The sequence below is a fragment of the Aptenodytes patagonicus genome, chromosome 3 (assembly GCF_965638725.1).
Source record: "Aptenodytes patagonicus chromosome 3, bAptPat1.pri.cur, whole genome shotgun sequence".
Lineage (NCBI taxonomy): Eukaryota > Metazoa > Chordata > Aves > Sphenisciformes > Spheniscidae > Aptenodytes > Aptenodytes patagonicus.
This window is the reverse complement of record NC_134951.1, coordinates 28,092,389-28,162,852: the sequence shown is the minus strand read 5'-3', so window position 1 is coordinate 28,162,852 and position 70,464 is coordinate 28,092,389. Positions and strand designations below refer to the sequence as shown.

General features: G+C 44.3%; 1 protein-coding gene and 1 long non-coding RNA gene across 7 annotated transcripts; one reads left to right on the top strand and one right to left on the bottom strand.

Moving 5' to 3' along the window:
- The first annotated feature begins 9,882 nt into the window (after positions 1 to 9,882).
- Positions 9,883 to 48,131, top strand: ELOVL5 (ELOVL fatty acid elongase 5). 6 transcript variants are annotated; one of them, XM_076332933.1, is made up of 10 exons: positions 12,019 to 12,448; positions 12,568 to 12,653; positions 13,198 to 13,293; positions 30,949 to 31,017; positions 32,967 to 33,154; positions 40,164 to 40,241; positions 40,888 to 41,059; positions 42,598 to 42,722; positions 44,597 to 44,731; positions 46,198 to 48,131. In XM_076332933.1, the coding sequence occupies exons 2-10, from the start codon at positions 12,575 to 12,577 to the stop codon at positions 46,327 to 46,329; spliced, it is 1,074 nt and encodes a 357-aa protein (XP_076189048.1). In that variant the 5' UTR covers positions 12,019 to 12,448; positions 12,568 to 12,574; the 3' UTR covers positions 46,330 to 48,131. The 6 variants fall into 6 exon arrangements, with proteins under 6 accessions (XP_076189051.1, XP_076189050.1, XP_076189053.1 ...); XM_076332936.1 differs by lacking the exons at positions 12,019 to 12,448; positions 12,568 to 12,653; positions 13,198 to 13,293 and adding an exon at positions 9,883 to 9,904; XM_076332935.1 differs by lacking the exons at positions 12,019 to 12,448; positions 12,568 to 12,653; positions 13,198 to 13,293 and adding an exon at positions 10,666 to 10,824.
- A 7,119-nt stretch (positions 48,132 to 55,250) lies between these two features.
- LOC143158975 (uncharacterized) lies at positions 55,251 to 64,678 on the bottom strand. Its single transcript, XR_012995082.1, has 4 exons — positions 64,608 to 64,678; positions 63,258 to 63,356; positions 57,357 to 57,499; positions 55,251 to 56,858 (listed from the first exon to the last, which is right to left on the bottom strand). It is a non-coding gene; the product is annotated as an uncharacterized LOC143158975 (long non-coding RNA).
- Between the last annotated feature and the right edge of the window lie 5,786 nt (positions 64,679 to 70,464).

The following is a 70,464-nucleotide window of genomic DNA, read 5'->3' as shown; positions in this document are numbered from 1 at the left end:
ACTTCATTTCTCATTTCCAAGAGGAAGTAAGAGCACAAACAACTTAATTCCGTGGTTGAAGTGATGTGGTAACTCATTAAACAGCAGTAATTTGGCATTTCTGAGTTCCAGCTGTTTCATCCTGACACAGAGAAGCCATCCCAGAGATGAAAGGGTCTGGGGACATCCCACAGCAGCCGTTCCCACACAGAGGCTGGAGGCAGCAGCAAACGAACCACAGCGACTGCTCAGAAGTTTTTGGTCCTTACCGTGTTTCAATGAAGTATGTGATGCCAAAGGGGCCTTAAGACCGGGACCTTGCAGGCTGACATGAGCTGAAGGTTCAGAAAGTCTGGGATCACCCAGCTGAAGTGAAGTAGACCTTACGCTACCTAATATCCTTCTTATTTTAATAGACAACCTGAAATGGGAGAGAAAGAAACTCCTGTGAGTCTTCAGCTTTGTCACATTGCAGGAGATAGTGACGCTAAATACAAGCTATTTGTCTTGCACTACTGCAAAATTCAAATAACTTGCTAATTTTGATATATTTGGCGTTCTTCGGTCACTTTTTCAGAATACAAAAAACCCGCTTCTGTTTTTTGTTTGAAAACACAAGAAAAATCTGAGGTTGCATATATGTTGCTACCGCTTTCAATTTTAGAAAAATTCAGTGCATAAAATTACTTCAACAATAAAATAAAAACAGCTACTAGTCCAACCATACTAAATCTCTTCCTTTTAAATGAGAAAAAGACAATTACAAGAATACAGAATTCCCCTAAATTTGATTAGATAAAAACTTTGTATTTAAAGTTATCAAAAAATAACAATACGGCTATTAGACATTGATACAGCCAAACCAGAAAAAGAGATCAAGTTCAGAAACAGAATCTTTTATCACAGAAATCACTGAAAAGATTAACCTTAAATGCAAGAGAGAAAACTGTAACAGGACTCAAAAAGAGGAACTTGCCTCATTTAAAATGGAGTTACGTGAGAGAAATAAGGACAGACTAAAAAACAAGGACTGGGCGTCATAATTCTGATATTTTCATAAAAGTGGCTGCTCGCAGGTATAGATGTACTAGCCTTCTACTCAGGGAAGCAGTCAACACAACCCACATCACGTCATCAGCACACTGCAGCTAAGTAGGATGGATATTGATGTGAGAGCCTAGTACATAGTTTCTGATAATAGTGTAATCGTGCCATCCTCCTATAGCCTTTTAAATAAACCAATAAATGCAAGAAACTCTAATAATTGTTAGTGAGACTGTTCAAGTACTAAAGTGAAAATTTGTGTCAAAGGACTGGGAACAAAGATTGCAGCAGACAAATGAACAGGTTTTAGCAGACTACAGCTTGGAACTGTTATAAACGCAAAAAATTATGTAAGCAGGAAGTTGGAATTAAGATTATAGACCAAATTCTGTACCAGAGGCACAGAAGAAATGTTAGGTGTCATCAAAATAGGTGTAAGGTTTAAACTAAAAGACAGGACTGTAATCTCAAATGCATTTGTCCATAAAACAAGAGTCTTTGGAGAAATGTCACCTCAGCAGAATGACAAAAAATACTTTTGGAAGCAAAACCAAGTATATTAGAATATTGCTTTCCTGCTGAAGTTGTGAGTAGTCACTTGTTATTTTTAATTGTTGTTATTGTTGGTATTTCTTCGGTTAAAAGACTTCTAAGGGAGGCAATGGGTTCAAGAAGAAATTAATGAGACTGACCAGGGCATTGTTTTTAATATAATTTATTTTCAAAAGTGTACATCAGGCTTGTTTCTTTCAGCAACGGCAGCACTGTGCCCCCAGAGACAGCAGCCTCCGCTCAAAACAAGAACTATTCTTCTTTCCCAGGACCCCACCACGACCTCCTGTGGACTTTAACACAAGGTCTTGGTTGGCAGTTGCAGTCTCAACTTATACACTCGGGACATGGTGATCTATGTGGTTGCAGATGTTCATTTTGACTGCTAACCTTGCACAGCAGGAACAGTTTAGTATCTTTGGCTATGCTCAGGAAAATCTCACTGTGCCTAAGGGTGAGGGAATGGATTCGATCACCTTTAAGACCTTTGTTTACTTACAACCTCATTATGAGCCCATGAGGCCTCTTTGGAGAGATACCAGGACTGTACCCAGTCTTCCCTTAGAGATCCTTGGGTCATTATCAAAATCACTCCAGTGGGGTGCAACATTTCTATACCATTCTCCTATCTCCTAAATATTTAGGGTCCACTCTGCACACACATAGTAGGAAAGAATCCCTGCCCTGAAGAGTTTACAGTGTAAGTAAACAAGCAAAGAGTGAGGGAGAAATAAATTCATATCCACCAATGTTTATCTCAGTGTCTACCTATATCACAGCTGGGAAAAAAAATGCATTCCTAGGAGAATAAAAGCCAAACCACCCCTCCTTCCCAGGGAAAACCAAACTACATTTCATCTAACAAGAAGCAAGCTTATGCTAAAATATCCCCTACACAAAAAAACTGACCTGGATTGAATCATAGAATCATAGAATCATGGAATCATTAAGGTTGGAAAAGACCTCTAAGATCATCAAGTCCAACCATTGACCCAACACCACCATGCCCACTAAACCATGTCCCTAAGTGCCTCATCTACTCGTCTTTTAAATACTTCCAGGGACGGGGACTCAACCACTTCCCTGGGCAGCCTCTTCCAATCTTTAACCACTCTTTCAGTAAAGACATTTTTCCTCACATCCAATCTAAACCTCCCCTGGCGCAACTGGAGGCCATTTCCTCTCGTCCTATCGCTAGTTACTTGGGAGAAGAGACTGACACCCACCTTGCTACAACCTCCTTTCAGGTAGTTGTAGAGAGCGATGAGGTCTCCCCTCAGCCTCCTTTTCTGCAGGCTAAACAACCCCAGTTCCCTCAGCTGCACCTCATAAGACTTGTTCTCCAGACCCCTCACCAGCCTCGTTGCCCTTCTCTGGACACGCTCCAGCACCTCGACGTCCTTCTTGTAGTGAGGGGCCCAAAACTGAACACAGTATTCGAGGTGCGGCCTCACCAGTGCCGAGGACAGGGGCACGATCACTTCCCTACTCCTGCTGGCCACACTATTTCTGATACAGGCCAGGATGCCATTGGCCTTCTTGGCCGCCTGGGCACACAGCCGGCTCATGTTCAGCCGGCTGTCGACCAACACCCCCAGGTCCTTTTCTGCTGGGCAGCTTTCCAGCCACTCTTCCCCAAGCCTGTAGCGCTGCATGGGGTTGTTGTGGCCAAAGTGCAGGATTGGCGGCTATATCCCTCACCAGAGATTATTCCCAATAGCTGGCAGGGTGCTGCTGGCAGCTTTCAGCCAGGGAACCCACCCAGGGTCCACTCGCAGTTCTCCTGAGGTCAGCATCAGGGCTGGAAATATTAACAGCAGACACTGGTTTGAGTGGCTCACTTTTCAGCTGCACATCTTCAGAGGGCTCTCTGAACATGGTCAGTGAGAAGGTGAAAAACCCTAAAACACTGGTTATTTTGAATGTTTAATCTTTAACTTGGCATTTTTTTTCCTGTTGCTGGTAAAATACATTCCCAGCTTTCCTTCTTCCCAGGCTATGTGAGCAGGGGTCCCAAGAAGGCTGCAGAGACCACAGGGAAAAGGCAGGTTCTGCCTTTCCAGGTGAGAGCTGGAACAATCCTTAGAAGTGGGAAAGGATATCTGAACACTTTGTATCAGGCAAAAAGGTTACTCTCGCCTTGGGACGCGGGCTGAGCAAGCAACAGAGACAGCACATTGGATTTGCAGTGAACTGATCTCCTGGGAAGAAGATAAGGCAGGAGAGGACTCAGTGTTGCGTACTGAGCCTTTAGTATCCTGCAGCCAGGAAGGGAGGCTTCAGGCTGGTCTGCACAGACAGTGATCCCGCAATAAAACAGACTATTAAAATCGTATGCAATAGTTTTAACTCAGGACAAATGTCCAGGTATAATGGTTTTCTCAAAACGCAGAAATCCTCTTCTGTGAACACTTAAGGCTGAAAGAGGAAAGGAGCTATAGCAGGATCTGAGTGCTCTGTAGGAAAACAGCCTCCTCAAAAACATGACTGCAGTAATGACTTAATAACCATACTGACTATTCAGGTAAGAGTTGGTGCCACAAAGTTCAGGAACAAGGCAATTTGAATGTATTTAATACTCGAAAAATTCCAACGAGGAATTACAACCATTCAGATTCATGTACGTGTTTTCAGATAAATCAGAGCATTTACAAAAATACTTTCCCCTATCTCTTCTTCTACATTAAGACAGCAAGATTTACTGTTTGCTCTAAGCAGTGAGGCGATGTTTTCTCTCAACAACAGGACTATCTCAAACAGTTTACGCTGGCTGTGATTAAAGAGAAAGGGATAGGGAGCATGGCACAGGAAGAGGGATCACAAACGCTGCCCTTAACTGCTCCTCCAAACCAGAACATCTAATACTCTTAATGGAAATACAGGGTTGTACTCCTACCAGCTCCATTATACTGAGTAATGTGACAGGTCCAAATCCCGACCCCGCTAGTTTTGAGATAAAGCAGAAAATTGGTGATAGGCTGCAGTGGACAATGATGGGTTTATGATGTTGTTTTGGAAGATCGAACATTGTTTTGAAGGATTAGATATTGTAATCTGTACAGTAAGTCAACAAAAAGGCACCATAAAAGGAACAGGCAAGGAGCAGGCATCCAATTACTAATGCAAAATAATACAGTTTATACTTTATTCACCCTGCCATGATTACCATTAGCTCTTATAAAATCACTCTACAGCAGCAGCAGATGTTGCTAGATTAAGAGACAATACACTTTTCCCCTTGAAGAGCTTCTAATCTTAACTGCAGATGTGCCCAAATTGTGAGTGGAATACCCACAAGCAGGCAGGGAAAGAGAGCGGGGCCGGGCTCCTGGAGCTGCCTGGGGTCGCAGCAGAGCCAGCTGGACAGAGGAGTACCAGGGCGAGATCCAGCCAAGGTCCTCGCCTCTGGGTGAGACGACCCTCACATCGTGCTCCCTCCCTTGTAGCCTGCAACCATCAGCAAAAACCCTGTATGGGCTAAGGTGAGCCGTGCCTTACCAGAGACTGGGTTTGCCCCAGAGAGAGAGGTACGGTTTAAGCACAGGGTTGTAAACGAGATGCTCCTGATTGCCACTTCTACTGTAGACACTGGTAAGGAGGAGACAGGCTGAGGAGGACCCATGGGCACTACCCACGTAGGTTAGCTGAGTATTTGTGCCTCTGGGTTAAATGACCTCTTTCTTCCCGCCCATTTTGAAACTACCTGCTCCTTTATCACTTGCTCATCAGAAACACCTTTTAATTCTCTGTGTGTCTCCTATTAGCAGCCCCAGCAGCTGCCAGGGACAGCTGTCTAGCAGTGCCATAGGGGCAAACCAGATAGTATATAGTGGCAAGATTCCCAGAGCTTGTTATTTTCTCAGCTCAGGGCAATCAAAGCTTTAGCAGCCAATTGACGACATCAAATAAAAATGCACACATCCCAAGTAACTAAGGTAAGCAGCATTGACAAGAGTTGACTTCAATCAAATTTTCTCTCTGAGATGACTAACAGCATGGTGAGAGAGAAAAACATACTAACAGCAATGGCATAGAAAACTTCCTAATTATTTGACCTGGATTCTACTTGGCAAGAAACAAAATATTTTGCTATCGTGGGACACCATCTGTTCTGCCTCTGGGGTAAACCTGGTTCTTAAAATACACTGCAAGTTTGGTGAGTTGGTGCAGGTCTTCAGTCTTAGAAAGTAATCATTTGCCTACAACACTGCACACTGCAGGGAGATGTAAGAAGAGGAAGAGGAAATGCAGAAAAGTAACTGCTGGTAATATAAAATGCGTGAAATTTGATTAGAAACATAGTTAGGGCCTAAAACCTGCCTCCACTCTAGCTTGTGAGAATTTTGCCCTTGATGGCAGAGAGCAAAAAGCACCCTAAAAAGTTAACGACAGTTTGTAACGCGATCATACCTCAGGGAGTTAGTGTGTTCACACCACTTTTGTGTTGGAATCTCAAAACAGCAGCTTCATCCAGCCACTTGCTTATGAGACTCACCAAGTATGAAATCGGGAAGAAAACCTCGGTTGGAAGCTTTTTCTATGAAGATCAAGTACTTAAAAGTTAGACAAAGCTGTACAAACAGCATGGAGCATTTGTGGTTTGCACAACAGAAGAAAACGCCGTATTCAGAAGAGATAGATGCTGAAATTTCAAGCCTGATACTTTAGTCCAGTGTTTGATTTAAAGAGAACAGTAATCGCATCCCACTTATCTCGCTGATAAAGAACATGGAGCTGCCACAGTCAGCTTGGAGGGGAGCCAAGGCAAACCCAGGCAGAACTGAAAATCCCCGTTAAGATGACTGAGTGGCAAATGATGGTTATTTATTCTAATCAATTTGTTGATTTATTTCTGGAAAAAGTGAATTAATTTGTTTCTAATCAAAACAAGGACCTATTCATTACAGTGTGTATGGTGAATCACTACTAAATAGGCATAGCTAGGATTTCTAATATATTTTGTTTTTAAAAGAAGATAAATTTGGTAGCTCACCCCCTCCCCCCGAAAAGTAGACCATTCAGGCTCATTTCCCTGCAATGCACACTTCCATCACTTTATCCAGGCTGATTTCAAACACCACATTGTTGGACCTTCTACTCCAAACTCTTTCGTCTCCCCAGTGCTGCAGCCCCTGCTGACTCTTCACTCTACTTTCAGTTGTTCCAGCTGTTCTCCTCCTGCTCATACTCTCAAACACTAGCATCTGTTCAACCTCTTCGCTTTGCTTACCATTGATTTAGTGAGGATAAATGTATCTGCTGATGCCTCTTGTCACCTCTGCTGCTGCTGCTACCTAGGCTGGGTCACTTAGGACTCAGCTTTCTGCAGTGCTCAGATTCTGCCTCGCAGGGTTACAATAGTCATGAAACACAGGTAAAAATTAAATGCAAGGTATAACTTATTTTAAACCTGTCCTAGCAATCTTTCTGTCTGAATCCCTAATAATGTTTAATTGGCCCTTCTCTGAACTCCAGCCTCATTGATCCCACTCCGATAACGAGGTCTCTGAAGCCCATCCTGAGCAAACATACCAGCAGCAATTTCATCAGCTGGTGGAGAGGTCAATGGCAATGTCTTCACTCCTGACAAACTTGCAGACGCTCCAAGAGGACAGGCACAATGCCGGGACTCAGTACATCTGCAGCCCAGGATGACACTGGCCAGCCCCTACCCCTCGTTAAATGCCAAACATTTAGTGCCAAAATGTTTGGTGTTGTTTGCTTAGTTCTCCCAAATGGGTAATGCTGAAAAGACATTTCCCACACCGTGACCTTGCTCTTGTTCTCTGACTGATAACAGCATGAGCACTTTGGAGAGGCCAGAAGAACCGGCAGCTCAGCAGGAGGGCAGGGAGTCTCACGCTGGAGCCGGGCTGGCAATGCCAAAGTCCCCCCCAGCTTCATCCTTTCCCCCATCAGCAGCTGTGTGCCCCCTCTCCAGTGCCGGCTACTCGACACCCCGGGCATACAGAGCCTCATTAAAACCCCACCGCCAAGTGAGAAGAGCAAGCTCCGTGGCAGAGGGATCCGAAGCGGGTGCGTGCCAGCCTCTGGCAGGCTGGGGGCACGCTCCCCTGCCTGCTGGCACTGCGCAGGTAGGGCGGGACACGGTGCGGGTACCAGGCAGCAGCACATCCCTCTCCCGCACGGGGTGCTGCTCGCTTCCCAGCTACCGCCTGCCCCTCTGCCTACACTCCCTATGCTCCACTCCATCCCTTTTTGCATCTAAAGTTGCAAATGGCTTTTATTTTTTAAACCACCAGATTGAGTCTTAATTATTTAATCATCTTCCAGATTTAGAAAGCTGTTTTGACTGTGAAAGTAACACTCGGTGCAATCATCTCTCATCAATAAACCACGGAAACAAATGTGTACACCCATTGGGAAGCAACTTTATTTAAAGCACATTTAAAAGTCAAGTTCAGATTTACAGATGTGAAAAGACCTAATGCTGGTCACGTTTCAATGAACTCATGACATTTTAGCTCAAGTGAGAAAAAACAGGACTTGTGCCTTATTCCATTCATCTTGTTCGTAGCAAGATTGCTTAACTCCCCTCAAACGAGAAGGGATGCCTTGGAAACATCCAAAACACAAACTTGGGCAAACGGCCTTCAGAAGGGCATACTCGCTTGAGAGTTGTGCTGGCTTTCGGGGTCTTTTTCCAAAGTGTTAAAACACATAGGCAAGGACAGCTGTGAGTGCTCACACCTTACTGAAAACTGCTACAAAGCCTCGAATCACACACGCAAAAATCATACTGGGGTTTGCTCCTTCAAAGAGAAAGGGAAATGGAGACTTGGGCTTTAAAACAAAAAGAAAAAAAACCAAACCAAAAAGCATTCCTATTAACATCTTACTATAAGGAAATAAGATTAAACAAAAAACTGTGGCATAGCCTCGATGTCTACTTTTGAGGGAGATTTCTTTCTTGTCCCAGTAAGAGCTTAAGAAAGATAGTTTCTGATCCCACTGGGCAAACATGCCTCCTTATCGCGTTGCCTGTTTACAGCCCAGCATCACCTCTGGGGACTGTTTGCACACTGAGCTTCAGCCAGGTTAGGTGGTTACAACACACTGCTTCAGCTAAATGACCATGGACATGGGACCGGTGTATTACTACCCGGGAGAAGCTACTGCCCGTGGGTTGGCATGGTTAGCCCTGATGGCTCCACCTGTATGGCTGCCTTCTACACCCGCAGAGGAAGCTCCAGGAAACCCTTTTTCTTCCAGCTTTCCAAGATTGCTAACTGCTAGTGCAGATACTTGATCTTGAATAAAACCCATGCAAATTGCTGCTCGACTCCTCTCCTTTGCAAAGCAAAGCTGCTCTTTATTTATGTAACATTTTCATTTAATTAGCAAAGAGACGGAACAAACTCGGGGGGGGGGGGGGGATTAAAAGGTCATCTTCCAGCACGAGGGAGTATGTGAGAGAGGGAGAGAAACAAACTGCTTTCTTCCCATTTGCCGTACTAACGCCAAGGCTCCCTCGCTATTGCCCCGTTAGGATCTCACGGAGGTAACGAAGCATCTGGAGCAGGTACAAGGGACTTCCTCTGTTGAGCGTCCCAGCCGTTGGAGAGGAGCCCAAGAGGATGCTTTGAGATTCCTTCCTTGGACATCCGACACTGTGGGGACGGGCTGAGCATATGCATCTAAATTACACAACAAAAACCGGGGTTTATTGTATGACCGAGCTAAAATCCTACATATTTATCGCACCCAGAACTTATATTAAGAAACGTTGTAATGTTGCAAAGCCCATTACTCAAAACACAGGAAACAGATGAACTACATTTGCCTGTGACCTTTAATTGAGGCCTGTGGCTCATCTCATTACAATAGTCTTTAATTACATGATCCCATATTGTTTTTCACGGGAGCCTCCCGCTTCCATGGCCTGGGCTGGAAAACCCTCACTTCACGAAGAGCCGCTCGGTACTTCCGTCAATCTTCATGAGTGGACGTGGGGGCTCGACCTGCTGGATGCGGCCCAGACCCTCCTCCCGAGGCCGGCGGGCTGGCGTGCGGGCGCCGAGCTCGCCGGCGGCGCTCAGACTGGCGTGAGCCCCCCGTGGAGCCAGCGCGATCCCCCCACCGCGCTCCCGAACCTTCCGCGGCCGTGACGTCATAGCGCCCCCCTCCTCCGCCGCCCGTTAGCCCCCCGCACCACTCTCACGTCACAGTCAGCCCACGGCCGGCTGGGGGGCGGGGCCCCCCCGCCCCGCGCCCGCCCCCGGCACCGCCCCCGCGGCACCGCAGCGTGACAGAGCCGGCCGGTGCCCTCCCGCCGCCCGCCCGCCGCCCCCAGCGCCGCCGCCGCCAGGTAGGGCCGCGTCCCCCGGGCGGGAGGGCAGCGCCGGGGCTCCGCGCCCGGCGGCGGGGTGCGGCGCGGCCGCCCGGGCCCGGAGGAGGAGGAGGAGGAGGAGGGAGGCGGGTATCGGGTACCGGATGGGGGCCGCGGCGGGCGGGGGGCGCCGCTCCGCGGGGCGCGCAACAAGTGCGGCGGCGGCGGCGGCGGCGGGGCGCGGGGCGGAAGGCGGGCTCGGCGCCGGCGGCGAGCGGCGGGGCCGCGGCCGGCAGCGGCGGGCGGGCGGGCCGGGGGAGGGAGGGGACGGGACGGGACGGGGCGGCGGCGGAAAGGCCGGGGTTTTCGCCGGGAGCGTCTTTCCCCGATGCAGTTAGTCAAGAGCATGATGCAATCTCGCATTGCCATGGCTACTGCATCCCCGGGCGGCGGCGGCGCCTCCTTCCGCCGTGGCGGGGCACAGAGTTGGGAGAAATACGGGCAGGAAGGGGGGACCCCCCCCCCCCGCTCCGGCTGCGTTTAACGGCGAGGAAACGGCCTTCGGCCGTGCGCTGCCTCCCCGGGGAGCTCGGGGAGGGCTGAGCGCTGTTACGGCTCCAAACAAAAAACCCTGACCCGTTTTTTCCCCCGTGGTGTGCGTGTGCATCACGCGAGCTCGATGAGCGCGCTGCGCGCCCGGGGAGATGCTGGGCCGGGCGAGCGGGGCCGCCGGAGGCGGCCGGGTGTGAGCAGCCTCGGAGAGAGGGGCTGGGCGTCAGCGGAAGGTCTTGTCGGGCTCGGAAGGGAAGTCGTCGTCGTCTTCTTCCCCGAGCCCAAAATCTTGCTCACCGCCCCTGACGTGAGGGTACCGCCGGTACGGTAATTCCCGGGTTTGTCTGTGGGACAGGGCAGACGCCACATTAAACTAGCGCCATGGAGATGTGCAGTGCTTCTAAAAGGTGCCTACCCGTTTTAAAATCTAAATGTTTAAAGAGTACAAGCATTAGGAAATAAGTAGAAAAGGAAGGGCATGCGATAGAAATGAGTCAGTATGTCAGATGTGTATGCAGGGACTTTCTTAAAAACTTTATGACTTTGCTTTTATATCTCCCATCTCCTGGAAACCCTCGGGCATCAGCAGCGTTAGAAGTTGGCAACGCTCGGGGTTATGCGGAGTATTGTCCTGGGCGATTTAAGTGTTTTCTCCTTCCCTGCCTGCTCTGGCTGCTCTTCTGCACTCCTCCCTCCCCGCCTCCCAGGGACGCAGCAGCTGAGGATCCGACTCCAGAGAGCTTTCCGGCACTGATCCGCGGTCTGAATCTGCAGACAAAAGGCCAGTTTTGCAGACCTGGGCAGGAATAGTAACACCTTGGCTTGCTCAGCAAGAAGGGCTCCTGGCAGACGACAAGAGGCGTTTCTCCCTCCAGCAGCTGGGTGTACTGCCTGCTCGGCTTCCCAGCCACGGTTGAACGGCAGTGCCCCGTAAGGCTAATTGGTATTCTCAGTGCTTCGGGTGACCTCTGATGCTGTGGGATTCTGTACCGTGGCAGAGTACTTGGGACCGTGGCGAAAAGCACGAGCAAAGAGCTCAGCCGGCTGCTAGCGATGGCGAGGGAAAACAAGGCAGGGGCACGGCTGCCGTTAGGATGCTTCCGATCAGGAAGTCTCCGAAACCGCTCTGTGTAAATGGAAACACGCCCTGCAGCTGAAACCAGAGGAGGGCAAGCGTGCAGGCGTCTCCGGCGGCGGCACAGCCTTTCGCTGGAGTTTTGGGCCAGGTTGCATCCAGGGTGAGGTTATCTCTGCAAGAGCAGCTCTCTGCCAGGACCTGGCAGCTGCGGGCCTGTTGTAAGTGGTTGGCTTAAATTATCGCTGGTGGCCCCGGCTGGATGGAGGGTTTTGCAGCTGTGAAGTTTTTGTAGATGCAGGCTAATGGTGTTGCTGCATCAGTATTAAGCTGCTAGCCTAGGGGGAGGGGATTTACTTATTTTTAATATGAACTTGTGAATAACGCTGAAGAGTTTTGTGATATAACTCTGACATTTCACTCTAAGCCCCCCTTGTTCCTTCGGTGCAGTCACAGCCTGAGATTTTTGTCTGCTGTTAGAAAACTCCATAGCTAGAGATAAATACTGGTCTGTCCTCACCGCTGCTAACAGAAGTTGAAGCTGCGTCAGGGAGAGTAAGCCTGTGGCATGCATGATCATCTGATGCTGTTTAGCAATGAAAGCTGGAGTTTCTTACAGAAGTATTCATGTATTTGGGGTGCACTAGACATAATCTGTTTTCAGAGCAGCAAGTAGCCAAGGCAAGTAGCTCTGCCTGGGGGGAGCTGTACTTGCACGCACACAGTGAGGATTTCCCTGGAAAACTTGTGGTGCCTGGAGATGGCTGGGGTCAGCTGGGTAGAGATCCCTTTCCAGCTTTACATGAACTGAGGAGCAGATGAAAGGGACCACTGTGCTGAGCTTGCTGAAGTTAAGAGTGGGTTTGCCCTCGAAGACGCTGTTGCCAGCTGACATGGCTCAAGGATGCTTAAAGACATGTCAGAATTTTGCTGGATTTTACTGAATTTCTCACAAGGTACACGTTACGTATGTAATGCGTGCTGGAAGCCCTTAGGGACTTCTTTGTGTTTTTTATCCGTAAGTAGCTAAGTGAATTTATCGTAAGTGATCTAACTTAAGTCTCCTGTATTTTAGCATTCAAATGCAACCGGAGAGAGCAGCAGTGAAATTAATATGCCATGGAGCTTTGTCTTGCAAGCTGGGGAAGAGTCTGACTGTTGGTCTGTTTGCCTCACTCTGCTTTTTAAAAAACAATTGCACTTTGTGTGGTTTAGTATCTTTTACATACCAGCAGCTGATCAAATGAAGTATCTTCGACTAAAACTCATGCATATTTGGTACATAACTATAGCATCATTAAGGATACTTAGTTTATGTGCTGTCTGACCAGTCTCTGGGTATACTTATTGCAGTATTTTTAGTAAGTTGATGTTGTCTTTACGTTTCTCAGCAAGAATTCCTCTTGTTGCATTCCTTGCTCTTAGTACAGCCAGAGTTGAAATAAAATATTTTGAATTCTCTGGTGTAATCTCTTCTTTCCGTGCTGACCTTCATTTTTTGTTGTTTACAAGAGGAATTAACTTAGAGAAGATATGATTAATGGAACAAAAAAAGGTAAATTGGAAATAATACCGTAAATCCATCAGGCCTCTGGGCAGCACCTTTAATTGCTTATTCTTTTGCGACTCGCTATGAGCAGATTTTTGGAAATATGTTTGAAGATTCAGATTTTTGGAACGATAGTGGAACTGACGATACTTTAAGATTTCAGGTTGACCTGGTGCTCAAGTCCGGCAGCCACAGGTGGAAAGCCCAGCGCTGAGAGCGATCCTGAGCTGCCCCTTGGGAAGCATATTCCTTGTAAGTGATGTTCAGCTGGTAATTGGTTAAACGCTCTCAAGTACTGAGCTGACCTCATTCCTTTACCTTCCTCATTTTTGGGGCAGCAAACATTGCAATATCAAAGGCTTCTGTTTCTGATGAGCTCAGAAAAAACCCACCCGTACCACCAAGGTGGTGGTGCTTGCAAGGTTAAAATGCTCGTCTTCTGCCTGTCTTCTAGTGGTCTCAGCAGTCCTCGCGCTGTGGCGGATGAAGCGAGTCTCCCAATTAATGCCGTCTGCATCCCACCTGAGACAAATCTTGGGGAGAGAAACAGGAATCGCGTACAGTCTCATGTTCAAACAGTCTCATGCCTCTGTGTCCTGTTGTCCCCTCTGTCCCTCTTGGAGCTAGCACTAAAAGGATGTCACTGATGAGTGTTCATTCTTGCTCCTGCCTGCTGCTGCCTGACGGGCTGGGTGAGAGCGGTGTGGTGGTATGGGGCAGCAGTCGGGCAGGAGGGTGGGCTCGGCGGCATTTCAGGCGTCACCTTGCTGTCAGCACAGGAGATGGTTTAGGCAGTGCTCCGCTTGCTGCCTGGCCAGGGGTTCTTGCTGCAGCGGCAAGAAGCCAGAGCTCCCATGCCGTGTGCAGAGTCATCTCCTGGGATGGGTCGTGCTGGAGAGGCTCCTTTGGACTGGGTAAGCCTTTCAGAGCAAATGGGCTCTTGGTGGTGTGGGTTTTTTATTCCATATATTGAGGGTTTGTTCTCTGACTTCTCAGAGGCAGGGATGCTCTTTCACTGCTGAGGAGCAGAGCCACAAATACTTCTACCTATTATTTCTTGGCTATTTTTTTCCTCCCACGAGTGGCATGCTGTCTTGAGATGGGTCACAAGCAAACTCTGTTGCCTGTTCAAAGCTACTAAAGCTCCACTTAGATTTGGCAGCTCTTTGTATAGGTCGTGAAGGCACGTACAGGTGATGGTGCTGTTTGCTGTAACTGAACAACTTGCTCATTTTGTCCTCTTAATCTCGGTCCTCTTTTGTTACCTTCTTTCATTGCCATGTCTGAAATTAGTCTTATAGGGGTAAGATCTATAAAGCTGTTTAAACATAGGAATACTTCTAGGGACGTTGGCCTAAGCTCTTCACAGGAATGCTCTTGTTTTCCTCTTTTTACAATGTACAAAATTTTGTTCTTCCAGGATGCAACATATGCTTTTGAAAGCTGTTTGACTATATAGTAGACTTAAGAAATTGATGCTTATTGCATGCCAGTCAGAGCACACTTCTCTGCGTGCATCCCAACACTTCACAAAACTGACAATAATCCCTGTAATCTGTAGCTGTTTTGTCATACACAATATAGTCACTAATTTGTTTTGTGATTCTTAAATGTGTTAAAAATGCAGAAGATTCCTGCAATCCAAATGGTTTATGCATGCTAGCATTGGAAACACTTTTTCCCTTAGATGGAAGATCACACACAAGGACGAAGCAAAAGGATAATCAATGAATTACACAGACATTACTTCCAGTTCAAATTGCTTTGCTATGGCCTTTCCTAAGGCTGTTTAAATTCGGTGTTGCAGCAATACGGTTAAGAGGGCATTGCTTAGGCTGACATCCCTGGAGTTCCTAAGTGCTGATCAGTAAAAGTGATTTGTGTCTGGGTTCCTGAGGGCACTGAAGCCTGTTCCCTGCGTCCAACAGAACAGCAGTTATATCTCTGTTTGATAAAGGTATTGCAAACAGTGACCTAGATTGATTTTTTTGATTGACAGATCAAATAAATGCTGCCTCCAGTCTTACTATGGAGATAACTCGTAGAGTTGCTGTGGACTGTGTACGCAGTAGCTCTCCCTAGATCTGTTTAATGAAGTTAATCTCCTAAAATTTATTGCCTTGGTTTCTCTATTTGCGTTTTGGCATTTAGGACACATTATCTTACAGGGTAAATAAGAGCACAAGAGCAAACTTGTCCAAAGTATGTGGTCAGTAAATGCTTTCCTGCTGTGTTCGATGCGTTGGAGAATTATTTAATTTCCTTGATGAAACAGTTGACTTGTATGAAACACAAAGCGTCAAGCATTTAGAAAGCATAATGGCAGTCTAATAAATTCCCTTACCAGGTGTAGAGATTTTACAGATGCATCCTGTTAAGTGTAATTGTCACTTCTCCGAGAACAAATGAATCATGCTACTTATGCTGAACTCAGTGCTGCGAATTAAGAGTTGGTCTCCGCATCCCACTGCATCTGGGTGTTTTGCATGCCCTTATTAAAGCATTATTAGCTGTAGAGGTTGTGCTTCATTAATGATAGCTTCGTTGATGACCAACAGCATACTGAGCAGGTAGAAATAATAAAAATCTTCCATGAACTTGTATTTATGCTAAAGTTGTCTGGATTTAATTGACCTCCGTGTCAAAGCTTCGTACTGAACATTTGCCTGCCAAGTGAGATGCTTTGGGTGACGACTGAATGCGCTGAGTTGCACTAACATTTACAGGAGATAAAACTTGCTTGTGCAAAGCTACAACAAACATGGAATAAACCTTTTTTTCCTGCATTTTCAAATTCTGCCCTGCTCTTTGATCCCTACATAACCCTACCCTTTGAGACACTGGGTCAGCGATTTGAACAAAGTGACTATTCCTCTTCTGTTATCGCTTGGAAGCGCTCCTCTCCCTCTGTGACCTTGAGAAAACTGTTTCTCTTCTTGCCGACAGTCTTTGCTGTGACTGGCGGGTAATTGTTTTCTTCCTATGTGCAAGTTCAGGCTCGCTGCTGTAAAACGTAGACTTGATTTCAGAAAGGACATAGGCTTGATTTCAAGTAACACTCCAGCTTTTAAGGCGTATGCGTGCTGATGGATGTTTCTGTTGGTGTCACGGTTCTTAAGTGTTAGATGTCAACTAGTCTTACCAGTGTTAGATGACAACTAACAAGTATTAATTTGCAGAATAATGTGGTTTAGCTTATTAAACCAAATACACCTCAAAGTATCTTACGATTTTAGGCCATATGTTTAGCTAATTAATTCATAAGCATGCAAGTTTGCATTGCTGCCTGTTTTGCTCTTTTTTTTCTTTTTTCCTTTTTTTTTTTCCCTTCCCCTTACTTTATGCTGTTACAAACTTGCTGGGAAGCATTTCGGATTAAGGCAGTGTTTCTGCTGTGCCCTTGTTGGCTAAGGAGCCCCTAGCAAGCGCTAGTTACGGGAAAATGCCTTCTTCCCTTAGATGCTGTACGGTTGTGGGTTTGGAGCAGACCACAGCTTGGTGGAGGAGCTCCTCTGCTGAGTTAAAACCATGGCATCCGTATTCAGGTAGAGGTCTTGAAGATCAAATCAGGTCTTGAAGCTCTTAGAAATGAGCAAAAGAAATCTACTCGTATGTTTGCCACTACTTTATCAATTGTCAACACAGGGGTCCGAACAAAGGGGTCTAGTTCTTGAGCTGGTCCTGTGTCCTCAGGTTTGGTTTCACTTGAGTTGATGAAGACTTGGGAAACTATAGAACTTTATACCTTAATCTTTACAGGCTTCCCCTTAGATGTGCTATTTCTATGCACATAATTTAATCGGAAAGCTTCCGTTAACCTTTCCCTGAAGGATTATCTCCTGCTCCTGGGTGGCTTTTAAAAGTGCTGATGTTTTGAATCATCATTTTGAGAATCATCTCCTAGCCAAACAGTAGGGAGAACCTTTGACTTAAATAACAATAATTAAACCTTTAACCAGTTAGGAGGATGACATTCTCCAATGTTTAACATTACCCTGCCCTTTAGAAAAAGACACTCAAGAAACCTTTTTTCATGCTGAAGTTCAAATGGCATGCTAGTTTGGGTGCATGGCATGTGTGCTTACCAAAAAGCATCTACGTGTTCAATTCATTCACATGGCTGCTCGCATGCTTTTGAGCAAGACCTCACGTGGTAGCTGCAGGACAATGTTGGTAGAGGCACAGGAATCCGGATTTGGCTTTGAAGGACACAATGATAGATAGTTGTGCTTGCATTTTTATGTATATGCTTATGTGGATTGCAGGGTAGCAGATGCTTATGGTGAATGTTGGATTCCAGTTTGGTGGTTCATTTCTCTTTTGCAGTACTGGGATGGAGAGGTTGCTCTTAGCTGATCACAGTACCTGTGAACTGGTGCAAGCTCTCAGCTGTTTGTCTTAAATGAGGGTCATGCATTTATCCCTTGCTTCATATATTTGTCCCTCAGTTCACTCATGTACAGTGGCCTTTTGGCGTGTTGTTAAGCTTTACATTAGTCTTGTGAGCTTGACTTATTGCATGCATGAAGCCTCATTAATTGGGAAAATGCACTTGTAACGTGGTTCAGAATTTTCTTTTTTTATTAACATATGTGATACAGTGACAGAAAATAAGCTGCTAGTCCAGCAGGCCTGGTTACTTATGGATTTTTCTCTGCCTCCTTAACAGGCCTAAGCAGAAAAGCCTTCTGTGAAAGATTTGAACAGGTTTTTTCATATTTTATTGACTTCTGACTTGTGTGTCACCCAGAAGGTGCACCTTACACCACGGTCTCCTCTGCAGTCTCTTGTTTGCTCCGGCTACAGCAGAGGTGGCTGGGCTTGCCCGGCCCCGGCTGCCAGACTTGACCATGGGCTGGGAAATTTTGGGTGGGTGTCCCCATCACCTTCTGCAAGAGGTTAAAACGCAGTGTAAGAGCTAGAGGAAAACACAAGTGCAAGGGAACACCAGCAATATATAGGGTGGCCGACCCATTACATAGAGATGGAGAGAGACAGCACTAACCAAGTCAGTAAGGAGTACTGCATTTGGCAAACCTTGTCTGTTCAGTTAAAAACGAGGAGAAAAAATAATACAGGTAGTCACAGAAAGGCCACCGTGTTTCAGTGTAGATCATTGCCCTGCTAATGCATGAGCTGCTGCTGCTGCCTCTACTTGCTTATAGCTAAAAATTGTGCATGGGCGTAAGCCATTTTTAGAGCCAATGATGGTGTCGGACCACTCGTCATAAGAGTTTAAATGGTTGTAGCTCTGTCCTCTGGTTTTGCAGCCTTCATCAGGTTCCTGAGTAATTCTCCAGAGGCTATACTCGGTCCTCCACTTCTACTTGACAGGTTCCTGGAACCTCTAACTTCCCTACCCTTTCTTCTGCCCTTTCAAAACCATCGTTATCTCCCTTTGAAGCAAGCAAAAGCAGGCTGTGAGTCTGGCCATGCCTTGCAGAACAAAAATAACATCCTTTGGTACTTCTTTATATTGATTTCTTGTTCTATCACCACTGCTAAGTGGTTGCATTAAGGTACAGGAAGGAACCACTAATGTTGTTTTCAAAGGTTTTTCTCTCATTTTTTGAAGTCCATCTAATTGGCTTGTTCCTTCTAAATTCAGTGCAGAGCTCATTTAGATAAGATATTTGAAACTAAGCTCTAGTTGAGCAATTGCAGAGCTATCATGAATTTCCAGTTGGGCAGATTGAATACTTTTTGGTTTCACAAAACATATAAGGCTCAAACGATGCACCAACACGGGTATCAGTTGCATACAGCACAGTTCAGTTTTCTAAGCGTTTGTGGGGATTGACTTTGTGTCTTAAAATATGCATTTAGGAAGCTGTTAAAGTACAGATTTGAGTCTTGAAGGACGCACTTGGTGAGGACACGGGGATGTTGCCAGGTTTTAACCACCGTTTACAGTGTATGAAAAATGATCATCTCAGAGTGAGTGCTTTACATCCTTTGGTGCTGTGTTGCCTCTGAAGGAGTGATGTATGGCCTTGGGAGGAGGTGACCGTCTTTGAACCTACAGTGACGGGGACTGTAAGTGAATTGCTTTAAATGAAGAGTCCCTTCGCTGCTGTTTATTTTAGAGATGACACATCTGTGTGGAGGACTTGTATTGCAGGGAGATAAAAACATTGTGGAAAAATAGCCTCCAACCACTGGAATTGTCTTTTGATATTTGAAAAATTGGTTCATGAAAGAGTTTTTTGCACAAAAGCACATTTTGCATTTAGCATGCAGTAAAAATAGAGCCATGGTGGTGGCGAGATTCCGGAGGGGGAAACTTTCAGAGGGCTGCCAACATGAATAAGCAATTCCAGTGCCTGAAGCATCATTCTGTATCCTACACAGTCTGTACAAAACATATATGAAATAGGTGCACTCAGAATGTAAAGGTTTGGGTTTACCTGCTGAGTGACTTTTAATATATTGCCATCTGTATAATAGATGTGCACAGAGTTTTACTATAGAGGCTAAAGAGCTTGTCTTTTGCCCAGAGTTTAAAGAGTTGCCTTACAAGTGTGGCTGATGAAAAGCAACTTAATTCTTTCCTATCTTTCACTCATGGCAAAATATGAGCGCTTATAAAATACACCGTAAGTTAGGTTTTCACTTTGCTGCAAGCAGCATAGTAAAGGAGAGTTTTATTTTCCATGTGTAAATCACTTTCTAATTATCTAGCAATGTGTTTTTCTCATATAATGAATTTAATTATAAGCTTTGGGCATCAAGGAAAAAAAGTTTGGTATTATCAAAATATCAAACTTCCCATTGAAATTTAGTCTTAGGCTACTGCACTTGAGGTGTCTCTCAAATCACTAGTAAGGTTGTTGATTATCATTTCTTACAGGATAACATGTTTTAAGGCTGAGAATTAAAGGGGATACTTCCCCTCTGTCTTCAAGGTCCTCAGCTGCAGGCTGACCAGTGTGTAGTAAGAGTTTTTGGTCATATTCACCATCTGTTTAGCTTTTTATTTCAATCTTTTTCTGTGTATTTCTTTTCATTAGCTCTGTTTCTGTGGGAATACTTTTGCTGTGTTTAGATTGAATAAAACATTCAAGTTGCCTTTTTTTGGAAGAGATCTGTCGTTGGTCTCCGTCTGTTGGGTCTCTCGATAGTTAACATTCTCACCCTTCCCCTTGAGTCCTGCCCTCTCACATCTGACCTGCCTTGAGACCATCCTTAGTCCTGCAGTTTTCAAGACAGAAACATAGCAACACATCTTAAAATCTGTCTCCTTTGTATTCTGAACATTTCAGGGGGGTTTTTTGTTGTTGTTTGATTTTTACAGTGCAATAATCTTGTCAGTTCATGCTGTTACGATTATATTTAAGAAATCTCTGGAAGTTAGCTCTGCATGACATTAACATATCCTGTATGACTTTTTGTTGATTCACGTTTTCTTTTTTCTGCAATTCTTGCACTTTTCACTAGAACCATTCCTATATGTAAAATGATGTGTATGCAATGCATTTTATTTTGTCCTTCTCTTAAGAGTGCTTTAGAATTCTGCTTTAAAAATTCTGTATCTTTCTTTTTGTCTATCTGTTTTATTTACCTTTCTTTTTGCTACGGTCTTGGTTTCTTGCCGGAAAGATGCAAGATGCGATGGCTTTGCTTAGCTTCAGTCAAGTAAGACCTCTTTGTCACCCACATGCCTGCCTTTTGCTGGTGCTTCTCCTGCAGTAAATCAGGTGGTGGGATGGACCTGGCTGAAAGCTGATCTTCTTGCTTGGTTGTTTTTTTGGGGCTACTTCAGTTTCCCCCTGCTTTCTTCCACCCTGCCCGGCGTGTAGGGAAGGAATGAAAGCGCCCCTTGCAGCAGCGTCAGATCTGTTCTTCATTGTTCCCGGTTCCCCTACATGCCCCGGGCATGGTTTTATAGCTGTGGACCTGGGTGAATGGAGAAGTTGAAGTGAGAATAAGGCGATGCGGTGGCCGTCAGCCTGAGAGTTACCGGTGGGCATAAGCCAGCACCATAACAGGCGTGAGCAGCAAAAATGCCTGTATGGAGGGGAGCTTCTTTATCTTCAGGAACGAGTAAGTTGCTGAAGGCATTGTTCGAGAGAGACTTTGCACAAGCGGTGTGGCAGAGGAAGCGTATCTGGTACCCCCTTCTCCAGGGGACTGCTGCTCTGCGGAGGACACGATAGCTGCAGCGTGGGGGAGGAAACTTCTTGCCTGCTGCTTGTGTGGGTATTGGTTTGTCCCTGTATTTAAAGCAGATATATTATAGCGAATTATAGTACTGACCCTGCCTTTGCTCTGTTGCTTTTGAAAGTGTGAAGCAAATGTGGTAAAACCTTCTGCACCTTGGCACTAAAGCTGAGGGTTCAGTCTAGGTGGGTTCTTCACTGGAACAGGTTTTAATGGCAGTGGGATTTCCACTGCACCAGGAATTTGTCGCCTCTTACTGAAAGAGTGGCTAAATTTTGGAGGAAACGGACTTATTTTGCTAGAATTCCCTACATGAATTCTGCAGGTGCCTGAGTTTTTTATATTATGAGCTTGTAGAAAACAACTTGGCAGTTGCCAGATGTGTGAACAGTGTGGTTTTTTTCTCCAGTATGAACTATTTAAAGTTCATAGAAAGAGTCAGTGATAAGATCACACCAAGCTTTCCCACTACAATATTTCCTTTTAATTGGTTGGTTGGTATTTCTCCCCTTAAAGAATGAAATACAAGAAATTGCAGCAATTGCCTCTTGGAGCAGGGTCTTCTGATGAAGGAACATTTAGGAAAGTGCTGCCAACATCAAACCAAGGAAATGTACAGGTAGAAATACTTTCTTTCTAACCGCTCTGGGAGTCGGTCATTGTTTTCAGGGGCCCTTGTTAAAGTGATGATTTGGTACCCTGAAACTTGCTGATTCTTGGCAGCGGTTGGTTTGACACAGGTCTGGTGCAGGCAAGGACGTTCAGCTCCACATGATGTTTAGCATCTTAAAATGAAGGCACCAAGTATTGGTGCAGCTGCAGCCATACAGGATTAACTCATGTCTCACGGGGGTACAGCAGGAAAATAGAAAAGTTTTAAGATTGACTTCTCATAGCGTGGCTGACCGTATGAAGAAACGGCAGCAAGGCAAGCCGTGGTGTGCATTTACAGTGTCAGTATGCATCTTTTCTTCCTTCAAGTAAAAGTGTGGAAATTCACTTCACTTTTATTGAGGAATGTAACTAATTCAGTGTGTTACATGTATTTTTTGTGCGTTAGGGCCCACCAGGGAATTTCCACTTCTCCCATAGCACTCCAGGTGCTACCCCACGCTCATTGGAAATAAAAGTAAGCACACGAATAAATACTTAACATACTGTAACTTGCCTAAGGATGACTTGTTTGTGTGCTTTTTCAGTGTGATCTGGTTTCCCAAACACAAATGGTCTTCCAAAAGGTATCGTTTACCCATCTGAACACAGGGGTTGTAGCTACGCATCTTAGCAGGGCATCTTAATTCAGGTTTTCTGTGCGCTGTTATCCCTGTACTAGCCAGTGTTTCATGGTGTAGCATTACCTTCATGACTGCACCCTCAGCTTTCATGATCTTCCTCTAATTTCTCAGTTTTTTATTGGATCGCTGTATCTAGTCAGCATGTGAACCCCAGACAACCTTCTTATAGCTAAACCTTGGTTAATGGATAGCTGCACACAGCCATTTCTTGCTTTGTACGGTGTTTCACACGTGCAGGAGAATTGCAGGTGCTTTTATGGGTCAGATAGCAAGCTTTCGTATGTCAAGCTAATAAATGCAAAGAAGATAACCAAGAATTATAGCTCTGTCCTATACTTTCAGTTTTGTTCTTGAGATGTCCCCTGGGTTCAGACCTTGGTGCAGCAGCGTTTTGGCGGGGGGACAGGGCAGGCTGGTGGCAGATGCTCTCTTGGTGCTCAGACTCGGTGCCACTGCTGCGGGGTGTTGGAGGAAATGAGGGTTTATGTGGGAGGGCTGCCCTGCTTGTAACTCTTTTTTTTCCTAATTCTTGCTTCTTAAATTTTAATATGCAATTATGAGATGTGGGCATTAAAAAAAAAAAAAAAGTAAATTGAAGCTTACTGTCTTGAAGCTATACAGTACTCTTGAACTCTGCTGCTAGTAATGGTCATGCAAGACTGGGCTTCTCCATCCTGTTGGTTGTGGTCTCATTGGCTCTGTTGTTAGAAAATGCAGCCTTTTGATCAAGAAGGCTCATTAAAATGGGCTTTGGGGACCGTACCTTTATTTTTCTCTTGTGGAAGTAAAAAGTTGGTTTGAGTGAAGTGCACAAACAGAGATTAGAGGAGTCCCTTTATTAAAGGGGAGAAGAGGAGTTTTTCAGACCTTCTTGCAGGTGGCACTTGAATAAGAGAAAGGAGACCTGAAATGAAAGCTGAAGTCCTTGTGGCCCGCTGGACTTAGCTTTTGACTCCTTCATCTTCTCAGATCTCTCTCTTTAGCTTCCCAGGCTTCCTCTGGCTAATTTGCCATTGTGAGCTACAGCTAGCAACGTTTTCCCAATTGCAATACCAGCACAGCTTTTGAAAAAAGAGGGAGATTCAGATTAAAACAGTAGCTGTTAATAAACACTCACATACTGCTTGGGGAGGAGGACTTTGTAGCAAAGCTGTATGGCAAATGCTGTGCTTTGGCTTTTCTTCCAAAAAAATCAACTTGTAGCTCTTGGGCCATGTACATATTCTCCCTGTTTCCATCTAACCTAGCTTGCTACAGATCCTCTCTTCTGTTTCTTTCCCATTAAAAAAAAAAAAACAAAAACAAACCCCAAAAAACCAAACCAACAGTTCTTTAACCTCCAGCCGGGAGTTGTCTGTGTAGTGTCCTTGCCCATTTTATAGTTGCGTGCTATTACAAACACAGCAGTTGAATAAACCTGCATGCTTTGCCTTTTCTTTCTCCCCATTTTATTTCTGTAAATACTTTCGCAATCTGCACTTTCTACTCTAACAGCATCGTGCTATAGGCTGGCAGCAGCGAGGAAGTTTCCAGTATCGCAGTGCTGGGGTATGGGTGCAGCGGCCGGGCACAGGGTACCCCCTCGAACATTTTATTTCAGGAAAATGCATGCTGTTGCAAAAAGCATTTTACCGTAGCGCTGAGGGATGCCAGATCTGCTGCTGCTAAGGGGGGCTTTGCAGCACGAGAGATCCTTATTTGTAGGTGGATGCTGGATGCATCCTTCTGGGATGGAGAGGTGGTGGTGTACCATTTTCTTCTGATTCTTAGTACTTCCATGGGTGCATTTGTGTGGTTGCTTCCAACTTGCTCCTCCTGCTTCGCCATCGCCCTCAGTGTTTTCCCTCTGGCTGAAGTTATGCGGCGGCGCAGCAAGAGCTGTTGACTGCGATGAAATGCATGTGAATGTCCTAATCCTAGGATGCTCAGATCCTAATTTGAACTATTTTAGATCTGCTGAAAATGTGAATAAAATTGCAAGGACCTATGATTTGTCTTAACTCACCTATCTGAAGATTATTAGATTCTGTTTTAATGAGGTATTGGGTATTGAGCACAATCAGTTATTCCGTTTTGCAGTATCCTTTCTTGTATTTGTTTCTGTTCTGTAAAATACTTTAATTACCACAACTGTATTTATGTATGAAGGTAATAATTACTGAAGGATTTGGGGGGTGGAATGACAGGAAAAGTAATGGCATGTAATCATCCCCCTAGTTAACTGGCCAAAGTCTTCCTTTACCACCTGCGTTTTTGAACATTTTGAAATACCTTTGAGGTTAAACTGTTTGAGACTAGCTTCTCTCCTTTGTCCCGCATTTTTTACGCTTCCCTGAGTTTCATACAAATCATTTATTTCTAAACTTCCTTACGCTGGTGCTGCTGGTGAGCGTGAAAGCTCAGCACTGTGGGTCCCGATGAGTCAGCAGCAGGCTGGAGGATTTGCCGCTGATGCAAGGTGGGCCAAAAATCTGCATCGCTTTGCTAGAGATATGGTTGCAAAATAAAGTTTAAAAATAGTTTCTTGCATTTTAACAAAACTAAAGTGCAAAATCCACAGCACTCATGCTTCACCTAGTTTCCCATAAAATAAATGTACTTGCACTCTCAGGTCAATATGGACTATGATTTATTCCAAACTCCTTTTTATTGCTAACGTTAAGCATGCTTGGGACCTAAGAAGGTATTCAGAAAGGGCAAAAAAAGGGAATCTGGGGTTGGCAGCAAGTTGAAAGGCAAAGAGAATACGTGCAAGGGGCAGTTAAGGCTTTGGGAATAGAAAGGAGAAACTGGGCAGCTTTGGAAAATGGACAGAAAATGGTTGACAGCTTTGATTATTGGTGCTCTCTTCCAGTTCTCAAGCAGCTGAGCGTTTTCAATTCCAGTACATTTACAAAAGCAAACAGCAGTGTGATCGTTGTGTTTCTGGAGGAGGGATAGTTTGTACTTTTGGAGGAGGGAAAAGAGAAGTCACTTCTGCAGTGGCAGGGACTGGGAAACATCACTAACAAGAGAACACAATTCAAGATTTCCAAAATCAAGTGCCTAAAATTAGGCTTCGAAGTCCTAATTTAAGAACGGAGAAAGTGGCTGTTTTCCAAGAAGGCTGAGCAGCCAGGCCTGATGGCGCGTTGCTCTCAGAAGCCAGCACGATTATTATAGATGCCTATTTTGGGGATTTTTTTTGGAACCCAAGTTCAGGCACTTAAATATGAAAACTGGGATCTGTTGTTTCAGGGAGTTCTCGAGCAACAGGGTGAGAGCTGGAGGATCCTGCTGAAAGGGAACAGGCTCCCAATCCTTTGAGCTTTCAGCCCAAAATGTTGCTGCTGTTTGGTTTGCTTAAAAAGGGTGGCATGGGACAGGGGGCAAACCTTTATATTTTCGTGCCTTATCTTTGCACCTGGAAACTGAAGTTACTCCAAGAAGAAACTCAAGAAACAACATTAAAATGTGACCAAGAATTCTTAAATCACTTTTTGGCATAAATCCCCCAGAATGTATTTTCTGTGAAAAGCGTATGAGAGAATTCCCTTTGAAGGGCAGGAGCTGGTAAAATACTTCAACATTTAGTAGCCCTTTCCTCAGAGAGTAGTGAAGTGCATTAGAAGAGCAGGTCATCACTGCTGGTAGCCTGTATGAAAAACTTTCCTAAATAAATTTAAAAAAAATATATACTGCAAGAAAAGCATATTTCTCTGTAGCCTTTGGCCTGTATTTTCGGTTGCCACACCAAGGAGCATGGGGGCCATCCATGCCCGGACTGAGCGGCAGGGCAGAGCTCACATCATCTGCCCAAACACATGGGTGGCTGCTGGAGCGTAGTGCGTGTCCCAGCTCATAGCGCCAGAAGTGGACCAAGGATGCAAAATGTTCCGTGGATATCCAAAAAAAACCCTGTCTATCTAAATCCAGAGGATTTTTGAAAAAGTAGTATTTTAATGATGGGGCTTGATCTTGTTAGGGCAAGGTGCAACTTTAGCTTTCATTATGTTTGTGTTGCAGAATTGGAAGTCCAGTAATTTTGTTTTGTTTAAAACATCAGATATGTGTCTTCCTGGATTAAATATTTGGACTTGAAGGAGTAAAGCATCTTTCAGGTTGTAAGCCTGAGTGCTTCCAGACTCTGATCCAGCTTGCCCTGGTGTTCAGGGGCCTTACTGCACTGGTAAAATTTGGTAGCAGAGAGGATGATTTCTTTCTTGCCTATTGTAGAAAGGCAGGTTAGGAAAAATAACTAGTGTATATAGAGGTACCTGTTTTAAAAAGTAGTGTGTGGCATAATTGGGTCATCTTTTTTTTCTGAACGTAAGCACCGAATAGGGCTACAGATGTCGTCTATCTGGACCTCTGTTAAGGCCTTTGACACGGTCCCCCACAACATCCTTCTCTCTAAACTGGAGAGGTATGGATTTGATGGGTGGACTGTCCGGTGGGTGAGGAATTGGTTAGATGGTCGCATCCAGAGGGTAGTGGTCAACGGCTCAATGTCCAGATGGAGATTGGTGACGAGTGGCGTCCCGCAGGGGTCCGTATTGGGACCAGTACTGTTTAATATCTTCATCAATGACATAGACAGTGGGATCGAGTGCACCCTCAGCAAGTTTGCAGATGACACCAAGCTGAGTGGTGTGGTTGACATGTCAGAGGGACGGGATGCCATCCAGAGGGACCTGGACAAGCTCGAGAAGTGGGCCTGTGTGAACCTCATGAGGTTTAACAAGGCCAAGTGCAAGGTCCTGCACCTGGGTCGGGGCAACCCCCGGTATCAATCCAGGCTGGGGGATGAAGGGATTGAGAGCAGCCCTGCTGAGAAGGACTTGGGGGTCCTGGTGGATGAAAAGCTGGGCATGAGCCAGCAATGTGCGCTCACAGCCTAGAAGGCCAAGCGTATCCTGGGCTGCATCCAAAGAAGCGTGGCCAGCAGGTCGAGGGAGGTGATTCTGCCCCTCTGCTCTGCTCTGGTGAGACCCCACCTGCAGTACTGCGTCCAGCTCTGGAGCCCTCAGCATAAGAAAGACACGGACCTGTTGGAGCGGGTCCAGAGGAGGGTCACAAAAATGATCAGGGGGATGGAACACCTCTCCTCTGAAGAAAGGCTGAGAGAGTTGGGGCTGTTCAGCCTAGAGAAGAGGCGGCTTTGGGGAGACCTTATTGCAGCCTATCAGTACTTAAAGGGGGCTTATAAAAAAGCTGGCGGCAAGCTTTTTAGCAGGGCCTGTTGTGACAGGACAAGGGGGAATGGCTTTAAACTAAAGGGGGTTAGATTTAGACTAGACCTAAGGAAGACATTTTTTACGCTGAGGGTGGTGAAGCACTGGAAGAGGTTGCCCAGAGAGGTGGTGGATGCCCCATCCCTGGAAACATTCAAGGTCAGGCTGGACGGTGCTCTGAGCAACCTGATGTAGTTGAAGATGTCCCTGCCCATGGCAGGGGGGTTGGACTAGATGACCTTTAAAGGTCCCTTCCAACCCAAACTATTCTATGATTCTATGAATAGTGTGCCTTGCTGGGGGATGACGTCTAGGTAAAGGAGCGTGGCTAGTGATCTGCTCGTGAATGTGGTCAGCTGCAGAATTTGCTTACTTTCAGTATTAGGAAATATGCAATTACAGTGTTTCAAATGGCCACTGGTTTAATTTTTCTGGGAGTCGATGTTCCTCTGAATTGGGAAACTATTCTAATTAAAAAAGAACCCTTGTAGTTGCTGCTGTTGAAGCAGTGTTTAATGTTGTGTGGCTGTTGGCAGGAGACTTGATGCATTTTCACATGACCCCCTCTGGAACAAAAGCAGATTGTTTCCCTCTGTTTTTCTGTTACACAAGTGAGTTCCTTTTGAAACAATTTCTTTTTCTGCAAATTCTGGAAATCGACACCAGGAGTAGATCTTCCTTCGTTATGCCTTTTACAATCTGCTGTCTGATAATGCTGGCACAAAAAGCTGCTTTGGGGTAGCAGCCCAAAAAAGCTGAGACCTCTGCAGAAAGCCTCCTCCTCTTGGGGAATGAGTTCTTCCAATTTTATGGAAGGGTTGAACATGGAGTTTCATTTCTTGCTGTCTTTGCTATAGCTAGACGGAGTTTGTTTCTGCTTTCTTAGTAGTTTCATTTACATACCTGCATTTCAGTGTCCAGCAAACAACAGTATATAGCAAGTCAGTTCTGAATTGAGCTTTTTTGTATATTTTTGTATACCTAACCTTTGTTTTTGAAACAAACTCTCCCATCTGAAGTCTTCCTCTGCAAAAAGGGGAGTTTAAGTCAGGCACAGATGCTGGGTTATTGGATGATGCAGCGCTGCGTAACTAAATGAATCGGCACTGGATCAAAGGAGTGACAGACAAATTGAGTAAGTGGGGATTTCAAGCAACAAAATTAATTATCTGCTGGGGAGTTCTTTTCCTGGCGATATTTAATAGCTGACAGTTTAAAAAAAAAAGAGGTGGATAAAAAAGAAAAGAAGAGCTTGCTCTGGATAACTTACTTTCTTCTCCTTGGAAATTATATACTCATTTCTCACAGTCTTCCTGATGTTCATGCTTCTTGTAGCACAGCATAGGCTGCTCGGTTAAGTTTCCTTATTCCTAGGACACCAGCGTGCCAGTGCTGTGGCCGTTCATGCAGGCGCTCATAGTTTGTGTGCCATAGCTGGTGAGGTGACAGAATCCCAAAAATGCACCATCTTGTGAAGTGTGTACTTATTTGGGCTGGGCTTCTTCAGTCGGAAAATAAAACCGATATGAATCAGGACTGCAAAAGACTTTTAACACTCCTGGTTATTTTAATCAAGCTCTTTTGTTTGTGGCTGGTGACCAGATTCCAGGGAAGTTTCTGTGCCTTTGTGTAGTCCAAAGCGGTACAAAGACTTGATGGATGCGGAGGGGAAAGTCCTCTTCTGCACATGTCCCCGAGAGCCCCAAGGAAACGGTGGGTTGGGGGTGCAGCCAGAAATCCTCGGCGAGCGTGTCAGCCTCCTGTCTGGAGCCCTCCGATGAAAGGGATGTGGACTTACATAGAAGACCACGAGATGTAAATGCACGTATCCAAGCCCATTGTATTTTCTTGGTCCCATGGGAAGCCAAAGCCCCTGTGCGGGCCGGGTGGCTCCCAGTCCTGCTTTGGACCGGGGAGAGGACGTCGTTTGCATCCTGCTTGGCTTTCCTTGCTGGACTCAAAAGAAATGGGGGTGTCAGTCCCAGCTGACTAAAACCAGAGGACCTGCTATTCATTTTACTTGTGTAAATCAGAAATCCCCTAGAGGCAGGGTTTTCACAGGTGGAAGAGATGTTTCTTTAGCTAGAAGTGAAAAAAATAGAGGTTTTGTTGTTAGCAACTACATGTAAACTCGGGTAATTGTTTTGGTTTGTGCTGCGGGTACGTTGACAGCTTATGTGTTGGTTACGTTATTTCCCCATAACTAAAAACTGCTGTTAGTATTAGTACTTCGTGGGGGAGAAACACCCAGAATGAAAACTATCCTATTAAAAATGGATACAATTATTTTAGTGAACGTTCAGTACAGTTCTGGATAGAAAAGAGGAAATTGGAAGGGTTTGGGTTTTTGGGTTTTTTTCTTAATCAAGAAAAAAATTACTTCCTCTTCTCTTGAGAACAGCTTCATGTACAATTGTCCCTGCTCATGGAAAGTGTGGCTACTTCTTTCCTGCTTTAACCTTAGGGAGGTACAGTGACTTATGTACCGCAATATATACACCAGGTGCTACCAATAAATACTGGCCACGTGAGGAGCTGACAGATGACATTTGAATCACTCTACTGTGCTGATGTTGGATGAGTTTTATCTGGTAATGTCTTAAGCAGTTTCTGGAACTGGAGATGCTTATGCCACGAACTGCAATGTTCTTTCCTTTGCCTCTGCAGCCCTCTCTGTCATTTGGTGGCTGTCGATCTCTTGATTTTACAGGCTGTTAATCAGCTGTAATCAGTCGCCTATCCGCAAAAGTGATAGCAGGCCAGTTTCCACTTTTTTTCCTTCCTTCCTCCTCCCCAGCTAGCGTTGCCAGCTATTCAAGGCTCTTTGTTAAAAGAGCTTCATAGTGTTTATTTGAGAATTTCAATGTTGTTGGCTTTCTCAAGGTCCAATCCTCCTCCTCCTCCTTGCAGAGGGATCTTGCAAGATGTCATCCGGTATTTGCACTTACAAAATACAGAATTAAAAAGAATTTCAAGTTAATCTGAACTCATTATTTTAAGCTTCTGTGTATCTAGATCCATGATTAAATACTTCAGTGGGAAATACTGCTCTTACACCAGTGGCTCTCTGACACTAGAATAAGCTTTATGTACTTTATATATGCTGGTAATGTCCACTATGTCTGCTGCAATTTTTGCATGTTAGTCTTTTCTTTGTTAACCCTAACAGATGGTGTTCAGATGATTAAATTATTTTCATGAGCTGAAGAGCTAACTTTCTCCTCTTCTTTCCATTTCAGTAGGTTGTAGAATGGAACTTCTGGATAAAACAATCAATAGCTACCTTGATGTTTGGCTTGGACCCAGAGGTAAGATTTGTCAAAAATTAAATACATAAATAAAACTGATACTGAAATGCAGATACTAGAGCATAAGAAACAGCTTCCCTCTAACATCCTGACGTTGACAGGTGACTACTTTCTTTAGTATCTGCAAAGCATCAAAATGTATGATTCTGTAATAAATAAGAAAGTTTATTCAATGCTTCTGATCTTTTGACCTGAAGAGCTGCTAATTTTTCAGCTATGACAATCATAGGTGCTATTCTTAGTATCAGTTAAGCTCATGTTGTTAGTCTTAGTGAACGACTTTCCTTACTCAGATCTTTGTTGCCCTTTTTTTTTTTTTTTTTTTAAGAATTTAGTAATAGCTTTCATTTAAAAAAATATTTTTTTAATTTGCATTTGACAAATAAAAATACTCTTTCCCTCATAACTAGAGCTGCTAAGGAATTTTTCACTGAAAAAATCTGTAGTTTTTGGAAAGCATTGCTTCTTTGAAACCATTCTTTTTAAAGAAACAATGGTTTTGGTAGGTTTTTCACTGGGAAAAAGTCTACAGGTGGAGAACAGCAATCCTGGTCAGCTCAAGGAAGGCAGTGGGACAGGGGACGGGTGATGGGTTCGTGGTGAGGGCTTCCACCTAGGGTAGGGATGGCCCAGTTCCACCTGGTCCTGACCGGGGGTGATTAAATATCAGCATCCCGTACACAGTGTGTGTAGGAATGCTACTCAGTGGCATGTGCTTTCTTCTTCTGATTGCTTCGGTAGCATCTTTCCTACCTCTTTCTTTGTCCCAGTGAAACTCTGGTGGTGGTGCTGCCTCCTCGCAAGACAAAGTCCACAGGAGGTAGAACAAGCCTCCAATCCTTCAAAACGTGTTTTCTGTTTGCTTTTAAGTAGCTTGGTGCCCTTGGTGCCCCCCTCTTCATACTAAGCCCGTTTAAATTAGTCTGGATGTTGTGATACAACTTTTTGCATGTGCTGGCATGTGGTCTGTACTTGCCGTGTCTTAAAAATAATGAGCCATAAAGGTGGCAAATCCAAACAATTCCCCGGCTTTCTTAACTACTTCCCAGCCTACGTTTTAAGGCCTCATTTCTTACGTTCAGGATCCACATATGACTCCTTTAAAATTAAGTCAGGGCTGTGAATGCCAGCAATACTCGAATTGTTCATTTATGGTTTGGTAATCTTGGTTTCAATCCTTTGGGCCGACTTCAGTGAGAGGAGTGAAATGCTGTGCTGTTGCTGGGTATGGACAACACAGTTGTGGTTCAGAAGGATCAAGCACTTGTCCCAAGTGTTCCCCTGAAAGCCTCTCGTTCGGGGTGGTTTATGTGCTTTTCCTGAGCAGTCGACATACTGCCAACAGGACTGGTTAGTCAGACTGGAATGACTGCTTTGTGTTTCATTGCTCGTACAAGGACTCAAAAATTTAATCCTCTTGAGTAGCACATACATAAGTCTATTGGGTTAATATTGATTAGAAAATAGTTATCAGGATCATCCACTGATAACCACAAAGGTATCTGCTTCACTCTTAGCTTTGCTGGCTCTGTGAGGAAAAAAGGTGTGTACTATCAGGAAAGGTTGATTTGAGAGAATATGAGGGAGAGGGTCATTGAAGCTTTTCTTTATAATTTTCTTTGTAATTTAAGCTCATCTGTGGTATGGACAACGATTCTGAATGGTAATGAGTATTTAAAAATAATAGCGGTAATAATTTAGGAATATCTTTGCCTTAGAAAAATGATTATTTCTGTTTTCTTTAACAACTGTATAACTAAAATCTTGTTTGTGAAAGTTTTTTGTAATGAGCAATGCGGCCCTTAGCAAAAGGGCTTGCTGCTCTTCCCTTCGTCTTTCTCCGGTAATTCCAGCGCTAGAAGCATATTGGGTACAGCTTTTTCTGGATGCATTGAACTCTTCCCCTTACAAAATCTAAGTCTTTGTATGTTTTTGTTTGTTTGTTTCAGACCCCAGAGTAAAAGGATGGCTTCTTCTGGAGAACTATACACCTACCTTTATCTTCTCAGTCTTGTACTTACTAATCGTATGGCTAGGACCAAAGTACATGCGGAATAAGCAACCGTTCTCGTGCAGGGGTATTCTAGTCATCTACAACCTTGGACTTACACTGCTTTCTCTGTATATGTTTTATGAGGTAGGAGAAAAGGGGTTGGGTTGGGGTTATTTTGCAGTATCTGTTTTAATTATATTGGCTTATGTTGAAAATGACGTATGAGGACAGTCCTCCTAAACCTGGGGAAACACATGCAGAAACGTTGCAACCGTTCTTCAATGTCACTTCTCAGGGGAGAAAACTGTAGCTGTAATGTTGTTACTTGTAAGGATGGTACGAAACAAACCTTCCCTTAAACATCTGTGGTGACCTTGATGAGCAACGTTTCAGGTGCACTTTCCTCGCTCAGTGCAAGTGAAGGCCTGATCTTTCAGCATGAACCTGGCTACTCCTTCAGTAACTCCTCCTTGCCTAGAAGTCAGGCTCAACGTGATCATGCTGGTGGGTTGTACAAAGTACTCGGTAGCAAAATTACAGCCTGTTTTGGAGTGCAAAACGTGTTTTACTTAAATGTGTTTAATCATGCACACACTCTTAGCATCTATTTCTGTAAGCCTGCAATAGCTTCTGTCCCCCTAGTTTTGCCAAAACAATTGCATCAACGCTGTTGTGATCCATCTATTTCTTGGAAGTTAAAATCTGACCATACAAATACATTTCAAACTGAATTGGACTTTCTGTGGACTTATTTTCTTTCCTAACAAAACAAAGATTTAGGCAGTATAAAGTTTTCCACTTCCCAGAGAGCACGTTAGCTGCTTTTACTCAGAACGGTATGTTTTTGATTAAAGTGAAAATGAAGAACTATGGCAGTGTAAATAAGAATGTGGTCAGAAAATGATTGAATGTGTGGCTTTAATGTACAGAATGCTCTGGCTTACTTTTAACCAAAAGCATTTCTCCTTTCTCTAAGGACAGATTTCATTTTCAACATGCGATTACAAGCTAGAGTTAAAACTACTAATCTTTTTGTTGTTGTTGTTGTTTTTTTGCATTTGCTTAGAAGTATACACAAGCTGTAATTCTCCTTTAAGTTTGTAGTTAATTCTATAGTGTTTTACAAGATGAGTGTTTAGATAGGAAGTGATTTAAATTTAAAGTTATTTCTCTTGTGTAGTGAATTGTCTAGTTAGAAATTACTGAGTTGGGTTATTAAGAACTTTGATACTTAATTCTTTGGGGGGGAGCAGTTTTGGATTCAGTAGGTACTTGGAATAATTTGTATTCTTGATGTGCTTACATTTCTAACCTCCCTGTCAGGATGTTATAATCCAGAAAAATCTGTGTGTTGATCTGTTTCATTTGTCTAAAAGTAGTGTTGCTGTGGACTTCATGGACAACATCTGCATTATTTTATGCAGCTATTATTTATAATTATATAATAATCTATTGTTTTAACCTCCAATTATGTTATTGGGGGTTTAAAAGTGCAGACTTTTCTTCAGTTGTACTAAGTATGGATAAAACTTTGAGGTTAGCCAATCTTTTCTCCTTGAATACTTGGAATAATACTCATAGTTTCCAAATGAAAATTATTGTAACATTCTGCTGTGTTACAAAACCTGCTGATAAATTTAAACAATGGAAAAGATCTGAACCGTTGATCTCGTAAATGCCTTTATATACACAGACTTTTCTCGCTAACAATGAACTGGTTACCAAGAAAGGACTATTTATTGCATGCTGAAGAAGTCCTCATACTTGTAACCAGCTGAATAGCCCTCATATTGTGAAGGCATGAGGCAACTATAATACACTGAATATTAAGGCTCCTCCCTCCTATATAGTGAAATGCTTTACATCAAAGTGAATGTTGCTCTTAATGTAACGTTACCTATATGGAAGTGTTCACTGGTGGTGGTGTAAATATACCTTCTCTTTATAAATGGGAATACACGAAGCTATAGTGTTATGAAGACTATTAAACTCATGATAGTTGCAACGAAATGTGTCTGACAGCACTTCCAAGGTAGACATGAGGGCAAGCGATGTTCTGCAACAAGGGACTGATCCCATAAAAATGCTGCCAAGTAGAGAGCCGTGCTGGCATAACACTGCACTGCTTGATGTTTGCTGGGAGAGAGCCGAAGGGCCGGGTGATAGGGAAAGAAATCAGCTTCCTGCACCTCCAGGTACGTTCTCTAGCTGTAGTGCCTCCGCAGTTACCTGTGTCAGTGCGAAGCAGGCGATACCCTCGCTCGGATCACGTCAGTCATGGAAATTTGGCTTTGAAGGATTAGCCATACATCAGTAGCACTTTATAGTATATGTACTCTCTTTTAAGATAAAATGGTGAAGAGGAGCATTCAAAAAGGAGATGTAACTCCCTGTTCTCTTCCTTGTTGTCACTTTGAGTTTCAGATGGATTAAACTGTCCTAGTTTAAGGAAAATCATAAAACATCACCACTTACGAACTTGTTTAGTAGCCTGTCTGAAAATAAGCTGCTTTAATAGCTTGCATATGATATACCTGAAACCCTGCTTTGGAGTTTTTCCTGAGTTATAGCTGTGGTGATTCAGGTCATGATTCATAGCATCACAGCTCAGTTTAAATATTATATGACCAAAACAAGATGTTAAAGTGAGGCATCCTCCCAGCTAGGATGAGAAAGATGACCTACTTGGTTTTCTGACCTTTACATCTGAATGTTTGTATACAATAACATGGGGGAAAATTTTTGCATTGTAGGATTTGTATAATTCTAGTTATTATATACTTGCACCATTTGGTCTACTGATGTAATATAACTTTATTTTAAAAACACTAGAAATCTTATACCTCTTATTTGGAATTCCTAAGATAGTAGTTTCTGTGTGTACTTGCTATAAATTATTTATTTGGGCATTTAGTGACCGGGCTGGGTTCTGGTATTAGCAGAACATGGTAGTGGTCTGTGCTTGTCCCAGACAATATAAAAGGCAAGACCTGGGGGAGCGGGAGAGGTTTCTCCAGGCTGACGCTGCAGTGGCAGGCATCATCATGCCCGTACCTCAGGAAGAGGGGATGCTCGTTAGAGGGAAACAACGTTTTATTCTATATACATTTACAGTGCTTGGACTTTGAGGGGAAATAACGTTCCTGTCTTGGGCAGGGGCAGCAAGGGTTGGCCTCCTGCGTGGTGGAGAAGGTGTGTAGCGGGGCGGCTGGCAGAGGGGTTATGGGTTAATCACCCGCTGGCTGGCATGGCTGTTTCTGAAAGAGCCGCGGGAGTAGTTAGGGCAGCAGAGGCAGCACTGCTTCCACCCGTGTCGCTGCTCTGCTCTCGGATCATGAGTCAAGTTGTCTTGCAACGCTGTGAGTAGGGCCCATGCCTCTCTACTCGAGTCTCGGCTGGGTAATTTGACAAAGTAGGTAGAGTGCCAGGTACCCAGTCATACAGCACGCAGACCTATTTTATTTTGGGTGTCTTTGTTAGCAAAACTAGCCAAATGATCTGGACCACCCAGACTTACATTTGAGAAAACTGGTCAGTGATGAAGGCTTACTTTCTTAACAGTGATCTCTTTACTGTCTTCTTTCTTCATCTGAAAAATTAATTCCCTACTGAATTAGCCTGAGAAAAGTCTCAGATTTTCCTGATGAGGGAGGTGTTGCATATGCTGTAGGAAAAGCATCCTAAGAGCAGCACCCTGTTTTAGGAAGGAGGGGACTTGGTGAAGAGGTGCCGTGGCATGTGAGCCACAGGTGGCAGCTCGCTGCCGGTCTGCTCTTTCCTCTCCCCTTTCTTTCTCTACCGGTCCCAAAGCCCTTATCTCTGTCCTGAGGTGACTGTGTTCATGTAAAGATAAAATTTCAGGCGTATGCTTTCTTTGATCAGACGTGAACTTCTGCTTCTTTTCACTCTAATCTAGCTCTGTTTTGAAGCTCGTTAAACCCATCACGCCTTGACAGCGTGATGCAGTGCTGGGTCCCTTATCTGCCCCTCTCCAGTGAGTCTCAAGACTTTGGTTTTATCACCAGAAAACAAAATCCTCCCCAGTAACACCTCTCCTACAGCCCAGTCAGACTGGTGTTAGTGTGCTGGTTTATTTTGGTAGCAGAGTTGATAAAAAAGCACATGCCACAGCATTTTAAAGAATTCAGCAACGGAATCACAAAATGAAAGCAATATTAAAAAGAAATTTTCAGTGCAGGGGAAGGAAGTACGAGTTGCTTGAGCACAAAAGCAACTTCAAGCTGCAGGGTTCTTCCCTGAGCCAAAGAACTTAACGTTGACTTTGAGTACCATTTTAATTGGATTATGAAGGAGCTGTCTCTTTTTGTGTCATCTAAACATCGCGTACTCTGGTGAAAATGATTGTAGTCAGCCTTTTCAAGACAGGTTAATTTCTCGAGAGAAGATATGCCTGTGGTTGCGCATCAGCAATGCCATTAGCAAGCCTGGGCTCCTGCCAACCTGAGATGAAGGGCTTCCTAGGGATGGCAGGCAGGAAAAGGTTGCCTCAAGCCTGGGGTGGCTGAGGAGCCACCAGCCCGTCGCTGGGAGGATAAGGAGTGCCAGGCAAGTTGAGACCTGCTGTGGAGTAGCTGTAAGGAGGGGTTAGAAACTCTGGCCATCCGGGACACAGACCACAAGAAGCATGAGCAATGACTTAAATGCACTAGCTGGCAATTTATGACACCTCCATTTATTGCTTTCTAGGTGGCACATAAGCAGCTCCCCGGTGCTGTACGCCCAGCCCCATGCATAACAGAGCCATTTGGGAACCATTCGTGGTCAGGTCTCAGAGTGGCCTGTTGGTTTCATTTTTTGAAGCCTTCCAGCATGTGCTGAAAGTATTGTGGGTGCAAGAGATAGTGGTGTCAGGCAAAGGAGCAGCTGGCTAACTCGGAAAAAGGATTATCCGTGTGTGTTGTATGTTGCGCCAAGCAACATTTGTTGGCACCAGCAGCAGTTTGTGGGCAGCAGTAGCAGCTTTTCACCATTTAGTTCCTTCTGGAAAGGGAGGGATTAAATTATTTTTGTAACTATACTAACTATTTATATGATGAAAGATGTTACCATTTCCTACAAATGTTGCTTTGCTTCTATCATTTAAACCCCTGTGCCTGTGAGAGTATTATAATAATATGCTAGGAGTTCTATGCTCTTCTGGAAACGGAGTACTTGGGTTTAGCTGAAGCTACCTATAGCCACGCTGGTGCCTTTGCCCTTCAGAGAGGTGGGATCCATCCAGACACCTTTGGTTGGGTCACACTTTAGGTAGGGGACCTGTATCACTTGCAAGGAAAGCTCTTTGGGTTTCACTATGCTAGCCTTTCCTTGGGAGAAGTTTATGGACCGCAGGGTTAGTGATGGATGCTATTTGGATTAATTACAATATAAACATTGTGATTATCCCTCTATTCCTAACACTTCCTTGAACTATGAGAACTGTATGAAAACATCTGTAAGCTCTTAACAACACGATCACAGCACAATGTGGTCTTCTGTCTGAGGGACTGGCGGGCACTCGCGAAGCCAGGCCCTAAGAGCGGTTTGGTGCAAGGCTTGCTCCAGGACGTAGCTGGTACTTCAGCAGGGTACTGCTTTTAAACTGGTGTGCTTTGTGCATCAGTGTCTTCCTCACGGCCGGGAGAGGAGTCCTCCTGTGGCTGCGTTCCCTTTGCTGCTTGGATAGAGAAATTGCTTGGGTCTGCTGTCAATGTGCACGGCTGCCCTGCTCTCACTCTAATACACGAGATAATTCCAGGTCTATATGTTATAACTAGATGTCTCCTTTTTTTTTTTTTTTTTTTTTTTCCTTTCTCTAAATAGTGGCAATAATTCTATCTCAGAAGGTCAAAAATAATGACCTAGGCTGACTGGGTATTTTAAAAGCTAATTTAGGGGGAAAATGAGCCGTGAAAGAAATAACATTAGGAACAGGTAGATCATTTAAGTGATAATCTTCATTGTAGCTTTTAGAATTAGCTTCCCATTCACAGTTCTGAGCAGCACTTAATCATACCAGTTATTGTAGTCTTTTAATCAAGTGATCATTTTAAATGACTTGGCTACAAAGAGTTTTTCACCATGGCTTTGCAAAGCTTTTTTTATCCTGCATGAGCGTAGATAAGACCAAAACCAGACAACTTGCTTGTGCAGGATATCTGTCTCTGCCTTTAAAATGTTTTTTGGGATACCTAACAATTCTTTTTTCACTTGGGAATCATCTAAATTTGTTACTCCTCTCCTCATGCTATTCCCAAGAGCAAAAACATCTTTATAAACAACATCCAGCGATCCCTTCTCTTGTGATATTAAAGGGGGGCTCACTCCTGCCCTTGCACCCACTCCCTCCTCCCATCCCACCCTCAACTTTCCCCTCCATCTCCCACCCATGAAAGGGTGGGACATGGACATCCACCTTGCCTCTTGCTTCTCTAGAGGTTTCAGCCAGCCCTTCGGCAACAGGCTCCCCGTCATCCTCTCATGACTAATAGCTGGTCATTACTCTTAAAAGTAATTTTGTCATGTCTGAGGTGTTATTTGTTATGTCAGGAAGTCAGGCAGGCAACGGCATATCCTGCAGAGGAAGTTACTTGTGCTGGGAAGGACGTAATGTACTCGGGATGAGTGAATTATTTAAAGAGATCTTGAAGAATCAAAATATGGTAAAACATCAGTTGTTAGCTGTTAAGGATAGCAGAGCTGAAGATTTGCTCTGTTACACAGTTGAAAAAACTGTAGTCAGATCTCTCTGTATAAAAGTGCCTAAAAATATAACTTTTCCTTTCCAAAAATAATCAGAAAAAAATATATTTACTTTTTCTTTGGTCGTTCATTTTCTTCAACAATTAGATCATCAGCTAAGAAGGAAAGATATTTCTTAAGGATCTGTCTAGAGTATGTCTGTGCAAAACACACACGCTGTGTGGGATAAGTAGGGATAAGATGCTACCTCCTATTTTTATTCTGTCACACCCCAATTGGAAGAATTTCTGATTTGATCACTGCTTGGAGTTTGAATTCAACCTAATGCCACGCTCGGGTGCCCATGAATCCCTTAACACCAGATGTCTCAGCAGAGCCGCTGTCAAGGTTTGCACATGCCGCGGGGTGCAGCCTGCTCCCCAAATGACACTTTATTCTTTGATCTTCTCAGCTGGTGACAGGAGTATGGGAAGGAGGATACAATTTCTTCTGTCAGGATACACACAGTGGAGGAGAAGCTGATATGAAGGTAACGTAATCGAGACTTATAGCTAATAACATTTCAGACTGTCCGCTTGTGTGTAAGTGGAGAGCAGAACAGTATTGATTATGCGGATTTTGTTCAAACTATATGCTTTTTTTCCTCCTTTTACAATACAATGGCCAAGGCATTGTCAAACATAATAGTTAATCTACAATATATTCACGGTTGGTATTTTGGTGAGTAATTATCTGTAAATTTTCAAGTGTTCCCAGGTCAAAAAACAAGGACTTGGTCTTCAGACTGTATCCAAACACTGTGTGTTGTGACTCCCCTTCTCCTTCTGAGATGTGGTGGTGATTTCTTCTGGTCACTGTTCAGACCTCTCCTTTACAGAGAGCACTGCGGGACCAATTCTGTTGGTTTCTTGTTTCTCCCAGGGCACTCGAGGTGCACAGCAATAGCCTAATTGACATAAAACAGTCTTTGTCATCCTGTTTTCAGCTGTAGCTACGGGTTTGTACCTAGGTCTCCTACGGAGAGACCTGAGGCTGAAGCGTTACAGAAGATCTCAGCAGTGTCTTCAATCTAAGTAGTGCAGGACAGAATCTGGATTTTTAATTACTTAGATAGCAGAAGGGTTGAAAGGCCCCACAATGCGCAATGCTTCTAAAACTTGTTTCCTCCTTTCTAGATCATACGTGTCCTCTGGTGGTACTATTTCTCCAAACTCATCGAGTTCATGGATACCTTCTTTTTCATTGTGCGGAAAAATAATCATCAGATCACTGTTCTGCATGTCTACCACCATGCAACGATGCTGAACATTTGGTGGTTTGTTATGAACTGGGTGCCTTGTGGTCACTGTAAGTACTGGGTTATGGCGGGGAACGCTTGCAACAAGGGCCTCGTTTTGGTTTTCTTTTGGTCAAACCAAACATCTCTGGTACCTTCATCTGCAGGATTTGTTCTGTCCCATATTAAGCTGCTTTGCTGAATTGCAACCATTGCAGATAGTTGCAGGTATTAAACTGCCTGCAGAGCCTCTAAAAAAGGCCCGCTGATGTAGTTTGCAGAATTTGCATGGCAGTATGACATTTATCAACTGCAGTAGTCCAGGTATGATACCTGTCAACCTTGTTTTCTCTTTTTTGTGGTGGTTGCAGACCCTGTAATGAAACAATACTCTTTTCCAAGTCAGGACCAGAAGCTTGTTTTAGCTGCAAGATGGCTAACAGTGACTCTTGTCCTTGTATCTGTCAAATTCACTTGAGATGTTACTTTCTTAATTTAATCTCGTTATACCAGTAGCCATAACAAATTACTTCAATTAAAATCCTGTCGCCTGAGCGCTAATGAACTTGACCGAATACATCTTAAGTAGAAGTTTTCCATGTCTCTCTTGTCTAAATCCTGCTAACCTCTGGCTAGCTTGCTTTGATTCTTTAATTTCATTGCTTTTAACTGGCATCTAGTTTCCTAACTGCATTAGCATGGCTTAGTTGTGGTTCAGATATGCAGCTTATAGATACTGGTTTTGTTGAACACTCATCCAAGAGAAACCTTGTCAAATCCAGTGGATGTGAACTACCGGCAGTGCAGACCAAGAGGCTGAGTTGCTCAGGAAAGCTGGTCTGCTTTCTGAGCCAAACAACATAGAAACTCGTATTTGTTTCGTGTTGTCAGCACAACAGTGAGTAATGCTGAACTTATAAATAAGTGTGCATCTGGAACCACATTCTCTTCCAGGGAAGTCAATCCCTGTTTATACAACAGTCAAAAGTGCAGATACTTGGAGTCTATCTTGTGTTTGTGTGGTCTTGAAAATACTTCTGTGCTATTTCTAGTGATGTGTTTTTCACCTTCCTTTCCAAGCTTTATGTTCTGCTTGGTCATCACAGTTCTATGCAGTTTCGTGTTAAGCTAAAGGTTTCTTTAATGACTAAAGATGCTGTAAATAAGGACAAGTAAAATGGCTAACTTGCAGTTTCAGGAAGATATCTGTTGCTTTTGGTTATTCAATGACAAAAGAGGCTCCTGCCTGAAAGGAAGTGAAATAAGCCTAAAATTAGATGGGTGAAGCTATCGATTGTTGGGCATGTTTACTTGCCTCCTTTTTATCAGCTTCCTCAGTTCCCTTGAGAAGCCGGAATGTAGATGTGAAAAAGAATAAATCGAGGAAACAAAACCAGAAGGCTGGTTTAAAGTGCACAGCTGCAAAGCAGCTCAGCCACTCTGTTGGGTGAACAGAAAAAAAATCAGGGGAGTGGACTCTTGCCTTTCTTCTAAGAAAAATCACATTTTAAATAGTAACATTTTGAACTTGTTATTTTTGTAGGATCCATGAAACAGTGTGTTCCTGGTAATGCAGTGTACTTTCTTTTTCCTTTGCCCCTTTTTTTAGCTTACTTTGGTGCCACACTGAACAGCTTTATCCACGTCCTGATGTACTCCTACTACGGATTGTCTGCTGTTCCAGCAATGCGTCCTTATCTGTGGTGGAAGAAGTACATCACTCAGGGACAGCTGGTGAGTGATTACCTCTTCAGTGCTTTAGCAGGCTCCTGTATTCGTGATGGGGTCCTCTTGCCTTTACTGAGTTAGAAAACTTTGGCAGGAGCTAGAAGAAGAGAGAACGAAGGCTAGTACCTTTTACATCTTTAAGTGCCTAAATGACCTTAGAAATCCAGCTTCTGCACCTCCGTTTGCTCTGTTTTCAGGATGACAGGGAGCTGGGGACTGATGGTATACACGAATCAGTCCTGAGATCAGTGGGATCTTTCTCCACCTCCCCATGTTGTGTGGCTAGATGTATTTGGGAGTCGCAGCACTGCGTTTTCTGGGACTCACTAGCCAGGGAGGAGGGAGAAGCTTTTCTTCCAAGTCTGCTTGAGCTAACGCGTTCTTCTCTGTGCTTGGTTGCTCAGGCTGATGTTGAGATGACAGAGCAGAAACCAAGTGCAACGCAGTCCACAGCTAACAAGGCCCTTCATTCTAGTCCTGTGGGACAATGGCTTTTCTGTCTCACTTTTGCATGCAGTTGCAAATGGTTTATTAAAAACTGTTCAATATTTTTGGTCTCCTGCACTTTAAATGGGCAGATTTTTTTCTCTTGTAATTCTGTGTTGGACTCCTTGCATCCATTTGTATTGTTTCCTGTGTATACAGTGATGAAGCCCAAATGCTGTGTACTGGAGGTGAAAAGAGCAACAAAATTAAGCAATATGGCACATGCTGTACTGATACTGCACGAGAACCAGGTTTCAATGTGTATAACACATCGGAACATCACAAGGAAACGTGCATGGGTGTTTTGTCTTCCCCATTTTGTAGGTGGGGAAACTGAAGCCTAGAGATAGACCTTTTCGTTATCTTTTTTTTGTGTCATGTCGTCCCGTCCCCCCCCCCCCCACTTAGCAACCCCTCAGAGCTGTGAATAGGTTTAATAACATTTGCTGGTGATGACCAGCAATTCAGGGTGTTGATTCTCAAAATCTTTTTTTTCTTAGCACTCTTCCTTCCTGAAGGATGGCCAAGTATCGTAGCAGTGAGGTTCATTGCTTTTTGGTGGGGTTGTTTTGCTTTGTGTGTTTTTTCCTTCCAGATTTAGTCCCTATTCTTCATCCTGGTTGTTTGAATGCTACAGAGTGTGAGTGTCTCAGTGCTCCAGTTGCTCCCCTGGCTATTGTCATAGCTGCTTTCACTTCCCTGCCTGCTCCGCCTGCATAGCTGTTAGGGCAGCAAAACAACAGAACTGGTCTTTCCTTTTTCAAGTAAACATTGCCTAATCTGGTAGCCTTCACGTAAAGATGAATTTTGCCTGAGGCCCTCTGCAGCACTTAAGCCCAAACTATGTTTTTCCAAAAGAGATAATTAAAGATAATTAAACCCCAGTCCTCCTCCCTGCCTCCCCAGCTTCCCTGCAGTCTTTACCCCAAAAATTCTTACACTGGAGCCGTATGTTGGGCAGTCCCTGTCTGGCGGAGAGGATCACAGGATCCGTCTGTAGACCCAGTTACCCCAACTCTTTTGCAACTGAAGCAGTGAGATGCAGATCTACTCTGTTAGGGTGGTAGAGTCAAACCCTGATGAGCTCTCACTAGGGAGAAGGTGATCTTTGTTCCTTAGTATATTTATAAATCAATTCTACAAAAGTTACTCCAATGCTTTAAAATGGAACGATATTAATCAAATAAAAACAAACAACAGAATACCACAACCTGAATGTCTGCTAACTCAGGTTTACGCTGTTAGTAAGACAGAGAAGATAAACTTGTCAAACACACAGTATTAGATATTTTTGACTTGTTTTGAAAATAACTAATGAGATTTTGGTCACTAATGGCTTTTTTCCTCCTTGCATTAATGTGCTCCATTTCACTTTTTTTTTCCTTTCTCCTCAGACTCAGTTTGTCCTGACAATCTTCCAGACCAGCTGTGGTGTTGTTTGGCCATGTGCCTTTCCTCAGGGGTGGCTGTATTTCCAGATTTCTTACATGATTTCTTTGATTATCCTCTTCACAAATTTCTACATTCAGGTAAAAGTAATATTCATTGACTCTTTGTAGCATTCTGCTGGCTGTGTCTTGTTGGAAAGCTGCTTTACAGGATGATATGCTTGAACTAGGCCTTTGCTATCTTCCAGTAACATGCATAGGCTCTTAAAAGTGCTATACTTGTTCATCTGCCCTCAAATTTGGAAGCTTCTGATATTTTGTATCCATAATTCAGAACAATTAGTAATTTCAGTAAGCAGAGTGGCACAAAAAGGCATTTTACTAATGCAATTTTAACTGCAGATAAGGGAGAGGAAGAGCTTTTATGTAAGAAACAGCTTTCCAGTCTGAAACAGAACAGCAGCCTGGGAACCTGTGAAGCACCCGAGGGAATTGTTCACTATGGCTCTTACCAGGGCAAATGCTTGTTTTATATCCAGGGAAACTTCCCAAACTCCCAACGTACAGAAATCTGGTTTTGGCTCACCTTTACAGGCATTTGTTTGTAGTTCCATATGGAAAATTAACATTTTGAATTGTGTTTCTACAAAACTGATTTCATGTCTGAACAGATCCAGACTTGGTATGTGTTGTTCTGAGTAGTTCCTAGTCAGGCTCTGTGCAAAGGTGTACCCATCTTCAGAAAATCAAACCAACACAGCCTACTGCCCCCAAACAAGCAAACTCTGTTACGTATTTTAAACACCTCTTGAAAGATTTGAGCATTTCGGTTCTGGTAAGAGTGATTCATGGGGGGAAACATAGCAGGCTTCCCTATCTGAGCTTCTGGTACTTCTGAAAATCAGTCCCATGGTTCATATCACTTGTTGTATATGAACATGCTAATTAAACATAATAGTATATTACAGGTATTACTTTACTTTCTTCATCAATTTAACCATTTAACTTTCACACACACACATTTTGGGAAACACACTCTCTGTAAGGCGACTGAGCCCCTTTGACAAAGACTAATTCATGTATATTTTTTCACTGTCTTAATTTTTTTTGTGTCCCTAGCCTCCCTGGTCCTGTTAGTTTTTGCTTCCCATGTTGGCCAGTGCAAATTCCTTTCACGTTTCTGTCTCTGAACTTCCCTTGCTGTTCTTGTTTACCCACTTCTTCTTCTGGCTTTGTTTGAGATTAGTCACCTGCAGTGCATCAAACCTCCTTCCTCACTTGTCATTTTGAGTATATTCTTCTGCCATAGTCTGCTCATAAAATGGCTTCCCTTGTTTCTAATTCACTGTTAACATAACACTACCAATGCTACCGTCATACTACCAAGCCTTTTTCTTTTCCAGTGACTAATTCTCTTGCTGTGATGAATGAAAGGCATGGTATAGCCTCTTACACAAAAAATGGTAGAGCTTGTTAGACTCTGCCACCAGCACAAGGTCTTTAAAAATTATGGATGCAAGTTTACATTTGTGATTCTTGTGTTACTGTGAGGAAGCAGTTATTTATATCTATTTAAGCAAAACCATGTGTCTTTCCGTATATTCTAGACTTACAACAAGAAGGCATCCTCGAGGAGGAAAGAGTATCAGAATGGCTCTACGGCCACTGTGAATGGGTACACAAACAGCTTTTCTTCCCTTGAGAACAATGTGAAACAAAGGAAACAAAGGAAGGATTGAAGACCAAACTGAAAAACCATTTTGATAACCCCAACAACAAAATCATCTGATTGTAAGCACAATAAGAGTTGTGCACTAATACTCTAACGGCTACTGTAACTATTCCTGCCTAGAATAGTGTGATTTATGTAAGACTTAACCAGTGCAAACACCCTAGAAACTGTATACAGAACATAAAAGTAGGTTAAAGTTTAAAAATAATTCTGGGCTGTCACTGACCCCGCTATAGACTGTGGAAGGGAGTATTATCGTAGTATCCGACACTGCTGTTGCCTTACTAGTCAATATGATAGGTGCTGAATTATGATTCACAATTTGAAAACACTGTAATCTAAACCTCCATTTTTTTTACTGTAGATCATGCATGTGATTGTAGAGGTAATTTGTACGATGCTGGTTTCAGTAGATAAACACACATGCCTTAAATTAAAAAGCAGGGCCCAAAGCTTATTACTGGTTTAAAAATTAGGGTATCTTTCAACTTTTCAGTTGATTGACTTTTTATTAAAAAGTCATTTAGAAGAATCCATTGATCATTTTACTGTTCTGTACGTGATACACGATGTTACGTATCTCTTACGCGATACAGTGAAATTGGAAATGGGGCATTTAGTTTTGTATATTTGGCTCTAACTGACTAAACAGTCACGAACCAGATGGAAAAGTTATTTTACCTTTTTAATAGATATTATTTTTTTATTTGAAGTATGTCGCTAATGTAAAATTAATTGGCGCTTACACAGTCCAGTAAGACTTAAATATTGTCTCTAAGGTTTAGAGTATATACAGGGTGGACCCATCTTTTCTTTTCTCTTTTTTTTTTTCCTTTTTTTTTCTTATTGCTGAGAATTCTTAAATGCTAAATGAAGAGTGGTTTTTAATATGGAAACTGGCAGAATTTCGAGTGTTGTTACCATAGCCATATCCACATCTTAGGAGCTACTGTTTAAGTCTGTGACATATCCAAAAGCGTATTTAAAAATGAAGACAGAAAGATGCTTTTCTGATGGAATTGTCTGTATTTACGTTGGTATCTGTACTCTTCTTCACGTAGCATATGTTCATTTTGAAAATGTGCCTAACAAACATGTTTTTCCCAAACAAGCAAAATTGAACAGTCTTAAGTCATACCTAATGTTTTTTAAATGTTACTGAAATGTGCTGGAGGTGTCTGTTTCTGTGATGTGAGTTGTGTTTATCACCGGTAATGTTTTGGCTCGTTATCCGAGGATTTGGTTTGAGTGCTTGTTAAAGTTACTCCTTCTTGTAAAATCTTGCCTTGCACATATGAGGAGTCAGTTGCAAAGCTAATATCTATTGTTGGTATTCTGGTATCTGCCATGGTGGAGTTTGGCTTATGAATATTTTATTCATTAAGCTCTGAAAAATTGAATTGTGCAAGACATTCTGCTGGTCATTGCTCAAGTTTAACTATTTGGTTTTTGATATTTATATAAATGCTAGGTTTAACGTGGGTTTTTTGGTTGTTTTTTTTTTTTTTTAAACCTTTTTAAAAATGTTTGCACATCTCTTAGGGAATTGATAAGTTCTCCTACTAGCCTTGTGGGTTTTCATTCCTCGTTTTGAAGGAGACAGTGTCTGTTATGTTTACATTATCAAAGCTTGTGCGTGTGTCTTCATTTCTAGGTACTGGTTTGCAGAGTCTTTACATAGCTCAGTACAGCAGCTATAATGTTCAAAATAGGCTGTCTAAATGTGCTAGAAATAAACCCTTGGCTCATCTGAATATACCTACATTGTTAATGTTTGACATGGTTTAATCATTAAAACACTTTTGATGATCTCTGCCTGAATTCTGGTGCGTTTGTGCAGATATAATGCATTGCCCCATCCTGTGTCAGGCCAAGGAGGAGCTGTTGTGACGGAAGGACAGCTGCAGATATTCAGAGAAATTTAGTGTACCAGAGATTTGGTAACAAATTCCTTACAGAAACCTTTGGCTGTTACTAAACGCTATTCCCTTGCCTGGCTGTAGAAATAATTGTCTGTGTGATGGATTAAACCTCCTGCTGGCATTACTGACTCACTGAATGCAGAGCAGCCCGAATGGCTCTGAGACCAAGTGCCGGGAGCAAAGCTTAATGTCGCCAAGAGGGACTTTCTGCCTCAGATATCCTGTCTATAAAATGGGAATAACACCTCTCTCCAGAATGGGAGCATTTTTACAATTTCCTTTTAGCTCCCCTTGCCTTCAAGTGATTGTTTCTGAGCCCTCTCCGATTTGAGTGTTTAATCAGTGCATTGCAACAAGCCTAGATAGCTTGGTGATGGACTTAGTAAAAACAGAACTACTTACGTAGCTGCCTGTCTTCTCACTTGCAGGCTCTTAAAACAAGAAACCTAGACCAAGGAAATGGGGTTTGCACTTTGTGTGAAAGGCTGGGAGGTTTCATGTTATGCTGGTCTCTTCTGGGAGGGAGCTCCAAGTGCCTGAGATGGTTGCTACGATGGTTTTTTCTCCTGCGTGTGCAAATTCAACTTGGAGTGTTTTTCTAAGTGGGGCTCAGTAAGGTGCAGTTCTTTGGATGATAAGCCGAATCTACAGGGAGTACCTAGAAGGCAGAAGCCGCAGCACCAACCTGGCCTTCCCTGTGGAGCCACGGAGACTGGCTGCTGCACTCCAAACCTAGCCTTCAAGGTCAGTGGCACATGGTGACAAAACGTGATGGCTTTATAATTGTTTGCCACCATGTAGACCCAGAGACTTTGTTCAGAGCTGATAGGAGATGTGGTCTTGGGAAGATGTATAGCATCTGTAGCGTTCACAACTGCAGGTCAGAAGACTGTGGCTCCTGGTGGGTACTCTTCTACAGTCTCAGCAGCAGCTGAAAAGCGTCCGAGACCTGTAGGGTTAGATCAGACATCACTTCACCGTAACCAACAACCAGACTGACGGACCGAGGCAGGAGCCTGGGTCTGCGTACCTGGCTCCATTTCCAATGCATTACCTGACCTGGGGCAAGTAACAGCCTTTGGATTGCCTCAATTCCCCATCACCTGCAGTTTTCCTAATAGATGTAACTGTGATTGGTGCTTGGGATTATAGGAGTCCTCTGAAAGGACTTTTCCAGTTGTAAAGGCTGGAGAGATGAAAAAAGACCAACTGCTGCCAACAGGACAAGAGGTTTCATGTAAAGCAGGCTGAGGAGAACGAAATACTTAAGTACCTATTTGCAAAGAGTGAATGACCCAGCTTCAAACTGTTACGTTAAGATCTCACGCAGCTCATGACCTTCCCATACTCGGGCCCTACAGCTTTTCATGATGAAGAGGGAGGTGAATGCTGCTGTTAAGCTGTGAATGGGATAGGTAAACTCAAATGCCCAGAACATAGCTTTTCTTACAGCAGTCCTGGCGTGAAGACCCTGAATGATGTGTCATGGAGGTGTGAGCCGCCCCTGGGGCTGGAGTCGCTCAGGAGCTGGGATTCCTGGAGTTTGCAGAGGGTAGTGGAAAACCAGAGAACAATTCTGGAAATCCAAGAAATCTTTCTGGTTGATTGTGTATTTTACTTACTTAATGCAAGGCAGATATCAAGTACGCGCTGGAGCTTCTGATAGGACTTCTGCCACCAAAATTTGGGCAAAGAAACCCCCAAAGCCCCAAACTGGATGGAGAGCTGCTCTAGGCGTTGCTTCTACCTTTGATATTTGGTAGCTGTCTTGAGGCGTAAGTTGATAGAAATGTGTGTGTTGTATGTGACTGGAATATATGTTGTTATAAGGTATGCATTATTCGAAAAAGAGATGTAAAAATAAGCTAGACGCTGAAGAAAAGTGTAAATAATATCAGAGGCCAAATTACTTTGACAGTGTGGGTTCTGCTGGGTATCCACCAGAAGCAGTGCAGCGGGTGATTAAAATATGGATAGAGATCTCGTGTTAGAGAAATGCTGCTGAGAGTTGCGTTGGTACAGAAGATTAACTTACGTTGTCACTGTCGTCCTCTTGCCAAGAATTACTGAACCAACAAAGGTGATTAGTTGTAATCATCAGGATGTTGCAAGAACTGGTTTAAAAAGCAAACTTGAATTCAATTTTGAACTTTCAATCCATTTAATTTAAATAGATGGCTATACAAACAAGATCTGTATGTTTCTCAATTCTGGTAGAGCAAATTTGGATGAGACGGAGAAGCTAGAGTCCCCAGAGGCTCCCAGGACACGACAGTGGCAGAGGCACTATATTTTAAGTCAAAGATGCTAAAATAATCTCAAACAGAAAGGCAAAAAATTAGTAACAAAGGTCCAGTTAAAAAAAGTGTGTTTTGTTTAAGTCAGCCAAGCTGGGATGTGGAGAAGGAGGGAGGAAAAAGAATTACGTCTTGTGTTTCAAGGATATATACTGTAGATACTATATTTTCTATAGGAAGAATGTAAAAAGTGGTACTTGGTAACTGGTAGGTTTGACAGTCAGATTTCAGTATGATGAAAGGCTTCAGAATAAATGGGAAGAATGGTTGAGTACAAGGAATTAAACAGAAAATGGGAGAAAATGTAACCCGTTTTCTGGAAGTGATCACACTTGAATTACCAATATTGTTGTTTAATAAAAAAAAACTGTGTAGACAAAGGAAATACATCTTCCATCCATCTGGAATAGGTACTATTTTTAATCTCAGAAATTGTTATCTAAACTAGAGGGTGTGGTGATCAGCAACAGGATCTATGGACAAGCAAGGGTCAAACTTGCTTGTCTCAATGGTTTGTCTCAATGCTTTCAGCCTGAAGGGAGCCCATAAATAATGTTTTTAGTAATGACCTTAGTATAAAAAGTAGGAATATTTGCAGTGATGTTTGCAGATGACAACATGAGGAAGCACTGTCAGTGCCAATGAAGATTACATATCCTACAACCAGATGACCTTGATGGCTGGAGCAAGAGAGATGGGATTAGTGTAAATCCCCTTTAGGGACCAGTAATTTCAGCTGTTTCCATGGGAGTTTTAGTTGGAAATGACTGAAGAGGAGAGAAGGAAAGATATTTGAGAATCATCTGTTCAACAACTTAGAGCTGCTACTATGAAAAGAGAGGGGAAAAAAAATCTTATTTGCTAATCAGTCTGGTTTTAGTGGAAAGAGGAATGTGCTAGAGTGGGAGGGTGAGGCTCTGGTGGGACTTCCTTCTGATAAATACACGGTTTTCCCCCACTGTGGTCACCCATTCTCAAGAAAATTGATTCTAAAAGATCAGACGTATAGAAGAGTTACTGGGACGGTCAGAAAAATGGAGAAGTCTTGCAAAACGGGAGTGTAGCAAAACCAAGGTTGAGAAGCAATGCAATGGCAGGCTACACAGACATCATGACAGTAGACAGCATGAAGGAAAATGAGCTATTTTAATTGTGTTGACACAAAACAAATGGGTATAAGCTAGCCAAGAGTAAATTTAGGCTGGAAATTGGAAGAGGGCCTTTTGCTAGTGGAATACAACTCTGGAGCAGTTTCCCCCTAAGAGTAGCGCGGAGGTCTGGGGGATTGCTTGAAGACGGGGCACTGGCCACTTTTAAAGTTTGTAGGACCAAGGGATGGGACTCCCTGGTGTCCCACTCTGCATTCTGGCAAAAAGCAGCTGGTGGCAACTCTGTGAAAGCATGTTTAGGAAAGGGCAAAACAATGCCCAGCAGAGAGAGGAGTGAGGACAAAAGTGTGAGAAACAACCCTGCAGACCCCAAGGTGAGAGAAGGAGGGGAGGAGGTGCTCCAGGCGCTGGAGCAGACTCCCCTGCAGCCTGTGGAGAGGACCGCACCAGAGCAGATATCCACACTGCAGCCCATGGAAGACCACACGGTGGAGCAAGTGGACATGCCCTGAAGGAACCGCAGCTTGTGGAGAGCCCACACTGGAGCAGGTTTATCCTGAGGGACTGCAACCCATGGGAAGGACCCATGCTGGAGAATGAGAAGAAAGGAGCAGCGGAGAGGCACTGTTATGGACTAACCACGATCCCCCCACACCACTTGGAGCAGGGAGGAGGTAGAGGGGTCAGGAATGAAGGAGTGAAGCTGAGCCTTGGAAGAAGGGGATAGGGGGAAGGTGTTTTAGTTTTTGTCTTTGTTTCTCACCATTCAATTCTATTTTAATTGGTAATAAATTAAATTCTTTTTCCCCAAATCTGTTTTGCCCATGATAGTTATTGGTGAGTGACCTCCCTGTCTTTATCTCAACCCACAAGCTTTTCATCTTATTTTTCTCCCTTGTCCTGTTGAGGAGGGGAAGAGAGTGGCTGGATGGGCAGCTGGCCAAGGTCACCCCACCCGGGCACTTTTTCTTCTTACAAATCCAACAGTTTGGGCAGAAAGCAGCTTCCTCAATTGTAAGGAAGATCTGTCAAAGGTCACGAGGTACCACGGCACCAGAATCATAGAATCATTAAGGTTGGAAAAGACCTCTAAGATCATTGAGTCCAACCATCAACCGTCCAACCGTTGGACGGTTATATTAAAAAAAAAAAAAAAAAAGCATAGCCTAAAGGGAATCGGCCACTGTGGTACAGCTGGAGCTCTTGTAGTCTAGGAAAACATGCTCCCTGGACTGAAGCAATTGCATATTAGGTATTTTTACCTTGTTTCTTCCAAGTCTAATTCATGTTAAGGCAACATCTTTTCCAGGAATCTGGCCCGTAATTCTTGGAAATATTTTAAAGGCAGTGGAGGAACCTCCTGTTTGCTGAAGGAAGGTACCACAGTGTCACCACGTGTGGAGGAAGCCCTTGGTCAGCAGAAAGGTCCTAAATTTCCTCGTGAGAGAAATTGCCTCACACCCTTCTAGAGGCAGCTGGAACTCCGGTTTGTCAAAGATGGATGGGCCAGCCATGCAACAGTGAGAAATACAGAATCGTTCGGTTGCATTTTGTTTCGGAACAGGTAAAACTTCAAGGGAAATGAATCTGTTGACATAAAAATGCAATCCTATATGAGTTGTCTCCACCTGTGCATTTGCTGCTCCTGAGCTGGTGTAATGGGGAACGCACAACCCTTACGGCACAATTGCACTATTTCTGCCTTAGACTTGTCTAAGTGGATATTCACAGCGCTCCCTCTAGGATTAGACAGCACCAGAGGTAATGCTATGTGGTGATAAATTACCTGGTAAAAGTATTTGAAGTGAAACCAAGTGAAATTTCTTCCACGCATACTGAAGCAAGGTATCGTGGTATTTGTATAGTTGATTAGACATACAGCGTCTCATCCCATTTAGCAAGCGGGAAGCTTGTCTTAATGAACTGTTCTGTCTGCCACTAGAAGCCAAATGTTTACTAAATGCTACTAATTCAATTTTACCAGCTGTTGTAGGAAATCAGAATCTCAGCTCACATAGCAGAAATAGGAGCTTTTTGAAAAAAAAAATCTGTAGCCTATGCAGTTACCTAAGTACCTTGCTTCCTTTAAAATCAATAGGATCTCGTTGCTTCAGGGCCTTTCTAGGTCTAAGTTCCTAACACATTTCTGTACCTTTAGAAAGGATTCCCTCTTTGAAAGATCTTCTGTTAATTTATCAGTTTGCTTCGCTTCCCACAGCACTCGGGGTTGGGAGAGAGAGCGGCTCCTGGTGTGCTTAGCTATTAGGGACTTGAGACATCTTTGATGCAAATGCACTTTTGCTCAGTAGAATAGCGATGAGTTTGCAGAAAAGACCAGGAAATACCTCCCATGCATACAGATGGCATACCTATTATCAGCTAAATATTATCATCAGCTTTGTTTCCTTTTTAAATTGTTTGTACAGATTTTTGCAAATCATCATGTAAAAGACCCCTCTGTCCTCAGAAGTTTAAATAAAGAGCTAAGAAGTCGTCATTACATCTGACTCTGGTTTCCACGCTAAGTAAATGGGAAGAATCGCTGGCCATTCCCTCTGTTACAAAGCTGTACAGGAAGATTTTGAAATGAGTGGGAAGTCCTGAAACTGGACCAGGCGATTTGGTGATGGATGCTCTGCATGGTTGTCAACATTTTTCTAATATGCAATGTTCACCTAAAGTTCCTTTGCAACACAGGAAAATCATAATAATTAACAACCAGCTCTCATGTGGTCAGAAAGGAGTGAGATTCAAGGCCTTCAGAAATCTCCAAAAGTGTGGAGCCAACTACCTGGCTCCAGCTGGCCAGAGCACTTAGAAAAAAAATATAGTCAATGTGAGATTTTACTTTATGAAGTAGAAGTAAAAAACAACCCCAAATAACCCCCCCTAAACCTCTCACAACCAAAACCCACCCATCCCACCCTGCCAAAACAGCGCCAAAACAAACAAACAAAATCCCCCAAACACTACTATGTTAAATTTTGCCTTCTGGCCTCAAAAGTGGAGAGAGCAGATCTAAGCAGCATCTGTAGAAGCGTCTTTGTCACTTACGCAGGCAATTTTAAAAAGGTTTAAGGATGACGTAAGCAAGCACTGGGATTTCAAACCAAATCCTCCAAAAGGCAGGTCTGGTTAAACCCAGGACTGATGTCAGCCTTGCTGGCTAAGAAGGAGAAGCCGAGGAGGTGGTTGTGAGACCCGGTGAAAAGGGCGAGCATCAGGCAGCCCGGGGATTCAAAGAGGGGCTGGGGGGGTAACTCGGGGGTGTGCACCCGAGGGGATGCGCTATAAACCGATGCCCTCTCCTGGCGGCACCTGTGGGGTGACAGCTGGGGAAAGGCTGGTGCCTGCCTGCACGGTGGGACCAGAAGGATGTCATAAAAAGCTGGAGCTGACACCGGTGACAAATACGCCAGCATTTAGTACAAGTGAGGACGGCGTATAAATATTTACATTGTGATACAGATTTCACAGCCAGAGAGCTTTTCCTTGCAATTGCACTGTAGTATCTTCTTCAAAGACCATGTTTAGCCCCTTTTTAAAAGAGGAGGACTGGACAGAAAGGTAAGTATTAGGTAAACAGAGCTCCTGTCCTATATTGAAAACATCCGCGCAGTAGTTCCTATTGGTACAGATGATCAGAGTACAATTAATTTTGCCTAACAGAGACAAGAATAAAATCGCATGTTGCCCTTTATTTCACCGCTGCAAAGACTCTGTAATCAAGAGCTTCTCCCAGTGTGGAAACAGGGGTCATAAAGGAAGAGGAGATTAAAAGCAAGCGTATCCTACGTAATGGCTTTTATGATGCATCTGACCTTGATTACACAAATAACCTTGGGAGCGCTGGCTTTCAGGGAAGAACAGGAGCTGTTTTGATTAAAATGATCAGAATGCAGATCTGTGTATCCTGATACCCAGGACTATTTCAGAGCATTTTATAGGTAGAGGTGAATGAATGCGTTTAAGCAGGGAAGAAAAAAAGAACAAACTCATTAAACTCAGCCCAAATCTCAAATCAAATGTATTTTTACATTAAAGCTTAACCTGTAATGGTTATTAACATAATACAGCACCAGCTGTCCAGCACATACAAATGGCTGGTACTTATTTAATAGCATTCAGTATTTATCGTGCTTTATACTAGATAAAGTTGGATGAGCAAAACCCAGAATGTCTGGCCTTGGAAGAGGACAAGGAAGGGTGGTGCTAGGACAGCAGCTCCTCTGTGTTACAGAACAGAACACCCTCCCTGCTCTGACACCTCAGAGTTGAGCGGATCAGACTGACTCACCTGTGGGCAAATGTGGAAATGTACATTCTGGGAGTATAGAAAGAGTGAGCTTCTAAAACAGCGTGGTGAGTGAGGGATGGAGGGATATGGCTATGTTAATTAGAATTAATGATAATCAAGGTCCTGCAGTTGACTAGAGATCACAGCTGGAGCACTGGGGAAAGACCACCATTGGCCCCTTCTGTTGAGCAAAGCAGGAAGCTCTTTAGGAAAAAAATGAGGGAATACGGTTCAGTGGAAAACATTCAGAGGACGCAGAAGACACATAAACTGCCAGAAGAAAAAGCTAATGAGGAGAGAGACTCTAGTGGGCAAGAAAGAAGGATGCCCTGGTGGCAGTTTTGGGAAGAGGGACAGGAAGAGAAACTGGAGAATATGAACTGAATTGCTCTCATTTTCAGCAAGGCAAAGGAGATTCTGCATAGATGCGAACACGACACCAGGTCAGTATTCTGATCGGCTGCATTTACTGTCTGTCTCAGCATTAGGTGCTTAATGAAGATTCAAAACCATCTCTGCTCTCTGCAGAGCAACTGCAGCTCAGGCTTGATGCAAGGGTAGGTTTCCTTCGAGCAGCACTAAGACACACGTTCTCTGTCTTTACTCCCTTCTTCCTTTGGCCTTATGTCAAATGGCCGCATTGACTGTCTAGGCACAGTTTTGCTTCTCGGGCTGTTAGCCTGGGTCAAATGATTACCAGGTCAGCTGGCAATCATGCTGCCTCTCTTCCTCTTGTCTGTACGGAAACCTGGTGGTGGACTTCAACCACATATACTGATGTTGCTGTTTGCTAGTGGCACCTTCTGGAGTAGGCTACCTGGTAATGTTTTGCTTACTGAAAGCTCTTCTGCATCTTGTAACTCTTGTCTCCAGTCTTGATGGCTCTTGCTGAGTAGGATCATTTAAAATATCTGTAGAGGGAGAAATAGGTTGACATTCAGAGTAGCATGAATAGCATCCCAATAATGATGTTGAAACAAGTGCCGCAACTCTTGGTGGTCATGTTAACCCTTAACACCTTTCGGATGGAGCAGTTTGGCTAGCTGTGGGAACACCTCTCTCCTGGCACCCGGCCTCTGTCCTGGGCAACGGGAGCTCAGCACAAGCTGAGACCCATCCTGGGGGAAAACTGAAATACAGTGAAGTATGGGGGAAATGGAAGAGGAAGGAAAATAGTTACTAGTCTCCTTCCTCTCCTCGGTCCCACCGACATCCCTGGGCCCATCCTCAGCGCTGTGCTCTGCCGGAGCACCCCTGGGGGAGCAAGGATGGCCAGCGGCTGGGAGCGAGTTCATTCTCTCCCCTCTGTGATGCTCCTGCATCAAAATACTGTCCCTTCAGATGCACTCACTGCAGTGGTCTGGCAAGTGCCTGGCAACCCTCCCCCCAGGGAATACCATGTCCATTACCTGAACACCAGGTGCCACTGAGGTCCTAAGACAACATTTCCTTGGTATTTATTTTAGCTGGTATTTTTCAGTTATTTTGTTGAAAATATCATGGGTTTCTTCCCCATGGAAAAAATGCACGTCTCCATTTCTGTCAAAGTGATCTATGGAGAAACACAACACAAAAATACTCTCCTATGTACTAAAACATAAATTGAAAGAGGATATGCAGTCTTAGGTGCCTGGGAGCCTGCTTGATGTTTGCCATACTAAAGCAGCCACCTGTAAGGCAAGCCTTGTCCCACCAGCTGCTGAAAGGTAATCGCTTCAGTGCAGCAGCTTTCTCTCAAAATAATGGTAACAAATATATTTGATGATTGGACCAAAAGTACGCTTCAGTTGCAGAACTGTAATAACTTTGCTGGCTGTTGAGATGCAGGTTCCTCCTGAGGGAAAGGTTACACGTTAATCATTCATGGTATAATGTGAAGAAACCAGGTCATAAGGAGACTGAACACATTCTAAAAATAATGTAATCTGGTGGGGAAATGAAGAGGTCTGCAAGATGCAAACTTAGAGGACACGCTGACTTGACTCTTTTGTCCTTTGAAACTGAAGATCCCAGATCAAATCCTACCTGGGCCTTTAGCAGTGCAAGAACTGAACAAGTAAAGGCAGCATCCCATGTTTAACTTCTAATTGAGTGAGGTTGCCTGATGCTTGCCCTATTTACTGGGTCTCACAACCACCTCCTCGGCTTCTCCTTCTCAGCCAGCAAGGCTGACATCAGTCCTGGCTTTAACCAGACCTGCCTTTTGGAGGATCCCCACTAATGTTCGGTGGGGGTGACCTTTTTCCCTGACTCCACCGGACTTTTAGGCAACTTGAGATATTTTAAAGTGGTTTGTCTGTACTTAAGATGGCTGAAGTCTTTCAATTGTCCTCACTTTTCGAGGATGCCTATTGAGAAAGCATCTGTGTTTCCAGGTCCTCTGTCTACCGGAGAGCATCGAGATTCAGGGAGCTGCAGAGTAAAGGGGGGGGACACCTCACCGCTGTCCTCAGCTGCCTGGAGGGTGATACAAAGGAGGAAGAGTGGGCTCTTCTTGGAGGGGCACAGCAGAATATCAAGACGTACAATGAAAGGACAAAGGCATAAGTTGCAGCAAGGGAAATTCAGATTAAATACAAGGAAAAAATCCTTCACAGTGAGAGCAGTCAAAGACTGGCACAGGCTTCCCAGAGAGGCTGTGGGATCTCCATCCTTGGAGATGTTCAAATTTCAACTGGTTGGGCCCTGAGCAGCCTGCTGTAACTTTGAAGTTAGCCTTGCTTTGAGCTGGGTGATCTCCAGAGGGCCCCTCTAACGCAAATTATTCTGTGATTGTGGCAGTGCAGAGAGCGAAAGGAGACAGACATCTGAGATCTTGTTCACAGGGGGAAGCAACTGCGATAGCTTCGCTCCTCAAAAAAAGTGAAGTACCTTGGACTCAGCCCAAGCCAAGCATGCCTGCACAGGAGTTGCTGCAGTGAAAAGCCAGTGACAAGTTTGTAGCATACGAACTTCTTTGCATAGATGACCTCTAAGAGTGACTAAGAGAAGGAAGTAAATGTCACCCTAAAGCAAACAGTTTGAAACCTGAACTTTTAAAAAAGAGCTTTGCAATAATAGGACAAATAGCACAACCTTGTCCTCGTCCTCCCCCCACTACCCCAGCTGAGCAGCGCTAAAACACAAAGGCTGGCTGCTTCCCTTTCCTCTGGAGTTAACGCTTCATGGGCTGTCCTGCTCCAGGACCACCAACCCTCCTCCAGAGCTAGGCCTTCTCTTCCTGAATGTTTCAGCTGAGTACAGTTCAGGAGGGCTACATTACAATTTTCAAAATACCTGATTGATTAGGTATTATTAGCTTGATTTTTACTAGCCTAAGTGGGTGTTCCGTAGTTTTGGGGGTTTCTACCCTGGATCTTCCCCACCGGACACAGCATAGCTTTTACCTTTTTTCTGGAGCTCAGGAAAGATGCTATCAAGAAAATGTAATGGTCATAGCTCATGCTTTGCGCCCATCTGTTTCAAGTGTTTTGTTTATGTCTTTTGTTTATGTCAGGCTCCACCACTCAGCCTTCCACATTTCTTGCAGTCGTTGCCAAATTAACTTGGTTTTCTTCTGTCTTATTAAACAGTAAGTAAACAAATAAATAAAACTCAACTTCTTGGACAAGCAGCCCTATATTCATTTTGAGATGTTATATGTACCATATTTGTTAATACCTGTTGTTAGAAAAAAATCACCCTCACTTCCTAAGTCCTTTACTCTTCATCCTGTCTCTGTTCAGCTACCTTAACATTTTACCAAAGATTCAGGTTGTACTTAGTCCGTTTGCTCCTTTGATTCTTTATTCTGCACTCTGCTTCCTACAAGTAAGGAAACACTTCCCCATTCAAAGCCACTTTGCCTCCCAAAGACCACATCAAAGCTCACCTGCGCTATAATGCATAGCAGAAAAAAGCGACAATAGCCTGGTTTGTAACCAGCGCTACTGAACTACCCTATTAGTAATGGAGTGCTGCTTACTTGCACCTATCTTCTACAAGGATTCAGTCAAATAGGGAACTGAGCTTTAAAGAAAGGCAAGTTATAAAGATGAAATAGAAAACAAAGCTGGAAGAGAAATGTCTTGCACACTTGGGGGTAAGGAGAGAAAATGTTACCAAGAGCTTGCAGGTGATGTTTTTGGAATTTTTTTCACCAAGGGAACAGCCTGCTATCTCCTATCGAGGGAAATAAGGGCATTTAGCAAAGATACATTGGTCGTCTTCGTCCATGCTCTGCTGGATCGCAGCTTGGAGATGCTGCTGCCCTTCATGACAGCGTCGTGGCTGATGGGACCTACTATTCCTTCTGTTACTGATAACATGGTGTGCCAAACCATGCATGTCATCTACTCTTAAACTGGCACGCCTTGCAACGTCCTGACTGTCAATACTTGCTGTCTCCAAGCTTCAAGTGGTGCGGAAGACAGCTTTGTTCCTGCCCCAGGACACTTTGTCCTCCTGCTCTGTCAGGGCCCTGCGGGAACACTGCTGACTCCTTCCTGTAATTGCCTCCAAGTGGCAAAGCCAAAGCACTCCCAAGAGCAGGGAGGCTGAATCATGCTTGGTGGGGTTTTGCTTTTCTTTTTTTTTTGGTCTCTATTCTCATTCTGTCCACAGACTGTAAAATACACAGATCCCTATCGGTTTAATGCTGTTAGGAAAGTAAAAGAACATAAAGGAGGACAAAGAAAACAAAATGGATGGGGCAGCGGGCAGGTTGGGTGCGGTGCATTCTTACCCGTGAGTGCAGGGATTAAAGTGACTCACTGATACATCAACGCTGAGGTGCGGGAAGCCTCTCCAACATTTCCAGCTAGCGAGATCATTTATTGCGGTGAAATGATTCAGTGACCTTAAGAAGCAGCCAGAGGCTCTCTCTGGAGACTGCTGGAGAGGCAAAGTAATCTAATAGATGAGAAACTGCACTGAATACATCTTTTCTTGGTCTTGTTAACGATCTCAGCATGCACAGCTCATTTCAGCTCTGCAAATAGTTGGCAAGTTGTTCTTGAGATTTTCAAATCATTTTAGGTTTGGTACTCAGTTACCACTGAAAAGTATAAAGCATATTTTAGCTGTGTAGTGTTTACTTTCCAATGTAATTTTTGAGATCTTTTGTAACATAGGGATCCATTTCTTATTTATTAAGGTCACCACAGAGCACTTTCCCCTAAAAAAAAAAATCCACCCTAAGGCAAAACTGGAAGAACATTGGGTATTTGGGCACAAACTGCATACAGCTTGGGGCAGAAAGAAGCAATTCAGCCAAGCAGTGGGTTTAGGTGACTTTCAAAGTTTGTTACTCCCAACTTTTACAATTCTGGAACATTTTTAAAATTTCATGTAGCTGTGCTAAATATGAAGGCACATCACATGAAACGGGAGCTAGTAATACCCACAACAAGCAGGTAGTGTCTGCCCCCAGAACAACCTGAGCACCTTATAAACATCCCTTTCAAACCTGTGCTTAGGAATTGCTGCTTCCAGTTCCCACCTGATTCAAATGGGAGTTTGCCCTTTGCACGGCTCAGGTGACATGGTGATTCCTGAAGTTATGCTGGAGCATCTGCAGCACTGTGGGGCTCTCCGTGCCACCTCTGTGAAAACTGCTGATTTCTCAAGATCCTGAAAGTCAGGCCAAGTCTTCTGCTGTCTGTACATTACGGCAAAGCTCTGGTTTGCATACTAATGAAGAGCCAGTATCAAGGAAGAAAGGGAAGCAAGAAAACTGAAACCGGCAGCTGACTGCCCCACAGCATTTTAACTGGAGGTACTTATCGGGCCTGTTTAGCCAAGTGAGGGTTCGAAGGTGGTCGGAAGTCATTTTACCTTGTGAACTCTCTCTGTAGGTTGTCAAAGACAGCGACAGAAGGTGGACCAGAGCAATGTGTAAGGGCAAATTGTGCATCCTGCACCTGCACGAAGCCCTTTCTCTTCTTGTCCTCTGTTTTTCCTCTGTGTTGTGTAACACGGTAGGTATGATCTTAACAGTAGATATTTATGCCAAATCCAGCCATTTGATTATTTTCCCTAAGAAGATGTTTGTTCTGAACGAGATGACTCCGTCAACATTTTTTTTTCCTTTTGAAGAGTCTGCTGAATGAAAGAGGCAGCCTTCCCTGAATCAGTAACCACCTAAACTTTGCATTCCAAGTAGTTTAACGTTTCTGCTTTTTTTTCACTCTTATGTGACTATTTATTAGATCCACTACAACATTTACAGTTTAAACAATGCAAGCCAATTTGTAAATTATACAATTTTAACTTTTTTTTTTAAAGTTTCATTTATGATAGAAAAACCAGTGAGATAAGAGATCCTCCATATGGTTTTACTTTTTTGGGGGGGAGAATAAAATCCCCAGTGCTGCAATACATAAGGCTACCAAAAAGGACTGGCAGATTTGCTAATGCTTTTGGCTGTACTGAAGCATGCAGAGGAGCATGTTTTTATGATATCTCGACTGTTACAACTGAGAACCAAAGACCAGCGATGGCATCAACTTTTGGAAGACGTTCTGTGCATAGGTCTTTGGAAGGAAATTGACTGGTTTTCTTTTTTTTTTTTTTTTTAAAGAGAGTGAAAAGTCTTGTTGCTGATGACTTCTACTGCCAAGTACATGATCTCTGAAGATCCGCTCTGATGGGAAGTTCATAAAATGCAACTTCTTTGAATGAGAAAGATTTGCATTCTGGAAAATCTCTTTCCAACTGAAGTAAAAAATTATACACTGTAGGTTAAGGAAAAAGGACATTATTGAAGCAATAACTAAGCAAAAACACATCTCTAGGACTCACTGTCACTAGTTACAAGGCTGCTAATGCTTCTTGGGAAAGCCTGGGAAAACACGCAGAAGCGACACTGATTTGTCCCGTTTTGTCCATGTCTCTTCTTTGACCTTGATTGCTTTTAGTACAGACACTCGTATCTCAGTAAGGTTTTCGAGTACTACTATAAGACATTTTAAAAACATTGACTGAAAAAGCACAAAGCTTTTATCATGAAAACAAAGTCTGTTTCTTCTGAACATCTGCTCTCTTACGAACAGTTTCTTTCCTCTTTTAGTACAAAATTATTTTCACAGTATCATTTAATAGCAAGCGCACAGAAACAGCAGATTGTGCTTTCAGGAAGAGAAAATAAACGGAGGAAAGTAAGCTTTGCATAGGCGCAACATGCTCCAGACAGACCTTTTTTTATTTTTAGTATTTGTGCTAAAATATTTCATAGAAAAACTACAGAAGGAGAGTTGGCACATTCTTAATGTTAACTTCAAAGTCCATACTACAAGTACCTTAGGAAAAACGCAGACATATCGTAGACGTACCTTGTACTTGCAGACCACTATGGATCCTTTCCATCTGTTTTATACTTTCATGGCAGAAGAAAGGGCAACCGCAGTGAAATGCTGGCAGTTGACATTCTGCTGAGAGAGGAAAAAACCCTTTAGCATAAAGCTGGGTAGGAATCTAAAGCTTCCTTTTTTTTTTGTGAAGGTTCATGAAGACTACAACTGAGTGGAGGAAAAAGTATTTTGCGTCATCTTTGGTACAGTTGTTGATACAAGCCACTACAGCTTTTGCATTTTTTAGACAACCATGCCTTATTTTGACTCATTGGCAGCTTTAGTTTCACTAGAACCACTTTCATAGATACATGCAGGTGACAGACACAGATACCTACATATTCTCAAGCCTACGTATAGCCAAGATTTCCTCACCCTATACATCCCAAGTAGAATATTTTTGTTAAAGAGTACAGCAACCCATCTGTCCCTGGGAACTGCCTCCTTGCAAAAAAGGAATTATTTTTTTCAGGCCGCTTCTCCAAACGGTCAAGATCTTTCAAAACTGCAGTTGTGCCACCAAACCTGCTTAGGGTCCCTCCCAGCTTTTGACTGTTTTTGATTTAACAGGCACATGCTCTATTCCATCTTCCAACAGCAAAAATATGTAACACTCTCAGTCCCAGAGCACAACCCAACACACACCTTGCCGTTTTGATGAGTCACTGAGCACCCCTGCATCCCTGGACCCACGCGCAAAATCAGTTTCACCTACACTGATTTCAGTGAATGTAGTTTCTGAAGCTTTAAACTGAAAACCGTATCTTGACACTTCGCCACAGTAGAAGTGATCCATAACTAGAGCTCCACAAAAACGTAGTAACACAAATTGCAAACCCACAGCAGCAACAGCTTTAGAAATATTTAGACCAGGAACAAGGGAGAAAAATAAAACAGCTTCATTGCATGCACAGGAAAGTAGCAGACAGAGAAAAGGGTCAGCGTTGATAGCCCTTACAGAAAACAGGTGTTCTCCTTCCATCCCTAAACCCACCTGTTAGGTCTGAATGTCGCAGCACTACTGTGGCAATATTGAGAGTAGGGAATGACAGCCCTGCCACTGGAGATGCTATTGACCGATGCTGTTTATGTAAGCCGGACACGTAAACAGAGGGACATGTTTTGCCACACACAACCCTGAATTTCCTGAAAATTTATGTTTACCTTCTGGTAAACATTTGGAACATATTGCCAAACATTTGACAATTAAGACTTTGATGTGTTTGACACACACGAGTTTTTTGGCAACGTGCTACTTGCTTCCTATTATTGTTGTTCTTCCTTCAGAAACTGCTTGTAACCACGTTATTCACTACTGGTTCAAGCATTTACCTTCCCGGTATCACCAGCACATTTCCACAGCCAAGGAAGTTAACCGCTCTTCTGAAATGATCCAAATGACAGAGGACTGAAAGAGAAGAAAAGGAGAGGTCAGGCAGCAAAAGGGCTCTCCAGGCTGCCGCCAGCCAACATTGCACTTTTTTTTTTTTTAAACCACACCCCCTCCCCCCCCAAAAACCCCGCACCCCCGCCCACCCAAAAAACCACACCCCCGCAAAAACCCCGGACCGGCCGCCGCCGCCGCTCTCCTGCGCCCGCGCAGGCGCCCCTCCACCGCCCCGCCCCCTCAGGGGCCCGGCCCCGCCCCGTGCTGGCCACGCCCCAGCCCTGGCCCCACCCCCCCGCCCCTATTTAAGCGCCGCCCGGGGGGAGGCAGTGCCTCTGTTGCTCGTTCGGCGGTGCCGGCGGGCTTTCCTTGTGCCGGGCGCTCCTCGTCCATTTTCGCTTTGACGTCTCGAGCCGAGCCGGTCCCGCTCCTGAGGGCTACCGGTGGTGCCCGCTCTGCTGCTCGGTGCTGGGGCCGAGTGCTGTTCTCCGCCCGGCCGCTGGAAGCCGTTCCGGGGCTTCCTGGGTGTGTCCGGTCCTGTCCCGTCCCGTCCCGAGCTGGGTACGAGTGCGGAGCCCCGGGGCAGTGGTTGCCCCGGTCCCGCCGATGGTTCCATCCGGCTGCTGCCTGCCTTCCTTTCCCCCCGCCCCGCACGGGGGTCGCACACACGGTATCCGCGGGCAGGGGCGTTCCCGGGGAGCTGATTCTGCCCCGGCGCCGAGTCATCGACTGTTTCCCACGCGTTACAGCCCCCTGACGCGAGCCCCGGGGCCAGAGGAGCCACGCGTGTGGTGACGAGGACGTGGGCCCTGGCGCCTCCCGGCGGCTCTCCCAGGCTAGTACCATGAACCCCGCTGGGACAGGCGACTCACACCTGTGGGGGTCAGCAGCTGTGACAGGGCGGCCCCTGGTCTTGGGCTCTGGCTGAGGCCCGGTGCCCACTCCTGGCTGGGTTTCTCTCACTTGCTGGAAATCAGGTGGCCAACGAGGCTGGGGGATGCTGTGTCTCTGCCTGTCGCCATCAAGGTGCCAGGCTTTGCCCGAGGAGGTGCCGGTGCTGTTGGAAACGCCGGCTCCTCAAACCTGCTGCTGGGGACGTCATCGGTCCATCGGTTGCCTGGACCTCCCAGTGCTTTTTCTTGGTCCCACAGGTAATTGTCCGTGGTAATAACACTGGCACAAAAGCGTGCGGTGGGGCACACATCATGCTGCGGATCCGTTGGTGCTATTAACAATGCAGTTGGAAACACACGGGTGGTTGGGTGTGAAGGTGAGGGTGCTGTGGCGTGGTTGCAGGAGGTTCCATTACGGGTCCTGGGCCTGAAGCGAACAGCTTGGGTTCGTGTCCCTGCCCACTCATGGCAGCTGCTGGTGCTCCTGCGCAGTGTGACAGTTCTGCTTGGGTGGAGATTCATGCTGTTGTCTGGGGCCATGTGGTAGCAGTGTCAGCTCGGTATGAGCCGCAGCTAGGCTGGTGATGTGTTTCCAGGCTTAATGCTTCTCCTTCAGCAATGTTGGACGTCCCCAGGGGGATGCAATTACAGCTCAATTTTGGGCAGTCCCAGAATTGGGTCCTGGATGGCTCAGGGTCACGGCCGCCTCCAGCTTCCTGGAGCCAGAGGGCTTTATTCAGTTCAGGTTGGGTTCATTTTCATCCAGCGCATGTCACTTTAATGTCAGAGATGTCAGGGAGCATCTCGGCATCGCTCCTGGCACCCCAACACAGAAATCATCCCAGTGATTGATCCCATGAATTCTTTATATTGCCCAGTATAGCAGCAGTAGATCATGCTCGCCGCTTTCACAAGAACAGTCCGTAACAGCAGGTGCCGCCTTCCCTGCCAAAGGAAACGGCGCTTCTCCTCTTGGGAAGCAGAAATACCTTGGATCTTGTGTTCATCACCCTGGTTGATCAACATTTTCTCTTGTCTTTAAGTTGGGCTCACAGCTGTGGCAGTTCATCTGTTTAAAAAAAAAAAAAGAGGTATACTTGTCCCTTTTCATGTTCCAGATCCCATTTGTTCCCTTTCCTGTTTCACGCAGGATGAGACAACCAGAGCAGCTGAGCACCGCAGAGCTGCAGGCTCCACAGGGCCGGCACAGGCAATGACCTCTGTGTGATGGAGGGCAGACGGGATCAGCTAAGAGGGTGACCAGTAATGATTTACGTTACCTCTCTGTAGGTGTCCTGGGATACGATGGGGCCTATGGGCGGCATGTTCAGAAAGAGAAACATGATGAGGGCCATGGAAAGAGGCCGTGGAGGGGCAGAAAGACAACTTGGGGGGCGGGGTGGGGCAGGGGTGCACGCAGAAACATGACAGGGCGTGGGGGCAGAAACACGATGTTCCTTATGTCGACATTTCCACTTACATGGAAACTGTAATTATTATAGTGGCTGCTATAGTTATGGCTGAAAAGTCCCTTTGAACAAGTCCTTAATATACAAATAAGTGAGTTTTATGGCTTAAAACAAAAGCCTCAGTGAGCTCATCAGCTGTTGCCTGACAGCAGCAGTCTCCACCTCTGGGATGGTTACTTGCTAAAGGCCTGATACCCAATCTCAATCAGCACTTTCCACATGTCCCTCAGAAAAGTTTCAGGACCAGGTCTTAATGCCAGTAGACAGTATTGCCCCTTTTCTTGATGTTGCTTTCCTTTGTTTTTCTGTACAAAAACTTCTAGAGATTCTTTTCAGTGATTTGACTGCCTCAAGGGATAATATATATTAGAAATCTTGTGTGCCCCAAATATGCACAGTAGCAGCAAGATTAGAAGACACCATCTTTATGTGCAAGAGAATTTATAAGAGCATATCTTGCTAGTACCTATTTAAAACTTAGATATTTAAAGTGTGTTACATTTTAAATGAAGAGGAGGATCAGCAAAATGAAGTGGGCGAACAGCAGCTCAGAATGGAAATCATCACTTGCAAAGCCAGAGGACTAAACCGTAGCCAATCCATGTGGAAAGGAGAGAGGGCTCACCCGGTGAGGAAGGGGTAGTGGGAATTTGTGTCTGACCAGGGTGTAGTCAGCGTGCTTTCAAAGACGGAATGAAAACTGCTGCCAGTTAGAGGCACTAGGACACTACTATTTTAGCAGCACTCCTGAAGGTGTAATTCCTCATATGGAGCTTTCCAGATCAATTTGCCTCCTTTGTCAAGGTGAATTGGAGTCATGCACTTACTGTGGAAAGAATAGACAAGAACATCCTGACTTTCTCTGTCTTTCTCATTTTGCAAGAACTTCTGCTTAGCGCTGCCTTGAAGTTATTCGGGAAGGGGGGGTGTTAAAAGCAATTTTCATTTGTGTATCAACAACAACAAAAAAGGCATTTTTGCCACAAAATTAAGACTATCCCCAAAGAAGCAACTAGCTAAAATGCAGCTAGAAGAAAGGTAATTCAGTAAGCAGCGGTAAAATTATTTTGATCTCAGTGCTTTGCTGTGTAGCACCACAGGTATGTTGTTTCTGTAAGGTCATGATGTATAAATACCACCACATAGCCAGCAGGAGTTCCTGCTGAACACAGGCTGTGGGTGTCCCTGCAGGTTTCTGCCCAAACACATAGGTTCCCTGTCTGCCGCCACTCCTCATTCATTGTCTTCCTGCTCCTGGTGGCCACACAGAGGGAAACCGGTGTCAAGGTCTGGGGTTTCAGAACAGTCAATGACAACTCAGGTTTGTTCAGCGCTTGCTGTGCCGTACCTTCTGTTCTTGGTCTCTGCTTTTCTGTGTCAATGCCAACAGCAAGGTCCCTAGGTCTGTGGGCCCAGGACCACATCACATGGTGCCCTCCCTCGCTGCTGTCACAGCTACAAGTCCGGAGGCTTTAGTTCACCAACAGCCTGTGCAGAAAATGCTGTTGGGACTCATCTTCTTGAAGGACAAATGGACAAGTGAAATACAGAGAATACAAAGACATGCTTGTCCTTCTGTGCTGAAAGGAGCACAAGGTGTAAGGAAACCCAGTGATACTTATTAAACTCCTACTGCAGTTTGTGCTGCAGCATGATAGCGGATATGTAGGCAATCACCGGAGCGGGTCATCAGATTACCAGAAAATTGCTGCACCATGTTATTAGATATGCTGAAAACTGTACGGTATTTAGTTTCAAATGTGGGGTCCATCTTCCGAGAGGGCAGTGGTTTGTTCAGAGGAGACTCAGAACAACCTGCAATACCATGCCACTCGTGTGGATGACCTTTTATAGCAAGGCTGGTCTGACATCCGTCAAACTGAGTAGAAAGGCAGAAAGAAATTCTCCATGTCACAATGTAGTGCAAGACAGAAAAACTACAGCCAGCAGAGCTAAGTAACCTTGGCAGAGCAACCTGGTAATGCAGCTGTACAGCTTCCAGTACCTGACCAACTACATTGCTTTATAGAGACATGCCCAGCTTTCAGTGAGCTCGGGGTTCAGGTTGCACAAGTGCTTGACAAGGTAGTCAGTCATTCTGCAAACATGACTCAATCAAGGCAAAAGTAGGGGAGGTCAGCCTCAGAGCTAAAGAACAAACCAGGCATCCTGGGCTACTAGTTTTGCTGCCTGATATTCTATAAGGAAAAACAATTTGGAAAAGCTGTCGGTATTGTAGATACTGTATTGTGCACTCTGCAGTTAGCTGGGGGATAGGTGAGTGTGAGTGGAGAAAGAAAGTGGGGCAAGGGACGTGACATGGGGAGCAATGCTGCTGTCATCACTTTTAGGAAATTCATCTGTTAGCATGTGAGGACTTTAGCTGCAGTAGAGTCCATTGGATTTTTAGAGAACAAGGTGTTTTCTTGCACCATTGGGTTATTTTGTCAGAATTACAGGTGTTTTAATATGAATCCATGTTGCCAGTGAAACAAAGTACACAAAGCGGCTATCACAGCTAGGACATGGAAGGGCCAGGAGAAAATACAGGGTCAGTGCACAGACCTTTTGTAGAGGGAAGCAAACCTGTGGGTATCCTCCTGCTCATGGGGACATTGCAGGTGACAGGCACCAGCTCAGAAGCCTGAGAAACTCAGTTGTGCACCCCACTCCCGTGTGAGATATGATAGCAAGGAGAGGCAAAACTCCTAAGAAGGTAGATTTTTTTCAAGCTGGTCTTGAGAAAGAGGTAAGCTTAGAAATGCACTAATGTGATAGATTGACATAGAATGAGAAAAGAGCATGTTGGCCATAATTTTGACAAGGAAAGAGGCAACAGTTACCACCTCATCAGTACAGGCAGGGACTGTGGACATATGCCGGTGGACATATCTGTCTGGGTTTGGCTTGTTTCCAGTTCCTGTGAGGCAGAAGAGCAGCTGGCCTTCACCGAGTTTTGCTGGGGACCTACAGAAATAGATGCAGGGGAGTGCCATGAAGGCCAAGGAGAAATGTTTGAATAGAGGATATTGAAGCAGCTTCTGTTGGGTTGGATCAGATGAGGCCAACGGCATGGAGGGAGCTGAGGGATTCCAAGGGGTGACAGAAACCATCTCAGGAGGCTACACCAGACTGCCAAGCCAAGGCTTATAACTGGGATTCCTCTCTCCTAAGAGCAACAGAGATAGAATCTGGAATCAAATAGATAATCAAGTGTAATCTGGTACTCCCAAAACTGAAAGAGATCTGATCTTGTGTCACTGTTAAAATTTCCACTGATCCCGTGGATACTGAGCCCAGCCCAATTGGAAGAGTAGCTATGCTTTCTCAGGGGCAAAGCAAGCTATGCCCTGTTGCAAAGCAACAGAATGAAACTCTGTTTCTCCCACAGGGTGCTCCTTTCAGTTGCCCAGGCTATGGAAAAGTTCCTCTCATTGTTG

Excerpts from the sequence above, each read along its gene's own strand:
- ELOVL5 (XM_076332933.1), top strand. The coding sequence starts at position 12,575 with ATGCAACCGGAGAGAGCAGCAGTGAAATTAATATGCCATGGAGCTTTG. Across the intron at positions 40,242-40,887 it reads GAGGAGAAGCTGATATGAAG|ATCATACGTGTCCTCTGGTG; the intron begins GTAACGTAATCG and ends CCTCCTTTCTAG. Across the intron at positions 42,723-44,596 it reads ACATCACTCAGGGACAGCTG|ACTCAGTTTGTCCTGACAAT; the intron begins GTGAGTGATTAC and ends CTTTCTCCTCAG.